Here is a 64,168-nt window from a genome sequence, read left to right as displayed (position 1 = left end):
AAAATGTTAGTATGAACAAATCTGCATCTGGGAAGAAATTGTCCCAGTTCCACCAGACCAAGAACTCCACCTTAGCTCTGTCCTGAACTGGTTTCCTGCGTGGCGTCGTCTGGTACCAGTCATTCAGTGGACAGACACGCTGCGTGGAGAGGATCGCCTTTAAGGGGTGAAGGTGGGGAGGGTTTCAACTGTGGGAATGACAACGATGTAGAAAACATCATTTTCAGGTTCCTTCAGGTCTAGAAGATCTAAAATATCTGACAGTTTTAAGCTGTGTGTGAACAGCAGGGCATGTAGAGTAAACTGGAAACCAATGGACAGCAGCGTAGTGCTGAATGTGTGTTAGGCTAACGGCAACAACTGTTGCCAGGCTCACATTCACTCCTGTTATGTTCAAAATATGGATGAAGGGATACAATTTTCTTTATATATCAGTACAAGACACTTGAAAGAACATATGTTCAAAATATTATATTTATATTTATTTATTAAAGTATTTTACTGACTTCCTCTTGTACAGGTTTGACAGACATTGACCTCCAGCGGAGGTCAGGCAGGAAGTAAAGAGGTCATGTGCCCTTTCACACTAGATACATGAAATTGATATTGCTTAGAGTTGACACACGATCATTTTATTTTATAACTTCAATTAGCTGCCAAAAGTCAAAATAATTATTTTAGAGCTTCCATAAGTTCGATAAAATGTCTGGCAACAGTTGTTCCCGGTGGGATTAAATGGGTTAATAATTAGTTATAAGAAAACAAGATTTTAACCCAGGAATTTAATTAGAAAATATGTTTTCTGCTTCAAAGTGAAAAGGTTCCTTTAATCTGACAAACAAACCTGATTTGAATGTTTATTCTTATTTATTGAATATGAGTGTTTACATGATGTTCAAGCTGTAAAACATCAGGGAGCCGTTTTGTTCCACAGACGCCGCTGGACCTCTGGAGTAAAAACAGGAAGTTTCAGGTTGTTTGCTGAAGCAGACGTTGATTTTAAAACATACATATGAATCTACTAATATTCTCACATAATCATATTTTATTACTGAAGAAATGGTTGTTTCTGTTGAAGGCGACTGATCCCAGAACGCCGTCCATGTTCGACCTCTGGGGTCACGTTCCCACTGCTGACGTCGGTTTTCTGCCTGACAGCAGGGTAGCTCGTGTTTACCAGCCAACATCTGCTGTCTGTTTTCCTGTAAGTGTTGAGAGGAATGTGGTGACAGAGAAAAGCAAAGTCAGACTGAATCTGAGAAAATTCTCTGGAAGGGTTCGGCCCGTCGGCCGGCCCGGGTCCCTGAGTCATCTCGCTTCGTTCCTCCTCGCTTCTTCCCGCCTGTCCTGCATCCTGCTGGGTTTTCCTTCGCTCTGTCAACATCTCTGAAGATTAGGGTCAGCTCTGGAAATACACGCTGCTGTGGATAAGCCCAGAGCAAGATGGCTACCTGCTGAGGACGCCTGGATGCAGGCAGGGGTCACAGGGTCACAGGGTTCACTGAGGTCACATGATGTCGCATGATGTTAAGATGGAGGAACCAGAGATCCTGAGATCAACGAGCAGACGTCTGACGGACGGAGAAAGTCCATCTGTCCCTAACCTGGAAGTAAAAGGTTTCCAACATTTCCAGAAATAAAAATCTGAAAAGTGCGGCCTGCATTTGTAGTCAGTCTCCATGTAAAACTTGATTTTGCTACAGATTCTCAGTTGCATTTAGGTCTGGACTTTAACTAGGTCGTTCAGACACATAAATATTGATAAATAAAAACATTTCTATGCAGCTCTGGTTTGACCCTTCAAAGCATGAATTTATATCTAATTGTAAAAATAATAATAATTACTTTTGTTTTTCTTCTCAAGCAGAGAGACATTAAAGATCCACTGTTACTGTATCAACCTTCACACCTCTCAGGTCTTCTGGTTCTGCTCTGCACCAGAACCAGAACCAGAACCAAACATGGAGAAGCAGCATTCAGCTTCTATGCACCACAAATCTGAAACAAACTTCCAGAAAACTGGAAAACAGCCGAAACACTGAGTGTTGAGTTTTGTCAGGTTTGCTTTGAAAGGGATCGTCTCTACCATGAAACTTTTAACTGGATTTCACTCAAAGAGCCTTCAATTTAGCTGATCCATGTTTACTTTCGTATGACGGTTACCATGGTGATTTAGCCTTTTTCAGGTCCTTCACAGTTTGTAGAAAACCTTTGCACGGTTCTGAATGTACATGTGCTACCATCTCTGTTTGCTTCTCATGCTGTGGCACTTTTTCAAACAGGAGTGATGGGTCAGTCCCACCAAAAGTACCTGCGCTCTGACTGCCAGGAGATTGAGTCCACCTGGTTCTCATCACTAACAAGCAGAAGGTGCAGCAGAGAGGAGAGGCTACCTGGCAGCTCACCAGAACACTGGCCTCCTTTAAATCTGCTTGGAGCTGCTTCAGAACTGTAATAAACTGGACATTGATCAACATATTTGATGTGCATCAGTAATTTTGATGATGGCACCAGATGTTTGTTTCAGGTTTCTCTGATGTTTTCATGACTTTTTATTTTTGTGTTTTCATGATGTGAAGCACTTTGAACAGCCTTGTTGCTGAAATGTGCCATACAAATAAACATGATTGATTGAGAGATTATTAATCTGAACATTTGACCTACCAAGTGTATAAATTTAGGTATGATGCTAATTAGTGACATTAGGAACTTAAGGATGAAGACAGTGTTTTTATCTCAGCATGTTATTTTATTTATGCTAATGTTGCCCAAACAAACATTTGAAACTGAGTCAAATATGTGTTTTTGAACAACCGCTGCTGTTTCATCACTGCGGTGCCGTTAGCCTGTCTGTGGGTCAGTGGGTCGGTGTTGACCTGCTGGGTTCACTGGTCTCCATGATGCTGGTTGTTCTCTGAAGAACAACTGAGACCAGAACCAGAACATCTGGGTTTAAACTTACATAAAACCCAAACAGTCTCAGGCTGGTGAAGGGGTTGAATACTTTTTGAAGGTTCTACACAGAACCAGATGTTTGCTGGCAGCCATCATGTCTTCACCTCATAAAGGCCCAAATATGGCAGAGCAGAGCAGAATACCCAGAGGACCGGGGCCGGGTGTGAAAACTAAACCAGAACCAGGTGTTCTGATCAAATCCAGCTCATCACAGTCGGCCACTCTGGTCCGGACCCAGAAGGAGCTGGAAGGAGCAGAGAAACGGCGGCTCTGATGTGAAGATTCATTTTTCTCCAGAGACAGAAGAGCTGCTCTGCAGGAGAGCAGAACCAGAACCGATCCATGTGGGATCCATGAAGATGCTTGGTCTCCTGCATCTGTGAGGCAGCCTGCATTTAGAAAGGTTAAAGGTCACTGCAAGAACTTCCTGCAACAGGAAGTTGACTGAAAACAACAGTTACCTTCCAGGATTCATCCAAACTACACAGGAAAGACAAAGAAAGATGAAATATGATATTAAAAGATGGAATTGATTATTTCAAGAACACTTTTTCTCCTGTAATTTGTCGCAGAAGTGGCTCTGTGCTGCCGCCAGCTGGTCACCACAGGTACTACACGCTACTTCACCTCTGCTGTCTTTCTGTAAACATGGAGGAGCATGTTGAACATCTGCATCTAAAAGCAAATACAAGTGACAAGATACACAATTCTAGTGAAAAATAAGGAGAGCGGGAAGGAAAAGCAGCTTTTGATCCTTAAAGCAACATGTTGGCAGACAGGAGGAATGCTAATTAAGAGCCGGTTGTGCAACTGCTTTGTGAAAACTTTGCTTTCAAGAGTTTCGCAACTGGGTTTTAAACAAAAGCCACGTTTTCTCCTGGAAAACAGAGAATCAAAGACAGATGAGGAAAAGTGGCTTCGGCTCCCACGTTCCTCAGTTTCTAACGCTCCGGTCCGGGACCAACCCGGATCTGAACACCGATCCAGCATGTGTGGCTGGATCCCTTCAGTGTCACAAAGCGTCCTGGATGGGACCCATGTGGTTGACTCAACCTAACCCTGATTGGCCAGACCAGATGGGTCCCTTTATGGGTATCACATTGGTATCATGCAGAAGTTTGTGGGACCCATATGGGTTTTACCCAGAGTGGTCCTAATTAGAAGATTATTTTGTTTAAAGTGAAAAAACAATTTGTTGTTAAATGCACTAAATTATTTAACAGAATGACTGGAAGATGAATCTGGTGAAGCATCAAAACCAAAAGCAGTTGATCACATCCGACTCAAAATGATGAAAATTAATAATTTTTCTGTCTTTGTTCAGAGGGAAGAAGTGACCTGGTTTATCCTCCCAGCTGGCCTTCGCTAACGTCTTCCAGGCTTAGAGATTCACAAAGTCAGGAAAAATATTCCAGAAGAAATTAAGTTCTTTAAACACAATAAGACAATAAATATTTCCTCTTCTTCAGATCTCCTGTTACATATGGAGTCCCTCAGGGCAGTTCAGAACATTAGAAAATAAAAACACAGTCACTGTAGGTCTTTCATTCCTTTTCATACTTTAACAAAATCATTTAGTGATGGATTCTCCTCATCTTAACTCGTCCTTTCCAGCAGATCTTTGCTTTATTCTATCTTTAGATCAACCAGTTCTGCTTTCCTCCAGCTGACTTCATTACTGTAAAAGTTTATTTTCTCAGCAGCAGCTCGTCCAAAATGCTTCATCATGGTTCTGTTATGAAGATGTGAAGCTGGCCCGGTTCCTTTAGCAGCAGCCTCATTATTGAGGCAGTTTTATTAAATCTTTCAGCACAGAACGTCTCCTGATTCAACCCCAGAGTCTGCAGGCAGAAAACCAAACATCCACAAACTGAAGCTCTTTAACTCCTTCAGTAACTTTTCAAACTGTTTGATGAAAAATCAGTCGAGTTCCAGAGTTTATTTACGGGAGTTTGACAGTTAAAGTAGAGCTGCTCTCATGCTGGAGGCTTCAGGCAGCTCTCAGTTCTGTCAACATTTACATGTTCATAAGTGAATCTGGCTTGGACTTCGTATTGCGCAGCTTTCCACACTGCATCACTTATCATTCCAGAAATCCACTGAGGTTCTGTTCTCCTATTGTTCTGTGATGAAACGGGTTTATTGTTCTGCAGAACGACCGGATCCTGGTTCTGGAACGTGGCTGAAGCTGGGAGGTCTCACTGCTCTTATGTAACAGGAAACATTATTTCTACACCTTTAAAGCTTTCGCCATAAAAGACGAATGTTGGGTCATAAAAAGTCATTTGCTTCTAACTGGGTTCGGATCCGGGAAGTTTCCTGACCAAAACTCGGATGAAAAAGTTCTGACTGGGCATGCTGTGGTTTGGAGGCCTTGAGTCCTCGATGCAGCCGTCGCAGGTTCGATTCCTGGACCTGGCAACATTTGCCGCATGTCTTCCCTCCTTTCCTGTCAGCCAACTTTAACATAAGGGACACTGGAGGGGAGAAAAAAAAGGTTCTGATTTTATGGTCCGGGCAGACGGATCTCCCTGGTTCTGCCTGGTTCTGAAGTTTTATTCCTTAAGTTCTACAGGAAGACAAACTGACCCCTTCCCCTCGCTTTCTTCTTCTACTACTCGCCAACTTGCATTATTTGCTGTTATTTCAACTGTTAACTGTTTTCTGATTTTGTTTCTCTCCATAGAGTATTTCTCTGCATTTAGTCGTTTCAGCTTTTTATTTAGTGACTGAACTAAATATAGTTTCAATCTGACATATGAATGAATTATGACTCAAATTAACCCCATTTTTTCCTCTAAAAGCTAAATGCCTTAAATTGCTATAAATTTTTGACTGTAACTTTACAAACCCATAGTTGTGAGCATTGTGTCTCTGCACAATGACCTAAAACTAATGCACAAATCCTGCTGCGTAGGAGCCTTTGCCCACTGTCGCCAGCTGCTTTCTGTGCACTGAATGACTGATCGTCTCAACGTCCCAGAAAATCAGATTTATTCACAACATTCATCAGTTAGAGGAACCAGAAAACGATCCCAAATATAAACCTTTTGTTCTTTAGTGTTTACAGATCTGTACAATTCCAGAGGTGCATTATTCCTTTGTCACCACGACAAAACCTCTTCATAGTAACAATTAATTATGTAAATAAATAAACAAAACCCAATTAACTAAATCATTTTCTGACGTGACCCAGTCAGAGGTTATGAGGCTGATCCAAACACTGCAGACAAGAAAACAACTTTAAAAAACTAAATTAAAACCAAATGGAAGCTCACACGTTTCAAAACCCTGAAAATATCTAAAGATGGAACTGCAAAAAAAAAAAGTTTAAATATCAGTTTTAATTCCTGTGGTTATGTTTGATCGATTTTCAGTCTGAATTAACAACAGAAAACTGGATTTATTTAAAGTTGGGCGGTGGGCCTGGACAGTTTATGAGCCTGTCGTCACTCTGAGGTTATTAACTGATCCTGGAGGAACAAAAACATTAAATAGTGAAAAGTTTCTCAGCCTGCTGGCGGATTTTATCTTATTGACGTTTAATCGATAAATTCAGAGCAGCTGTTCAGCCGAAAAACTTTCCACTTCACAGCGATAGAGCGAAAGCTGTTCTGCCATTTCAACTCTGATAAAACATCCCAGGAAATCTGAAGAGTTTTAACTGGTTCAAACTGGTTTCAGTTCTGTGACCAGAACTAAAACCAGGCCGGATCAGAACTGGCACCGGCTTTTTACCGCTGCTGCAAACAGAATTCAGTTTTACATAAATTCATTTACATAAATAATATCAGTTCATGGATTCACTCAGAGGAAGAGCTTAAAATTATTCAGAATTTTGAAAAATAAGAAGAGAAAAATGTCAACATTAAAATAAATACTTAATGCATTTTTAATGCTTGAAATATTTTAGGCTGCAAATGCCTCCTGAAATTTGCCAAAACAAAAGAAAACCTCTTCATCTGCACCTAAATGATTTTTCTTCACTGTCTGACATTAAATGACCCTGAATTTTATTTTATTTTTTGGTTAAAATGACCATTTCAATTTGATCAAATCCAGATTAATTTTACTTTGTTTGAAGTCAGAAATTTACATACACCTACAGATTACTGTCCCTTTAAAAAACAGGTTTCAAACTCCAGGCCTGGAGGCCCGCTGTCCTGCAACGTTTAGATGTTCCTCTGCTGAACCACCTGGACAGAATAATCAGGTCATTAAGACTCTGGGTCCAGGTCCTGGTCCTGTTCCAGGTTCTGGTTCTGGTCCTGGTCCTGGAGAACTGACCTACACAGGAGCAGGTAATTACGCCGTTTCATTCCAGTGTTTTGTACCTGTGGCTCATCTGAAACCTGCAGGACAGCGACTGGAGGCCTGGAGTTTGATACCTGTGCACTAAGGCAAGGCCAGCTGATGATGTCACAGCTTTATAAGCCAATGATTGGTTCATTCACATCACCTGAGGTAAACAGCACTTTGAACAAACCGCTTCCTAGTGTGACATCATGACCAATTTACAAAAAAATAAGAAATCAGTCAAGATAAAAGAAGAGTTCAGACGGTTCTGTGGTCAGCCATGGTTCTGATCCGGTGAGGACCGGTTCTGTCTCCCACAGACCAACAGGTTCTGGTATGAAACGGGTCCAGTTAAAGACCTGGAGGAGACTCGGTGTGAAGCAAACCCCTGGGCTGAAAAGCCGCTCAGAGAGGAAGAAGCCACCAGTCCAAGCGGAACCAGAACCAGAGTTCCCTCAGGCTGGTGAAGTTTGATGGAGTGAAAACTGGACCTTTGGCTGCAGGAGGAACCGGTGCGCTTCACAAAGTAAACAGAGTCATTTTGAAACATTGAAGCAACATGACTGAGGAGGTTGATGCTCAGACCGTCTTCCTAACGCAAGAAAACTCAGCAGACCAAACTTCAGGACAACGTTTGGGCGGATCCGACCCGGTTCCACCGGTTCTGTTGGGAGGAACGGCTCAAATTTCCAGCAAACTTCTCTGAGAGGCTTGTGGAAGGAAACCCAAAACCTTCGACCCAAGTCCGTTTAAAGGGAAGTTCTGCCAAATGCTAAGAAAAAGATACAAACTTTGAAGAAAATATTTTTGATAAAACAGGAAATATTCGGACCAGAACCAGACTGTCCCTGATCATCCGGATCGTCCTGATTCCCGTTTAGAGGAGCTTCCTGAGTGATTCCCTGCTGGTTGGACTGAAGGGGAACTAAACACCTCTGATCCGTCACCAACGCGGTTTAACGTTGTAGTAACAGCTTCTGTGAGATCAACGGTTTGGTTTCTGATAGGACCGGTCCATCGGTCCATCGGTCCAATCAGAACAAGTTTGGCAACAGACATGAAGATCCAGAGAAAAAAGAAAAGACAAACATGACATCCTGCCGCGTGGATCATTCAGCAGATTTCTGTATACAGTCATTAAAGAATCTGTGTTATAATTTACAAACTCATCATTTCAAAGCTGAAGACAGTGATTGTTTTTCCTATTGAGTTTTTAGCTCCTGTCTCTTTAAGGCCCAGTCTGCTCTGATTGGTTAAATGTTCTCAACAGAACCAACAGGCAGACTGATGTCATCACGTTTTCTTTTTACATGCAGAAATAAATAAAAGCCACTAAAAGAACAGAAGGGTTAAAGTTTAACTTCCTGTCGACCTCTGACAGACTCATTACTGGAAAACCTTAAATCAGAGCTTCCTGTCTCTGTAATTAAACTACACAGTTTCCAGTCCATCCATCACAAATCCCAACTCGACCCCATAAACACGCAGGGAAGCTGCTAAAGGAAAATCAATGCCTTCTTCTCCTTTAATTAGATTTAGAAGGAGTTCCTGTACAGCGGAGCCTCAGTCTACAGGATTTAGCGTTTGGTTTCTTCAGAGCTTTAAAGGAAACCTGAAGAAATGAGCCGACAGACGATGATCCATGGAGCAGACAGAATCCCTCTGGTTTTCCTGGGCCTCATCTGCGATGCTCCTTCTTCTTCTTGTTCCTGGAAGGCGTCTTGATGGGCCGACTCGCCGCGCCGTTCTCCAGCGGGCCGGGAGGCGGAGCGGCGGGCGGAGACGTGGGGGAGAACAGGTCCGCTTCCCCGTCCATGCTGGACTTAAAGGGCCCGGCCGGAGAGAACTTCAGAGGACTGAGGAGAAGAAAACAGAAATAATGTCTTCTAACCAACCCAAGGATTTCCTTCATCCCTCGACTTTAGTAAGGCAGACAAACTTTAAAAAAATATTTCTTCAAACAAAATGTAGCTGTTGAAATAAAGATTCAAATGACTTTTTCAAGTTGAGATGGAAATCAAAATCTTTATACGAAGTTAAGTTGTATGACTTTATTGTGATGACCCGTTTATTCACCAGTTTCCACAAAAATCAGTAGAAAACTGGAATTTAAGACTTTTTAAGAACGCCATGGATGGATTTAAGACCCATTTCTCCACAGAAATGTATGAATGTCGTCCAGATTAAAGGCAATAAATTTCCACTTACCCAGGACAGATGAAAGAAGCTAGCTAGCCTGGTAACTAGTAAAGGCATGTTAGCAGCTAGTTAGCATTAGCCTGTCAAGTCTCAGTGAGACTGAAATGTTTGTCTAACAGAAACATCCTGAGAGAAAAAAATACAAAGACTTTACTAGATTAAATAGTGCTTTTAATGTGACTAACACATTAAAGGCCAACTTGGTTTTTAAAAGGAACTTTAGACATTTTAAGGCCTTAATTTTACACAAATTAAAGAATTACAAACTCTGCAACTTAATTTTTTTTTTATTAAAGGAAATTGTGAAAGAGATGCTATAGTGGACATTATTAAATTGAACACTGATAATGTTTTCTGGGATGTTAATTAAATCCACCCAATTCATATTTTATATTTGTATTTAATTAATTTGTTGAAATCAGTTTTCATTTTTGACATTAAAACAGAAACATTTAGATTTTCAGAAGTAATAAAATGGTACAACATGAAGCAGATGAATACTTTAGCAGCCGCTGTGCGCTGCAGTACCACTTCCTACCTGATGGGGGTGCGCGGGCTGCTGTTGTGGCGGCGGACGTGACGCGATCGCGGCTCAAACGAGAATCCTTCCTTCAGACTCTCGAGGACCGACGGCGCCACGAAGGAGAACCCCTGCCGGAGGAAATGAAAACTAAAACAGCTGAAAGAAAAAAAGAAAAACGTTCCAGAATATGGAGGCTGATGGACTGACGGCGAAGGCGAGCTCGGCGCTGTGGCTCAGCCTGGTGTCGTCCGGACTGTCCACCGGCGTCTGTCTGGTGAACCTGGTGTCAAACTGGCTGACGTCTTCCTCAGAGTGCTGACAGGAGGGAATGGAGACGCTCGGTTACAGCAGAACACGCTTCAAATGTGTGGAAAGAGGAGAAAGAAGCCACTGAAAGTCAGAGCAACCATAGAAGAAGACCAACCAGTTGCGGTTTGTACGGTGGGTCCACTCGCTTGTTCAGCAGCTCCTCCCAGCTGATGTGTCTGAAGAACGGATGTTTCTGCAAAGAAACAGGAAAGAAGCCAGGGAAAGTTAACGATGCTGCCACACTTCGTTCAACCTTTAAATCAACATTTCCACTGTTGGTAAAAACAAGATGCTGGAAGTTCAGAAACACTGAAACAGCATCCAGGATTCACACAGCAAAATCTGACAGTTAACGGAGAAAACAGCAGATCTGAATTAAAAGTCTACAAAAACAAACAAAAGCAACATTTTCAGAAGCAGAATCGGTTCTGAACGGACAGAGGAGGAACAGAAACCTTTTAAACTTTTTAAACTCCAGCCTCTATGAGGAGGAAGCCGCTTGGATCCAGGATCCAGTTGTTCTGCGTCTCCTGACCCGATTCCCAGCCCAGGCCTGAAGCTGCCATGAAGGTGCATTAAGGAGCGTTAACTCAGATCCTTCCTGCCAGCAGCTGTCAGACTCCAGAACCTTCACTGCTCCCAACAAACCCAACATGTTTACAGCCCTGCTGCTGGTGTTTCTGAACTGCACTCCTTGATGTGCAGTACACATGAACATTATGTACACTAAAATAAAAAAGCATGATATTTGTATTTCTGATAACTGCACAGTATTTTTTCATGTTGTGATCTTGTACAGTATATTGTTGATCTTATTTTTGTTCTTTTTCATCTATATTTTGAAGATTTTGGATGTTTTGTGTGAACCTTCATCCAGATGCTGCTGTTACACCTGAACGTCCCCAGAGTGGGACAGCAGAGGACATTTCTGATCCAACACGACCTGCAGCGGCTACCTGGATATCAGCGGCGTCGTCTTTCCCAGAGCCGAGTCTCTGAGCCGGATTCTTCTTCAGCAGCTGGAAAAAAATTCAACAGAGAAACTTTTAATGATTTCTGCAGCTTGTCTTTAAAAAAACTCATCAAACTTGGGAAATAACTTTGTTTAGTGCCGTGTGTCGCTGTAACTTCATCTGACTGCCACATGCTTAGACTCTGTCTTATAATAGCTCTGTGTGTGTGTGGGTGTGTGTGTGTGTGTGTGAGGGAGGGTGTATTAATTACTTCACAATGATTTTCCACATCATTCTAACTTATTTTTCTGTCATTTAGCATTTTAAACCTGTAACGCTGCAGGATTCAGTTCTGCCAGCAGGTGGCAGCGTTGCATCAGTTTCTCACAATGAGCCTCAGTATCAAGTATCTGTATCAAGCTAGAATCAGTCAGTAGTGAATAAAGGATAGCTATACAGAGTAGAGCTGCAACTGGAGCCTAAATGTTAAACTCTGTGTTTCTGCATAAAGCAGAAGCATTTTGTTTAAATGACCTGTTCAGTTCATGACCTGTTCAGTTCATGATGATCTTTTATTTAAACTCAAATGTGAATAAGTCCATTTTTCTCCACATCATTCTAACTTATTTTTCTGTCATTTAGCATTTTAAACCTAAAAAATGCTAATATATTAGCATTTTTATTATATAGAGATATATTAAAGATATATTATATATTAAGATATATTAGATAGATTAGACATATTAAGATATATTAATTTAATATCTCAGTTTTCATGTTCATCTTAAACACACAGCTTACATGTGCTGAAATCTGACATGATTCATAACATCTGAGTTTTGTTTTCATGTTGCTTTGTGGCAACAATAAACACATTCCTGGTTCAACAATAACTTCTAATTACTGTAAACAGAAATATGAAAAACCGCTCCAGGCTGAGTGGATCAAACTGAGGACTGGATGTGGAATAAATGTATTTTTCATAGTTACAACATGAGCAGGTTTCTCTTTCTGAAGGAGATTAGGGAGCAGAAATCTGGAAACATTGATAGCATTTTGGTAAATAACCAAATATAACAGAGAAATAATTTTAAAAAGTCCAATAATTGATTGATTATTGTAAAAAAATTATCTTTTTTTTCACTTTATGGGCTCTATGTTTGAATGTATTCACTTTGGCATTAAAACCAATGTCAAATCACAGGGTGTGTATTTTTAAATGGCGTGTGGGGGTGTGTGTGTGTGTGAGTGTGTGGTGTGTGTGTGTGTGAGACCTTTTTGATCATGTCTTTGGCTTCGAACGTGATGTACGGAGGAAGACTGACTTTACACTTCAGGATCTTGTCGATGGTCTTCTTCCTGTTCTCAGCTGTGAACGGAGGCTAAATGGAAACATTTCAGAGAGACGCTGCTTAGCAACAGGAATCAGAAGAAACTATAAAAACATAAAAATAAGACTTTGACACAGCAGGTGGGACTGATTCACTGTTTCCATGCTTCTTCTCTCAGCTTACCGATCCAGTCAGCATGTCGTGCATCAGCGCGCCGAGGCTCCACCAGTCCACGGCTCGGTTGTGACCCGACCTGGTGAGGATCTCTGGAGCCCTGCAGCACAACCAAAGTTTCTCTAAAAGCTCAAACACATACGAGTCCTGGGTTTGTGTTTAGACCAGTGTTTGTGGATGGCTGCAGGTGGTGCAGTTGGTCTCATTGCTGCCTGGCAGCACCAAGGCCCTGGGTTTGAATCCCAGCCTAGCGTCTTTCTGCATAGTCTGCAGGTTCTCTCTGGGTACACTGACTTCCTCTCACGGTTCAGAACCATGACTGTTGGGTTAAGTGGTCTGTAAATCTCCCTCAGGTATGAGAGTGAACGGTTCTGTCCAGTGTGTCTCTGTGTGATGGACACTGTGATCATTTTGGGTTTTTTCTGGTATTTCTGGTATTGCTGTGGCGCTCTGCAGCAGCTGTAGTTTCAGAAACTTCAATAGATGACAAAGACTGGACTAACTGCCTCATTCATTCATAGAACGTCACAATATTCATAACAATCATCAAATAAGAAAATATTTATCAAAATATGTCTCCTACAATGGAAAGTATGTCAAATTTAACTGTCTAATAAAGAAAAATTCATTTAGTCTTGAAAGAAACCAAACTGTTTATAGATTCACATGTAGGGAGAATATTTTACACATCAGAACATCTGCAGTTTCCTTAGCTTTATTTTATAGAAATCAATAAGATATTCAGACGATATTCTGTGACAGATTCCAGCCACTGGAACGGTCTGGTTTTAACACGACTCAGTGCAGAGCGTCACTAGCTACCGTGGCTAGCAGATGCTGTCCAGCCCAGTTGCCTTCATCTCTGATTGCCTGGTGAAGAGGAAACATCCTGAAATGTGAGTTTGAACTTGATCATAAACCCAAAGCCACCAGTTAGTAGCAGACCCTTGGTGTTTTCAGTCATTTTAAACAACCAAATATTATGTTTTCTGAATTTTTCTGTTCTTCAGGTTCAGGTGTTTTTGTGTGGAGTGTGTGCAGTTACCCACATATACTCGATGGTGCCACAGAAGGTGTGTGTGATGGTTCCATCATGGATGGACTCCTTACTGAGGCCAAAATCAGTCAGCTTGATGTGCCCTGACCACGCAGAGATCAATACAATCATCTGGATGTGATTATTGCTTATGGATATTAACCTGTGCAGCCTGCCTCACCTTGATGACACAGCATGATGTTCTCAGGCTTCAGATCTCGGTAGATGATCCCGTTGGAGTGCAGGTGACCCAGGGCCATCGTGATCTCTCCCAGGTAGAAGCTGGAAAACAGTTCAACCCCGTCACCTGAAAGGATCGCCATGACGACGCTCTCTGACCTCAACGCAGACAGAGATCTCACCAGGCCGTGTCCTCCATAAAGATTCCCTCCTTCTCCAGCTGCATGAACAGTTCTCCTCCTGGTGACCCAGAGAACAGCTGAAGGTCACTACCATCATCATCACCATCATCATCATCAGGCTTCACCATCATCATCATCATCATCACCATCATCATCAGGCTTCACCAGCTTACCGCTCAGACACTCCAGGATGAGGTAGAGCTTTCCTCCCGTCTGGAAGGCGTACAGCAGGTCCACGATGAACGGGTGTCTGACCTTCTCCAGGATCTCGCGCTCGGCTCGGGTGTGAGCCGTGTCTTTGGCGTTACGGACGATCTTAGCCTGCAGGAGTCAGGGAAATGTTTAAACAAAGGTCTAAATATTAAATAGTTCATTTTTACTGTCCACTTTTCATGTTTTGAACCATTTCTCTGTCAGTTGTCTGCACCGCTCTTCTTTTACCGTCTCACTCACCTGTATCTCATTTTTCTGACTCAGAGCATTTCTCCCTTCAGTAATTTATCCTATTTTTTTCACTTCTCTAAAACTGTTTGTGTTTTATGTCACAAACTTTCCCGTTATTGACACAATTCTGTCCAAATCTGAACCGAAGATAAACAATGGAGACAGCCCAGGTCCAGCACCAACTTACCTTCTTCAGGACCTTCATGGCGAATATCTTTCCTGTTTGGGGACCTTGAACCTTCCTCACTTGGAAAACCTTAAAGAAAGACGGACGTTAAAGAATGTTAAAATAGTTCAGCACAAAACTCCTGATTCAGTGATAAATATACAGACCAGTCTGCCAATCCACGTCACTTCAACAGAACCCAGACCGAGGCTAGTAGGCGGACCGGAGTTTGGTCGGCATCAGAGTTTGATTACGCATTCACACCTTCCCAAACGAACCCGACCTTCTAGACAAACGGACTGCAGCTGGAATAAACCGGACTGAAGCGGGCTGGTGGTGTGCATCCTAAAGCAGCATGGTTCTACAAGTCTTCACTGAGATGTTGTGCTACCAAAACGCCAAAACTGTTCTCTCTCCGTTTCAGTCTTTTTTTAAAGGTGGTTGAACTGATGACTTCATGACAGACGTGTTGTGAAACCAGACACCATGAGCAGAGCACGGCTCACCTTGCCATAGGCCCCTTTGCCCAGAACGGTGAGGAGCTCGAAGCAGTCCGGTCCAACTCTCTCGCTGTCTCTGTTCACGTTTTCACTGGTCAGCTCCACCTCCTCCGTCTGACCGCTGCCATGACATCACAGCAGGAGAAATTAGCTCGCTGCAGCATCTACATCTGTCTGGGCTTCGTCTGAACTCACCTGTCAGGTTCAACAACTGTCACCTCACACGCGTCCTCCTGGAGGTGAAAGGTTAGAGGTCACTACTTGTCTTTGTTACATCACGGCGGTGCGTGATCCAATCATTGCTCACCTCTGTGTCGCTGCCGTCCTCCGTCTCCAGGTCGATGTCAAACACTCCTGCCATCCTAAAAAACAACATATCAGATATCATAAATCAGTTTATTTGAACTTTGGTTTGTTACAACTATTTCAGAACTCCTCTTTAAATCACCATCTGGCCAAATATACAGACAGATGTTGGAGTAGGGGATATGATCCAATATGATGGACAGAAAAGATGGTTTGAACATGAAACTAGCATAGTAGCAAAACCCCCTAAAGTTAATGTAACGCTGCATTGGATCAAGGTTTATTTCCACACTACTGACTCTAGGACCTGGTAGAGGTCAGCCAAAATAGGAGTTGGGTGTTTTTTGTAATCAAACTACAGCAGTGATGTTTGACGGCCAAGGACAAAATCACATTTCTGATTACCAGGATGAAAAAACCCCAAATAAAATCAAATTTATCAAAGCAAAACATAATCATGTTTCTGTAACATGGACACCACTGGACCACATCAAGAGAAAGCCACAGTAGCACCACACAGACTGCTGATGAATAGAACTAAACAATATTCCTTCTGACACAAAAGTAGCTGAGGTTCAGGTGGAGGTCAGGGAGTACATTGTTTAAAAAAAAAAAAAAAAAGAAACAGCAGCAGAGTCACAACAAACAAACTGCAGCCCGCAGCAACACGCAGCTGCTGCAGGTCATGGAGCAAGTTGTTCAAACAGAACCGGAGGTGAAAATAGAGGCAGGAACCTGACATAAAGGTGGAGACACTAAACAACAACCTGCATTCCTGCTACTGACAGGCCACGCCCACCTGCTGCTCACCTGGTTTCACAGCCTGTATAAAACTGCAAATACATAGTCAGTCTTTATGTTTTCTTCAGTTTTAAAGGTTCCAGCTTCTTTTCGTCCTTAAGTTTAGTTTAAATTCAACTAAATTACAAAATAAAATAAAAACCCAAAAAGCTACAATGTGCTTCAAGTTTCCTCGAGGTAGGAACTTTAAATCAAACTAAAAATAAAAACGTTTTTACAAGATTAACCCTCAAGCACAAGTCCCTAATTCTTTATTCAATCTTTAACAAACTAATTTTACTCAGATTTTGATCACTAGTGAATTAAATCTCTATTTTAAAATTACAAAATGGAGGAAAATATAAACAAAACACAAAAAAATGTAAACACCTGGATTTTAAGTGTTTTTCTTAGAAAATAATATATTTAAATTTCAACCAAGTCAAAAATATATGGTGGTGTCACTTGGACCAAAACCAGAAGATTCAGAACAACGTGTTCATGATAAAAGGTTCCGTTCGGACTGGACTCCCAACAGACCAGATAAAAGCTGATATTCCTGGGTTTTCTATAGAAAGTATCTGACTGAGAAGAATATTAACTGTTATTACGACGACTGGAAATAAAAACCTGCTCTTCCTGACTGTCAGTGGCAGGAACGAGCTAAGCGAGCTAAATGCTAGCACTGACAGCTACAACAAGCTAATGCTAAGGTTCACCTCGGATCGCTCCGTCTTCCGGTGCCTTCCGCTCTCTTCCGGTCCTCTCAGTCCGTCACTTTAAATTCGGAACAGTTCTTAAACTGTCAGAACCAGCAGGGCTTTCATCGCTGTGTAACAGATAGCAGCGCAGTCAGCTGGTCGGACTCCTGTCAGCAGGACGCCATGAAGCCGCTTCGCGCTGCGGACAACTTCCCAGTAAGGAGGGCAGCGATTGGTTGTTCTAAAAGTAGCAGGTAGTTGCGTAATGACGCAATTACTCGATTTACATATGGTCTAATTAAAATGCGTAACTTTTGTGTTTTAACAACTTTTGTAAAGTATGGACGTCTTTACATGTTAGCTAGAGAAACGTGAAAAGAAGAAGAATTACAAAGAGTTCCTTGATGCCTTTTAATACGTCATAACCTGTCAGACCAACATATTTTACAAAGATATTTTTATTTCTGTTAAGTTTAGGAACATACAGAGAACTTATTTTTTGTTCACTAGCAGTTTGGATAGAGACTCACCCATTAGAGCAGGAATGACTGGGCAGCTTGTGGCTGTTCTAGGAAGGGGGTTTGATATAAAGTATTCACTAAATATATTTGTCCAGCTCAGTCTAAATTATTCCTACATGGATTGATAAAAGACATTACCCTTGGATAACATTTTATTTGCAAATTTGAAGATCACCATTGGCAACAAAAGAAAATAAAGCACATCTGTCAGAGTTATGTAATTTAAATTATTTTTGATTGAAATGAATCTGAATCATCCGTCTTCCATCCCACCCATTCTTCAATTGGCAACACAGACAAAGCAAAAGTTGTGGTTTAAAGATTTATGTTTATTTAGTTCTATTATATCTCTGTTATGTGTTTTCCATAACTTAGCTTTCAAAATACTTGCTAGTTTTGTGGCTTTCATTTCCTCTTTAGCCATTTCACACTTTAAGCACAGAAGCACAACAAAACCCAGTTCATGCTTCCCCTAAAAAAAGTTTATCTTGAAATGAAACCTAAAAATGAAAAACCTACAACATAACACAGACATGAACTTTGAATTGATCTTGATTTTATCTCAAACAAAGCTGAAGGAGGTTTTAGGAACGGGGCATCAAACCGAATAGAGAAGTGGGCTTTCAGTGGAAAGATTGGGCTCCGGGGCTGTTAAAAGGAAGTCAGTGTGGTCTGCAGAAACTAACGCTGCTCTCACCTACACAACAATAAACCAGATGAAGGCAGACTGGATTATCATGATTCTCATTTGTAAGTAATACAAAAATCTTTTACTTTCTGATAGATTCAAGTTTAGTCAATGGAATCAGTAAACCTCCACACAGTGGGATCATCTCAGCTACTTTTAATAAATATGTGGCTTTTATTACAATCTTTGATGAAGATGTGGGATCAGAACACTGAATTATGGCAGCAGTTGGCATAAAGATATGCATTTTACCATCCTAACCATGAGGAAGATGTAAAAGAATTTCTAAAAAATATTGAAATCTAAAACTAAATAAACATCTACAAACTGAAGCAGAAAAAACAGAACCAGGATCTTGAGGGACAAGAACAACAGCATTTGTTTTTTAATTAAATGGATAAAGCCTCTTTGAATACCAAAAAGATCCAAAGTTTGGTGGCTTAATAAACATTTTTTATCTAACTACTTGGTGCCTTCAGTGAATCATGGTTTAAAGACTGAGCAGATCGGAGAACTCAAATGTCTTCAAGCATTCACCTATTTCACATTTGGTGAAAACCTCACGTCGTGATGTAGAGCTCCATCACATTTTAGGAAAAAAATAGTCATTATATTATTGCTTCAAATAGAATTGCTTGCTACTGATCTAAATAATCAAATATTAGGTCCAAGCAATAAGTACTCTGTTAATTAGGGTTCAATAAAATTAGCAGCTTTATGTTGATAGAATAGAATTATTTTCTCACAGTGAGAAAATTCAGGTGTAACAGCAGCAAAGTGACAGAAAATCGAGGAATGCACAATTTAAAATGATGTAAATATACTAAAAGCAAAGACCAGGAATAATTAATAATATAAAATACTGTGTAGTTATCAAAAATAGAATACTCTGATCCCAAGGAATGCAAAGCTGAGTTGGATAACTTTAAAAGTAAAAATGTTCAAATGTTTTGTGTATTTGTGACAATAAAAACTGTGTAAACAACAGCAGAAATGTAAACAACTGTTGAGTTTGTAGTCAAGCGGACTGGGAGCAACAAATCATGACTGGGGGCCCAGTATGACCAAAATACCTATGGGGCCCAGCAGCCATGTTGGCTGGGACTGTAGGTGTCTGATCATCATACCTAACTACCAGGCTCTCCAACACTTAATACTATATTTCCTCTGTATGGAGTCCCTGTCTCTGGACGGTTCTGTGGGTGAAACAATCCCCAGTAAACCAGCCGTTCCCTCACTTCCTCTGTCATCACCTCAAGTACTCAAGGTACTCATCAGCCTCAATTCTCCCAAGAGGAAACCCTGGAAAACTACCTGAGCAGGGTAAACCTTAACTTCCTGATTGAATGTTACTTCCTGGTTGCCCTATCCATCTATCGGGTCTCCATCAATCAAGTTCCGATCCTGAGAAGCTGTCCCATTCCTGCTTACACATTACTATTGTCAGTAAAAACTTTTCTGGGTCATGGTTTCTGTTTGGGTCCAGAACGTACTAAGAATGTTACATTTAAATCCATTCAGATAACAACCAGCCACTGTTCTTCACATTTTGTCTGGTACTGTCAGAAAGTTGTTTGTTTTGTCTAAACTTGTTCTGCTTTGGCCCATTTGATCCCCTCCAGGTTTTATTACCACGTCCGGCTTTTGGATGCTGTTGGTTCCAGCTGCTGAGGTCCAGCAGGTCCACTTTGGTTCAAACGTCACTCTGGGGTGCAACATCTCCTACCTGTACGACACGACAACGTGGCTTAAACAAAACCCAGACCTCATTCCAACCATGGTCCTCCACGCCAGCCTCCGGGAGGGACGGCCGGTTGAGAGTAGGCCAGAACTTTTAGTCCTGATCCAGAAGGATTCAATTTGTTTGTGACAGTCCAAACTTAACACTAACAACTACAATCCATGTTTTCAGTGTTTCAGCTCAGTCTTCGTCATTCAGCGAGTCTCATGAATCGGTCTCTAGCGCTGAAGATCACTGGTGTTGAAGTGGGGGATCTGGGCCTGTATTACTGTATTGCCAACATGAATGGACGTGTGATCATTGGAAAAGGAACACGGATTCATAGTAAGCATTCCCGCCCTCACTTATGACATTGCATGATGCAGAACATCTGGATTTTCCTGAAACATACAACTTTGGATTTCCTTTTGGAGGACTGTTTAAGGATCAAAATATTTTCCTCTCTGCAGTAACCTACCTGATATGCTAACATCATTAGGCTTCAGCCTTTATACACTGATTGCAACATCTATGTTTTGAACTTCTAGGGATGACAAATGCAAAAAATTTGCAGTTTATGTGGAGTTAATGAGTTTCCCCTAATGCTAGAGAAAAGTTCAACAAACCCCAACAGGTTCTTCTAACCCTTCCTAGATTTATAGGTTTGCTTTTCTTAGGCTACATTCACACAGCAGGAAAATGTGACCCAAATTTTTCACAACAATTTGAACAATTCTAATCTTTTCACTTCGCAAAAAATCAGATTTGTACATTTAATACAACTTTTACATCATTAATCTGAGACATGCATCATTATTGTGCACCAAAAGAAGCCCGACGCTATAAATCTGGATGCAATCAATGGGTGAAAGTTATTATTATTATGAACTTATGAAGGTAGTCTGAGTCAGTGAAGCGCACCACATCCTAATCCCTCCACTCCTGGTCCGACTCCACATCCAGACGTCTTTATAGAAGCAGTCAGTGCTCCACTAAATGCCGTTGCTGTGATTTCTTTTCATCAGCTTCCTGCATCTTGTTATGATCTTGTGACGATACTCACATCGCTGAATAACTTTGACATGAACCTTTAGATGACAGCATCCATCAATACTTCTGTAAACAGAGCGCTGCTGTGTGGCGCCAACGTTCTTCTTCTGTGCTTGGGAGTCATAAACTGTTCACACAGAAGTCTGATTGCGGTTGCATTTAATTAGTAGCATGAACTAATGCATGAGCCACACAAAACATGTCATATTTCAGCAAAAAAATCCAAATTGAGCATGAAGGCCTGCTGTGTGAACATAAGCTAAGGCCATTGCTGATGTCTTTCCATCCTGGCATTGTGTTACCACACACAATGCTTCAGAGCAGCAATCTGTCAAACTTCCTGCTCTCAAAGAGCTGATCCTCTGTCTGCTACCTTCTTAAATCACATACTTCAAAGCAGCAGGGGTCTACTTAGTTTTTCATACACTGCTCCTCTGTTTTGACTAGTTTGGCAGTTAATCAGAATCAGAATAACAAAATCTGTTTTTAGATTATTATCATCACCATCAAAACCACAAACAGACATTTCAGTAACCTAGTTACTTTCTCTCTGAAGCGGAGAGACTTTTTATCTCCTGATAGCTCTTTGTATTTACCATGACTCTACAAGATGACATACGACGCATTGTTTTATGAGGTACTGTTATTAGAATAAACTCTAAACAAGCAGTGTATTTTTACATTTAGGTTAATGTTGTGTCCTTGGATGTGTGCACTTCCAGATTCCTCCCAGTTTCTGTTCCAGCACTGGTACTCTGCAGCTGTGTGTTCTGGGTTGCTGATTATGATTATGACGGTTTGCGTCACTCACTGGAAAACCAGACAGAGGAAGAGAAAGACCACCAACAGGAACTACAGCAAACAAACAACTAAAATACAAAACGGTGCCACAGCACAGCGAGTTTTCACACTGCAATCATTCAATTAGCCTATTTCACATATATGGACCCACTATGAGGCTAAATTGTTTATGTCCTTACAAATATCACAAGGATATTATTTATTTTCTTTGTATTTTGTTCTTGCTTGTGTTTTTATTTATGCATTTAGTTTGTGTAATTTTGTTGTGAGTAGTTTAATGCAGCGAAGCCTGCAGCTTTCTCAAGAAAATACTTTATTTATTTGTTATACTTGTTGTACTTTGTAAAGATATTCAATATAAAACCAACGAAAAGCTTGAAGGATATCTCTGGTATTGACTTCCTTTTGTTACTTCCTCCCCTTATTTTTCGGGGATATGATAGGTATTTTGTTTACCTAAATACAAAGAAATAACCACAGACAACGTTCATGAGTTTTCAACCAAGCTTCTGCAGAAGGAGAAAACATAGCAAAACACTTCTTCAAGGTGTTTACCATCTGACTCCCTGCAGCAGAGCCTGTCTTTTTGTTAAGCAGGAGAAAGAAGGGAGTCAAGAGTGAAATGTGGGAGAGTGATAAATCAAAGAATAGCTATTCTGAAACAAGGAAGAACTACATTCTACACACAAGCAGTTTAAGGAGTAACCCAAGATAAGAAGCAGCTGCAGCTTCAAGGTTTAGGGAAAAAGCAAGTTTTGTCTTTCCCACGGTTTAACAAATTCCTCCTCTCTGGGGTGTGAATACTAAAGACTTATGTAAGAATGATAACAAAACATAATTATTCTAACAGGATACATACTTAAACATTCAACTGTTTTAATTAATTCAATCTTAATTTTGAAATGGAGAGATATTATTAATTATTATTATTAGTAGTAGTAGTAGCTGCAGCAGTAGTATTACAGTGATTCTTGAGAAGAGAGACAAAACAGGTCCTATGGATAAAGCACAAAATTTTAATAAAATATACACAAAATATATTTTTTCAAAAATCTGACTAAACTAACCTGGGCCATGTGAGCACAACAATGTTTGCCGAATATTTTTTATTTTAAACATTGTAGTAGGTGGATGGTGTCTGTAAAATCCCTTGTCCTGGAGCAGAACTCAATACATTATAATAGTTTAAAACAATTAAAGGAATACTAAGATAATATATTATGAAAATTAAGTATAAGTATTTGAATAAATAATTATAAAAGTATCAATAAATTGAATTAAAAATAATTTTTTAATATATGTTCATACTCAGGCATTATTGGGGGGCATCAGAACCTCTGAGGACCCCATGACGTCTTCCTTTCTCTTGCTAGGCTAACAGGGCTAGGCTAGGCTAGTTAGCTTATGTTATACTTTAGTTTTTTCTTCTGTTTAATTCCTAACTTGTTCATCACAACCATGATGTGTCAACACCATAACTGACAATTTACAAAACTTTGATGAAATTTTGTGAAATAAATGTTTAATTTCTGTAAACTGTAAAGATTTCCTGGACCTGATGAGCTACAATATGGCCTCCTTCAGAATAACATCATATAAATGGAGGTAGTTTGTCATTTTGTCAACTCCATCAGAGTTTTTAACTGACATTGTGACTCTTTCAGTGATAATGTTGACAAATCTCACTTAAATGTGTAATTAATTCATTTTAATTCATTTTACATAAATGGCATTACTTCACATGTATCAAGTTTTTCTTTTTACTAACTTTGTCACCATCTTCAGTTGTTCTGTGTTAACTCCGTCAGATGGACTTTATGTTGTTTTTTGTTTTAAATAATATTTATTTTATTTCTTGAGAAGCACTTGTCTGTAAAACTGAGTAAAAATATCACTAATGGGGTCATTAAAACTAATTTTATATTTATTTTTGTCAGATAGTTTTGGGTCAGGTCCATTAAAAATGTAATTTTCAAAAAAGAAATTTAGAACTGGGAGCCTGCACCTGAGCATCTTTACACTTCCAAAACATTTTTTGTCATATTTGTATACATAAGCTTGAGAAATAATTGCAGCATTTTTGGGGAAAATTTAAACCCATTTTGTCCCACTTCTCAAGAATCACTGATTAGTATTTTATCCCGACATCACATCTCTTTGGGGGTCTGTATTTGGAGCTTTTCTCGACCGTTTACTTCGTCCAGAACACACGGACCGCATCATTTGCACGCCTGTGAGGATAACGGCGCGCCGGATGGGTGGAGTTTTCTGTAACTTCCACTATATATAACCACCGGATTACTCACTCGGATGATGAGTCGATCATGTGACTGAAGGCATCACTAAAGGATTTCTTTAAATCAGTGTCAAGTGTTGGAAAGGAAAGTCATGAGATTGGCTGTTCATTTCAAGCCCTTGTTTCTCGCTCTGATTCCTAGCAGGTTAATTTACGGTCAGGAATAGCGGAACTATTCCCAATCTGGGTTTTTAAACGGAACAATTTTAGGCCGATACTGACGCTGAGACAGAAAAAAAGCTGCCGCCCGAACAGGGACTTGAACCCTGGACCCTCAGATTAAAAGTCTGATGCTCTACCGACTGAGCTATCCGGGCTCTGAACAACGTGAGGAAGATGATGAGAAATATTCCTATAGACAGCGAATTCTGTATTATTTTCATTTCGGTTCTGACCCAGCTATCGCCACTGAGCGGGGTAAACCTCATATCCATTATAATCTGTATTACAATCAGCTCTACCGTCTCATATGTTGCGCTTCGTCTTATAGTTTTGTTCATTCTCCTGTTTAAACATTCTGACACTCAAATAGCAATTTCAGAAAGTATCAAGAAAGATAGTTGGATAGTCTACCGATACATTCGTCTTTGACTCCTAACAACGGCGCAGCAAACACGTGAATGAAACTCCAAAACACACAAAAAACCCAAATGCAACCCAAAAACACTGCAAACAAAAAATGCTGCCACCACAGAAATCAGTAGCATAAACCTACAACCAACAGCAACCGAAAAAAGGAAACCAACTTACCTGAGGACAAAGCTGTAGAGGAGAGGGTAGGAAAAAAGAATAATGGTGGATCAGACCTGTAGGCTCAATATGGAGTCACAAGATGACATAATTATTTACCTGGAACAACCTGAGGACTAAAGAAGGAACCTCAGAAAATTAAAGACTGGTGTGTAAACTGCAATTATCCCTGTATGGACTTAAAGAGTAAACATATGTAAGGCCAGATTTAGGCTAGTAAGTAACTTCATATTCATAAAGATATATGCCTATTTTGTCCACTGTTGACTGCAATAAAGTAACACATAATGTTAATATGGGAGTAATGATTTTAAATTAGTTTTTAATTGTACTTTTATAATTATTACAGTAAAGATTTCACCATGTCGTGATTTCATATTAACTTCCTACTTATACCAAAAAGGTTTTTTTCAAGTACCTTAAAGAAGAACATGATCAATATTGGTAATTTATTCTAAGCATCCAAATTGTGACTATTTTAGGCCAGAATATTCATTGTAAAGTGTGGAACAGTTATTTATAATTTGAGCTCCGTGACAAAAACAGAAATAGATTTTATTGTCACAAATATTAAACAGAAACAAGCAGAAACATAAGGCCTTAGCTGTGTACTGCGTTATAACAAATCATTCCCTCCAAACGTACACAGTTGATAACATGTGCAGGTAAATAAAATAATTTTTAATTGAAAAAGAAACCACAGGCCCCAGCGAGATTTGAACTCGCGACCCCTGGTTTACAAGACCAGTGCTCTAACCCCTGAGCTATGGAGCCTGAGATACCGGACATGACGTCATTTTTACTTAAATCTTATCAACAAGTGGAGTACAGTCACGATGATGTGTATACTTTGTTTCTCGTGGTTTCGTGAAGTAAAATGTTCGGATTCAAGGATATTTAAGTAAATATGAAAATTAAATCTTAAAAATCAAACCGCGGACCGAACCATTTAAATTCACCATATTCACAATTTCTCCACCGGGTGGCGACATTTCATCACTTTTTCAAACGTTGCAGCAAACGACTAGACAGAAAATGTTAAAAAAACAAACAAAAAAGCAACCCAAAAAACATGCCTTTTAGTGTGTATTTATCCCTTTTATTTTATTTGAGCGTGGAATAAGATAGAAATAAAATGAAAACTGAAAAAGCAGTGTTTATTTTCTGTTTGAACCGAGTGGATTTCTAGGCGTGGTGAGTGGAGGGAGCTGAGTGATGGGGGCGGCTGTTGTCCTCGTCCACTCCACAGCCTCACATACTGTTTTCCTGCTACAATGAAGCGAAGATGGACGCGAAAGGATAGAATAAACATGGTAACACCGTTTTTCTCCTCCTAACTTCACAGGGAGGGCTTTTTCCTCTCTCGTTTGGTTTAATTAAATAAAATAAAAGTTGGAGAGGATTTCTCTTTGTGTGGAGTGGAAGGGGAGAGACAGACGGAACCATGCTGGAGCCTAAAGGGTAGATTTAATTCATGAAGGAGTTTGTTAAAGTTTGCTCCAGAAGTCTTGGATCAGGAGGGAGGACGCAGGAGTCCAACAGGTGAATCTTTCACTCAGTTGTTGCTTTAAGACTCTCCTAATGTGATTTTGTTGTAACGGCTGATTAGTTCGGTTCATCCAGCGGAGAACAAAGGCTCGGTTTTGGTTGCATGTGTCAGGTTGTGTCCCGGGGATCCAGACCGGTTGAACCAGTTTTTCCTCTCCAGGTTGGGGAGTGTTGGACGAAGCCACCGCTTTTCGGATCGCTAAATCCAGACACGTCGGTAATAAAAGGGGAATTGAAAGCAAATTTAAACACAGAGGTGTTCGTGGGGTATTTATGCCCTTTTGGTTCTGAGTAATCCCGCGCCGTGGGGGAACCACAGCACGGAGGCGGAACATCACTGACGACAGCGCGGAGATTTCTGCCCCTCTAAAGGCCTCAAAAAACGGGCTATGAACCAACCGACTCGCCGGAGCTGCTGTTAGCCCGTCTGGAAGGAAAAACATCGGCCGGAAAGAAGCCGACCTCAGGGCCAATATCCACTTTTTCGTGCCTGCTCAGTTCCCGGGTTTTTATCCACGCATTACGGTGGTATAACGGGGGAGGACCGTGATTTGCTTCGCCCAGCTGCCATGAGAGAAGCCCGGAGCTCTGTGGAAGAATGTGCCGCCTCCTCCCGGTGTTAGCTCCTCCGCGGCTCCATGTAAGGCTCCGAGCCTGGGTATCTGTTAGCTTTACAACATTGTATGATTTTATTTATTCATAGTTAGGTATAAATATGTCCGCAAACTCAGAGAATAATACATTAAAATCAGATGACAGGGAGAAAAACAGCGCTTTGTGTCTGTGCTGGGCGGCTAGCCGCCGCTTCCAGCTGCCGGGCTCCGTTCCCAGCCAACACTTCCCTCCTCATCCCGTCTTCCCTCCTGGTTTAACACTAATTTACTCCCCAGGGCCACCAGTAACAACATGCTCCTGGCCTCCGCTGTGGTGGTGTGGGAATGGCTCAACGAGCACGGCCGGTGGCGGCCCTACAGCCCCGCCGTCTCCCACCAGATCGAGGCGGCCATCCGGAGCAGCGACCCCCGCGGAGGGAGCGTGGTCCTCGGCCAGGTCGACAGCAGGCTCTCGCCGTACATCATCGACCTCCAGTCCATGCACCAGTTCAGACAAGACACAGGTGAGCTGGGAGATGATGAAGGTCTTGTCTGGGTTTGTTGATGCTGATCCAGATTATAGTGGAAATTAACTCCAAAACACACCAATATGTGTAAAATTAGTGAGTTCTGGAGGATAAATCCAGTTGTTTTGCTCTGTGATCCAGCTGTTTGCCAGATGTTGGCCTGCACAAGTCTGCAGTTTGAGAACCCCTAAATGACACCGTGTGTGTTTTTCATGGCAGTAAACTTTGCATTTTTTGGATGTAAAATATTCAGCACACGCCCTTCATGCGTAACTGTTTTTGCTGGAACATCAGCACACAGCTCCATATGTTGGGGCAACACCAAGCTTTGAGTTTTTACATACGTTAGCAGTGATTTTTGGACAGTGAATCTTGCAGATGTGTTTTCTCTCCAAACTCTGGACGTTCCCTGTTGACGTTTTACGGCTGTTTCTGGTCCGTGTCCTGTGAGCAGAGCAGAAACTTCAGCATTTTACTCCCCGCATCCTAAAACCAAGGATCAGTTCACTTTATTTATCCCTAAAGGAAATTAAATGTTGTTGTAATTCATATCATCTTCAAAGAGTCGTTGTGGATGGTGATTCAGGAAACATCTCCAGTAGCAGTCAGTCTTGCAATGAATCTGTAGAAGCCTCTGACTGAAGACGGTTACTGTATGACATTCTCCTGACTGTCATGGCCTGCTAGCAGGGTAAGCACTGCTAGTCCATCTCATTAGCTTTTGCAGCTTCTCTTGAACTCTGCCTGGCTGTGACAGACAGACGTTGGAGTAGGGGATACCATCCCTGTTCCTTATGATGGTTTGAACTTCTTCCTTCTCTCTCTGCTCTTAGCTTTTAAGACGCTAATCAGCTGCTCTCAGTTGTAAAAACACATTGTTTCCATGGTTACACTTCATAACAACTGTCAAAAAAGTAAGAGCAGAAATCAACAATCAGATGGAGGGCTGGGTTCTAATTTATTCTACCACAGGGACATTTCTGATGATTTAAAGTAAGTTTTTACTTTAAATCTGTTTTTTAATTCTTTAAAGAATTTAAAAGGAGTATCCATTTTTAATTTGAATAAACAAAAAGTAAAAAAAAATAAAGAATTTTTTAAAAGTAAGTTTTATTTTACCCGTAAAGCATGTTAGAATAAAAGTAGTTACATCCATAAATGATAAGCTACCTGCAGGATTTCACTCTCACGTATTCTGGTTTGATCAGCAGCCATACTCTCATATTTATAATGGAGATCAGAACTGAAAGTCTTCAGTCAAAAACAGTTAAATAATTGATCTGTGAGATTTGAGCCCTTTGTAATTTGATTTATTTCCATAATTCATCAAAATGCCGACCTATAAAAAAGCTAATCTGGATTTGCAAAGTAGAAAAGATTGTTTTATGGGCGTTCAACAAAAGCAGGTGTGATGAAAAAAACAGCAGGAATGTCTGAGATTCTGGTTTATGAATCAGAATGAATCATAAAAATATTCTCCTGGATGAAAAGCTGCTTCCAGAGAGGCGGAGATTTGACGGGTAACATCACCTCTAAGTTAGCATTTTCTGCTGCGTTTCTTTATGAGGAGAACTGAGATGTTTGCTCAGAGGTTTCAGGATTCAGTTTTTGGGCCTCAGCCAAACAGACGGTACTTCCTGATTCTGCAAACATGGACCACAGAAGGCCTGTTGTGATTCTGCAGGGAAAGTTGGACTTTTTCTCCAACCCGTAATAGTAAAAAAAGATCAACATTGAGGAAAATAATTCATGGTTCCTTTAGAGCGTCTGGTCCAGATGTTCCAGGGAAACTGTTGTTCCAGTTGACTTCATGGTTTAAATGTTTGGTTCTGCTCAGTTCTCTGCTGCGATTCAGACTCAATGCGTGACTCGGACTCGATGCCTGTCGGACTCGTTGCGTGACTTGGACTCGCTGCCTGTCGGACTCGTTACATGACTCGGACTCGCTGCCTGTCGGACTTGTTACGTGACTCGGACTCTCTGCCTGTCGGACTCGTTGCGTGACTCGGACTCGCTGCCTGTCGGACTCGTTGCGTGACTCGGACTCGCTGCCTGTCGGACTCGTTACGTGACTCGGACTCTCTGCCTGTCGGACTCGTTGCGTGACTCGGACTCGCTGCCTGTCGGACTCGTTACATGACTCGGACTCGCTGCCTGTCGGACTCGTTACGTGACTCGGACTCTCTGCCTGTCGGACTCGTTGCGTGACTCGGACTCGCTGCCTGTCGGACTCGTTACGTGACTCGGACTCGCTGCCTGTCGGACTCGTTACGTGACTCGGACTCGCTGCCTGTCGGACTGGTTACGTGACTCGGACTCGCTGCCTGTCGGACTCGTTACGTGACTCGGACTCGCTGCCTGTCGGACTCGTTGCGTGACTCGGACTCGCTGCCTGTCGGACTCGTTACGTGACTCGGACTCGCTGCCTGTCGGACTCGTTACGTGACTCGGACTCGCTGCCTGTCGGACTCGCTGCCTGTTGGACTCGTTGCGTGACTCGGACTCGGGTCCAGCAGTGTGTTTCTCGGCCGGTCTGTGCTCAGGGTGGAGAAGACGCAGCAGAGTGACGGGCTGCAGCAGCTGCTGCAGACGGACATTTTTTGCGCTCTTACGCTACAAACGGGCCAACAGCTGCAAACTCCTCCTGCAGAGAAAAGGCCAACAGATTCTGTGGGAAGAATGAAATATTTCATGGTCTAATGAGCGCAGCCCCCCTCCTTCCTGAAGGCCTTTGGGTTTTGTTTTGCGATGGAGCGACTCAGAAAGGAGTGAGATAATTCTCTCCATCTCTCTGCTCCTCTGTCGGGTTTCTTCTTGGTATTCAGACTCTTTGGCTTTAGAGTTGGGTGAGATACGAGATGCGCTCCCTGATTTTCCTTCTGGTTCACTTTAGTCATTGAATCCTGGAATTTCTTATTACATCTGGACTTAGATTTCTGTTTTCTTTCTTTAACTGGCTGCATTCTTCCAGATCTGCGTGTTGCTGCAGTGAGAGTGGAGGAAGCAGGCTGACAGCATGGCAGCCATGGTGCGTTTGGATGCCAGGAAGGAGCCGGTTTGGTTTAAAACGCAGAGAAACGACGTTAATCAAAACTTGTTTTATTGTTTTTATCCGTGGTGGTGCTTTGTACTTTCTACATTTTGTCATTCTGAAACTCCGGACGTCCTACGACTTTATAGGGATTAAAAGAGCAGAACAAACACAAAATAGAGCAGAAATATGAAGAGGGACTTTGAGAATTGATAGTTTTCACAGAGATAATCTGTTAACAGGAAAGCTGTCGGTCTAATCAATCTGACTTTTATGGAGACGTAGCTAGAAGAAAGCGAGAAGACATTGTGGTCTGATCAGAGGAATCCAAAATGAAACTCCCTGTGACCTCATGTGGAGCAAAATCAGCCTGAAAATGACGTTTCCACTGTGAAACATGGTGGTGGCAGCATCATGCTGTGGGACAGGAAAGCAGGTCAGAGTTTTACTCTGAATTTTTCTCTCAATGAAACTATTAAACACTGAAGACATTTTTATTCCAGTGAGAATAAAAACCTATATTTGGTGCTTTGGTGTGGAATATTTACTGACCCCTAAAATAAACGGCCAGTCCTGTGGATCAGATGGATCAGATGAGGCGTTTAGGGTCCTGGGAGATCTGTGTGTTCCTCCAGATATTACAACAGGTTTCCCTCAGACCAACTCGTCGTCACTTTCCTTTCTTTGTTGGGTTTTTTTTATTCGGGCTCCAGCTGGGCCGGCTGAAGGAGACACATTCCCAGAGACACACAAAGCTGCGAGGCGTTGGGGTCACGATGGAGGGCGGGGCCAGGGGGAGCGGGGCCGGGGGGCGCAGGGCCGGGGGCTGAGGGGTCGGGGGGCGCAGGGCTGGGGGGAGCGGGGTCGGGGGGCGCTCCCCAGAGACCAGAGGGTTCTCTTAAGTGTGGTGACAAACAAAGGAATGGGAGTGCCATCAAAGATTTAAACTAACTCGTTTGGAGGACTAACTAACTTAAGCTAAACTAGCAGCTGCCTGTGTGTGTGTGTCTCTGTGGGGGTGTGCCTGTGTGTGTGTGTGTGTGTGTGTGTGTGTGTGTGTTTCCATCTGGAAGCTGGCAGTGATCAGGGCGGCTGCAGAGGCTCTCCTGCTGCAGCCGCAGGAAGTTGTTGAAGTTGACACGTTTCCTGAGTTTCCCACCAGAGGAAACGCTGCCGTGTTTATTTGGATTTCCTTTCCTGTCTCCTAACAGCTGAGAAGGAAAAGCTAAGAATAACTCGGCGGCGTCCTCTGATGGCGGCGCAACACGTCTGCCAGCAACAAAATACAGCCGCTAATGAGCCTCAGAGACGATCAGGAGAACGAGTGTGGTTCAGTAAACGCAAGGCGTATTAATAAAAATAACGAGTTCAGTGAGCAGAATCCACAGAACCAAACCATGAACTGAACCAGAGGCTCTCTGTTCATCAGGACTCTGACAGGAAGAAGCACGCACACCCCCAAATTGCACCCATGAACAGACAAAATTGGTACAGAACAAACAAAGTCTGTTCACACTTTAAACTAATCATTCTGCATAGGGCTGGGGGATATGAGGAAAATCTAATATCCTGATATATTTTTGCTATATTACGATACATGATATATATCACGATATTCTTAAATGAACTCCAATGTTTTTTTAAACTAGACTCCTTGCAGCATGATTTCACCCAAACACGTTCCCGCCCCCATTTCTCTGCTAGACCTAAATGTAAGCTCATATAAAAGGGATGCAGTGTTTTGCTATGAACCGTCTACAATATGACTACATAACAAGGTGAGAAATAAGTTTTAACTAAGGAAAAAAATAGCGAGGGAAGTAGGTCAGCTATGCTTCACTTTGACAAACTTAACATATAGTTGTGCTGTGGAATAATGTGTGTTTTGGTTCAGCTTAAAAATAAAAACGGCGAAATACATAAACTGACAGGTCATCAGTAAAGCAGGTGTTTAAATTATCTAATCTACCACCGCTGTGTTAGCTTGGCTAATAGCGGCGGTGGCTAATAGTGGCGGTGGCTAATAGCGGCGGTGGCTAATAGCAGCGGTGGCTAATCTACCACAGCGATCACTTGTTAATAAAAGCAAAATACACATCAAGTCTAAAAGCATAAAACTGTAATGAACTGAATGTTCTGCTCTATGTGGAAAATGTTTGAGTGTTTTTGGTCCTGAATCCTGTCAGTTGCTATGGCAACGAGTCTACGTGTATCGTAAAGCCGACAGAGCGAGAAAAAAAAGAATGAGTAGTTTTGAGTTATTGTTCCCATTGCACAGCACTAAATGAATCATATCTACGTCTCCAGGTTTTACTTTAACAAACCAGGCTATGGACGGCAGGTAAAAGATTAGTCTCATTGGGTGGTGAAATAAATTTGTGGTACAAACTTTTGTGGCAATAGTTTCATAACATGTTTCGCAAATTACCTAATTTTGTTTGACATCCTCCATATAAAATCCAAACCGCTGCCAGATTATTGATCCTGCTGTTTCTCTTCTGAACTAGACAGTTCATCTGATTCCTCTTCAGTTACCGTCTCATTCAGCTGCTCACCTCAAACTCTCGCTGTCACCATGGACCTTACCAAGCTCCGCCCACAACCGACCCACGTGACCGCAAGTCTCACAAACAAAGCCTGGCGGCGAATTGTTTCTATGTAAACATGACTGATTAGTGCATCATTTCTACCGGATTTTCACAATATATCAGCTACTAAATGGACAGAGGAACTAACAAGTTCTTGTCATCCTTGTTGGATGAGATCAAGGTGTTTGAGCCTCGCGACGCCTCCAACATTGAGCGTCACAGCAAAATGCTTTCGCTCGATGAGAACGGCAGATCCACACACCCTCTACATCAGGGGACCCAAACGTTTTGAGACCAAGATCTACTTTTTCTCTCACCAGCCGGCTGAGATCTACCTCATGAGACGAAGACATAAAAATTGTAAATTAAACTATTGACTGATTTTATGTGCGAATATCCATCAGTTATAGCAGAAATATTAAAGTGATAGAAAACCTAATGCCGTTTCTTCCTCAGTGAGACTCTGCCACTGGGAGGAGGTTACTGGTTTCTCAGTCACAAGCTGGTTGCAAACCTGAGGCCAGCAGGTGTCAGTCAGTTATGGTAGATCTGAACTTTGACCTCAATATGAGAAGCTACAGACTGATAGGAGGAACCAATAAGCTCTGTAAAGGTAAAGGCAAATCTTCTGAAGTTGGGATATAATTAATTTAATTTCACATAATTACCGCGGTAGAAGCCATTTGTTTGTTAAAATTTTATGAAATATATTTGTTCTATTTGATGTTTGTTGTGAATGACGTAAACTCACAAACTAACGAGGTAATTAGTCCAACGGTTAGAAACTACAGCGGCTGTAATGAGCCACAGCAAAGGGAAACAAAGGTAAAATAACCTGAACAGGTGATCAACTCAAAACCACTCCTACCTTTTTACTCTCTCTCTGTAGTTTAAGCACACCTGTTACCGTGGCAACCGCCTGCGCCCCGCAAGACGAGCAAAGATTACGTTAAAAACATAACATTCAGTCCGTTACGATATCAAGTTTCCAGGCTTGATATTTATTTCTGGATTATTAATCAGCGCTTCCCTGAACACAGCGATGGTTGACTGACTAGCTGTACTTGGTGCTAACGTGGCTAACAGGAGTAACAGTTTAGTCCAAAGCCTTTTCTGCTAAAATAAAATCTTTAGTGTATATCAGATACAGACACATTGCATATTGATCTGTTTAGCTAACGTAAGACTGTGTAGCAGACAGGCTACAAGGTGTACAAGTTGTATCAGTTCTGCCATCATGCTGTACTTAGCTAACGGGAAGCTAAGTGTGTTTGTGAGACGACCACGTAGAATGGGCATCAGCCAATGAAACGCGGCCCTGTAGTAAGGTCCATGATGTTTGTTTTCTCCGCGCAGTGTGATTGGTAGAAAATTTTCAGGTTGGGAGGGGGAGGGACTAGTGATGCATTCATAGGGTGTCGGATAAACCATACTCGCAGTGAATTTAATGTCGAATGTTTATTATTCGAAAGACAATTTATACTCGATGGTTGCGATATAGCAATTTAACTATCGTGAATTGAAAAAATCGTGATACATCGAGTATACTCGATACATCGCACAGCTCTAATTCAGTTGTTTTATTAATCAGTTAATAATTGGACATCAGAAGGTGCATACTAGGAGGTTTTTTTTTGTCTCAGAATCTGATCCTGGTGAAACTAAAACTGCCACGCTGGGCATTCTGGGTAGAAAAGGTTTATAGACAGTTCTTTATCTTAAGTTCAACCTGTATTGATGTTTTTGTACCGTTTTGTCTTAATTACAGCTCTGATTGTGAGATGTTCTCTCAGCAAATGGCCTTTTCTATTCTTTTTTAGTATACATTAAGTGTATACTCTAATAAATGATTAATTAATTACAAAATTAGTCGATTATTTAAGAAATTGATTCATCACAATGAAACATTTCAGCCCTAAATTACAGAAAGTGTGTCCAATAACTATGGACTTTGTCCCTGAGAACATTTACAATCTGTTTTCATGGCTTCTTCCTCTCAGAGCGGCTCTTCAGCCCGTGTTTCTCTGAGGAGGATGACCTCCATCAGCTTTATCCGGGATCCTTGTTCTGGTTCTCGTGTCAGAACGTCCTCTAATGATCCTAACTGACCTAAACAGGAAAAGTTTGGTTTGATGTGAAGTCAGACGGTGAGAAAAGCTCAGCATCTCTGTGAGAGACGGATGTGACATGAAACCAGGACTGAATTCTCACACAGCAGCGTTGTGTGAGACATTTCAGCGGTTGTGTCTGCCTTCAGCCCGTGTGGATTAGCTTTTCTTACATGTAGCTCTTCTTTGGTTCACCTGATCTCTCTCCCACTGCGCTTGTTTTTTTCCTGCGTTTTATTCTCATACTCTCTGAAGCTGAAAATTGAGTCTGAACCCAAAACTCAAGGGAGCCGACTTTTTCAAGGTGGGACAAAGACAAAGAGACACGCAGAGTTGAAGGCAGCGAGAGTCGGCGCAAAGTCAAAAGTAGGAGAGGGGTGAAAATGTGAGGGAGAGAGGAAACTCTGCTTTATGATGAATGGATAAAACCCTCAGAGGTCAGAACACGGCTTCTGCTTGGGACGTTGTTCTGAAACTCTGCATGTCGGGTTACTGGAGCGGGGGGGAGGGGTCACATGACCAGAACCAGCAACCAGAGCATGATGGAGTTAGAATAATCTAAATGCTCAGCTTCAACTAATTTATTAATCAATAAAACAATATCATAAACAGAGCAGCAATCAAGCCAAAGCTGTTCAACATTTCTACATTTTCACGTTTTCTGTAAATTTGCTCGGCCCAAATTTCCTCTAGTGGAAGTTTTATTTTCACCTGGTTCAGATTCTGTATAATAAACTTTATTTAACACCTTTTGCTATCCAGGTATTAATCAGTTAATCCAAAAAATAATCCTCAGATCAGCCCTACACCGTCCTGATGTTCAGTCTGAGCTTTCACGTTTTTACTAAAGTTATGCTGCTGTTGCTCTTTAGGCAATAAAATATATATTTTCTTATTCAAAGAGGAAATTAAATTATTTGTTCATCTGGTTCAGATTCAGGTCTATTCCAATTCTTAGTAGCAATGTTTAATCTATTTCTATGGGGTTAAATAAAAAATCTGATTCTTTTGTCTAGTTAATTGTCAAAATGATTGATTATTAAAATAATTGTTAGTTGCAGGCCTTCATTAGTGATGGCATAAATATTCGCTTCCTTTAAAGTAACTGACCTAATTCAACAGAGGTCCAGTCAACTGGTGCTTGTAGTCTCATCCTGAGTGAAACAGAGATTTGTTTGTATTAAATTAATTTGTGGCAGTAACAGAGAGGAAGTCAATAGTTTATCTATTCACTGTAAAGACGAACTCTTTGATTGATCAGCTGAACTCCTGGATCCTTCGTCTGACCCGACTGAAACTCGGTGCCAAGGCAGAACCGGCTTGTTTCAAACTAAAAGCTTTAAACAAGAGTTTTTGTCAGAACTCTTGTCTTCCTCATTCCAGGAACTCAGCCTGTTGTGATGATGTGAGCGGCGGTCAGACGAGGTTCTGTCTCAGCTGAACGATGATCCCACTTCCTGTTTGCTGCCTCAGCCTCAACTCTGCTGATCCAGCTGAAAATGTGCCACAGATTGCCCTTTGACCTTCTCCAGTGGGCAGATTATAGCCCTGGAGCTTCATTAAGGCTCGTTTGCTTCATGAGTTTTGTCGTTTCTGTCCGCGCTGCCTCAGCGGTCTGCAGCTCCAGGCCGTCAGGAGCCTTTTGAAGACCAGAAAGGTCAGACTGCAGGTCAACCGCTGCGCTTAATGTTGCTGAAATTAGCGATTAGCGTGTTTTGAAGTGAGAGAAAGTTGAGCCGCGAGGGAGAAAAGTCACAAGTCATGCAGTCATGATGTTTTAGAGTGAAGAAGAAGAAGAAGAAGCCTGGAGGACTGAAGGCGGTTTGTTCAGCTGGTTTCACTTTTAACCCCTAAACTCCTGAAATTGAGGAAAAATGTTGAAGTGGAAGATTCTTCCAGAGAAACCGGACATCTGTTTGCCTGCTGGTCACTCTGCAGTGTGTGTGTGTGTGTGTGTGTGTGTGAAGGGAGGGGTCAGAGAACAATGAAGGCCAGATGGTCCTCCTCCTCCTCCACCTGCTCCAGGCCGCTCTTCACCTCCGTCACGTTAAAGGCAGATGAATCGTCAGGTCTTACAGAAATGAAGTTAATATTCATAGAAATGCATGTCAGGGTCAGGCGACATGGAAGTAAACGTTTAGCACCATATTTTGTATTATTTTTCTATCCACATCGATAAAAAAATTATGATTAAAAAGTATTTAAATCAGTCTCAAGCTATTTTAGAGAAAGCATGTCTGGGGCTGCATATCGGTCTAGTCAAAGCCTGACAAACACAATAATTACTGGGGTTTCCAAGCTGTGGCTCGGGGCCTAATTGCTGCTCCTGGACTGATTTTATGTGGCCCTGCATGAGATTCATGAATAGTACATACAGTATTTGCTGCAGCGACACAGGAAGCAAAAACCTGTTTTTAATTTGGACCAAACTATTAACCATTACCAACCAGCTTAAAGTTTATTTTTAAACTTTTAAAACCCTGTTATTCTTTCTTTTAATCTGATTAATTTTTTCAGTCCTAAACTGGACAGAGAAAGTTTACTGTTCTCAGGAGTAAGTCTTTCTCTCTCTCGCTCTTTTGCAGCCTGGATGAACTGACTGTGTGTGTGTGTGTGTGTGTGTGTGTGTGTGTGTGTGTGTGTGTGTGTGCGCTCTCTGACTGAACACACGTTCTGCTGTTCATGAATTCAGAGACAAATCCCCACAGGGATCAATAAAGCAGCACATTACTCCTCCTTATTGTTGACATAATGGAGACGATACGAAACAGAAGCGCCAGGTTTGGAGGGACGGCCGGTTCCTGCTGGTTCTCCTAAAGTATTCACACCCTTCAATTCATCCTCCTTCACCCAGGTACCCCCAAATAAAACCCAGGACAACAAACTGGGTTTAGAAAATGCATCATTATGACCAAACCAACACCACGTGACCAAGCTCCTCCCCCTGCAGAAACACACACAGGGCAGCAAGGTGGTTATAATCAGTTGTTGGTGTCGGCCAGATATCCAACCATTCGGACCATAAAGTCCATCATTCAGTCGTCATTTGATGTTCTGCTGGTTTCTTTGGATCTTTATCTTGTGGTTCAAACCGAGCCGCAGCATTCGGTTCTTCAGTCCGTCGTTCTCTTCATGTCGTCATGATCACGTCTTTCTGCTGCCGGCTGATCAGCCCGTTGCCTTGGAGACGGGGTTAGTTTCTGGTTGGTTGGTCGAGCCGCCGTCCTGCCGCCGGCGCGACACAGAGAGCCATTGTTCCGTTGGTTTATTGGGGTTTAGGGATATTTATTGGCTTGTTCTAAGATTATTTATTTGGGCCTGAATGTGAAACAGCAGAATAAAGCTGAACAGATGAAAGTCCTGCTTTCAAATGTGATCTCAGAATGACTGCATGGAGCTGGGAGGGTGTTTTCCCTTCAGTCCAAGTATGTTAATGAAAGTCATGCATGCAGCCTCAGAGGACACGACTCGGGACAAATACTGACATCTCTGTCTCCTTCTGCATTTCTGAGATACAAAACCTAAAACATATTAATTTGTAGCAGAAATCTGATCTCTGGGTCGGAACAGTCCCAGCAGAACTCAGAGGAAAACCCAAAGAAATGTTTCTCTGAAGTCCTAACGCCATCACTGGATGAAGCAAAATCAGGAACGTTATTTCCTTTGTTCTGTTCCAGGAACCATCCGTCCGGTCCGGAGGACCTTCTACGACCCGGCCTCCGCCCCGGGTCAGGGCTGGCAGTGGGAGTGGGAGAACGACGCGGGAACCTGGACGCCGTACGACATGGAGGTGGCCATCGCCATCGAGAGCGCCCACAGCCGCCAGCAGACCTGCCTGGACCTGACGCCGCTGGGCTTCTGCTACCTCATCGACTTTAAGAACATGACGCAGGTCAGCTGACAGGAAGTGTTGCTAGGCTACAGAACGCAGGTCAGCTGACAGGAAGTGTTGCTAGGCTACAGAACGCAGGTTGGATCAGCTGACAGGAAGTGTTTTAAGTGTCCTGTTCACTGAACATATCTGGTTCTCCAGCTTGGTGTCGCAGCAGTGATTTGGACTCAGATTCTGATAAATATCTCAAGCAGCAGGTTAGATAAAAGCTCAGAGACTAAAATGATTTTGTTTTTCATATAGAAATCTGGTTCTGGTGGATCTCTGATGTTCTGAATATCTCTGTGTGTTTCACATATCCAAACTCTTTGATGGACTTCCCTTTACAATCCTCACAAAGCTGCATTAATTAAAGTTTTTTTCCTTCCACTCAACTTTCCAGTGATATTCTTGGATCCAGCAAAGCCAGTTATTTAAGAATCTCAATTAAATGATTGAAATTAAATCAATTCTTGATTCTGACAAATTTTTTGTCTTGTTCTGACCCACAGGTGAACCGGCAGAGCCAGCGGTGCCGGCGGATCCAGCGGCGCGCCGACCTGGCCTACCCGCTGGTGTCCGGCCCGCTGCCCGTCCCCAAAGGAGGCGCGGTGGGAGGAGGAGGGGGCCTGACAGGGGCCCTGCTGGGCGTCGGGGTATCTGGGGCCAGCATGGGGGTGGGAGGCCCCGTCACCTCTAACGGCGGCCTGCCGGTTCTGGGTCTGGGCCAGCCGTGTTCCTGCCAGCAGTGCATGCTGGTCCTGAGCGTGAAGAGCGGTGCAGGAGGTGCAGCAGGCGCTGCAGCGGCCTTCCAGACTCTGAACAGGCGGGCTCTAACCATGCAGCGCCCCAAGAACTTGGCCCCCCCCGCGTTGCGCCCCCTCAGCCCGTCTAAGTCGGCAACTCTGGGGCGGGGCCTGCAGCAGAGCCCCGCCTACTACCAGACTCTGCCGCATGGCCTCGCCATCACCAAGAACACTGCGTCGCCGCGGAGGAACGCCCAGCTGTTCGCCCAGTCGCTGGCCGCCCTCACCGCCGGCACCTCTTCCATGGGTCTCTCAACGCCTTCCAGCAGGCCGCCGCCGCCTGCGCTGCCGCCGCCGCAGCCGCCCGCCTCCAACCAGAACCCGCCCTCTATTCCGCCCAAGCTCTCCTCCTCCTCTTCCTCAGCCACAGAACCGGTACCGACCGCCACGCTGATAACCCCCGCCAGCGGCGTCACCACGCCCCCCTCCCCGGTGCCGTCTCCATCGCCCGTGGTGATGAAGCCGCAACGCACGCCATCGTCGACGGCGGCGTGCCACGCCCCCTTACCGCAGCGGTCCAGCTTGGCCGGGCTGAGCAGGCCGGCGCTGCAGAGGATCGCCATGGCGCAGTCCAGAGCGCTCATAGCCTCAGGGTGAGTCAGAACAGAGGAGAAGCAAATGCAACAGGAAAACAGCAGCAAGTTTAAACGCTGCAGTCTCACTCCAGACCACCAGGGGGAGTCAGAACCAAACCAAATGAGCTCAGACTGTCACAAGAGACCAGATGTCATGATTTAACGTAATGACCAAAAGTTGGAAAAAATCCATAATTTTACAATGTAACAGAACAACTGCATATTTATGTAGACAATATTAACTGCTCTAGACTGCCCCTAGTGGTCTGGAGGACTTCGGTTTTGTGGAACTGTTCTGACATTTACAGTGCTTCTTAATTGTTGCTGTTTTTGCTATTTGCATCATTTTCCATTTTGCTTCTGCAGCATTTTTCTGTTGCGTTTGTTTTTTGTTTTGGAGTTTGGGATTTTGTATCACTGATGTGTTTCCTGTGCGTTTCGCTGTTTGCTGAGCCTTTTTGGACAAATCGACCTCCGTAGAGATTTTATTAAAGTTACATTATTATCTATTAAAGGGGCATTATTGCATGTTCTCCACCCACATGGTGCCATTATATAACAATCAAGTAACTATGTTACGGTCAGTTGTTATGAAAATGCTATTATATCAAATATGACTTAAAAAAAAAGTTTTACCTCCTAATTTAACACCTTGAAATTGGGCCTCTGTCTCTTTAAAAGCTCCTGCTCTCTCTGAAGCTCCGCCTTCAGGAAGTCATCCCACATGGCTCCTCTATTAACCCTTTAACGTTTTTACCAGCGTTGCTCTGAGAAGTATCTCCTATAACGAGCTCAGCAGTCCACCAACTGTTTGCTAATAGCTGCTGACTAGTCTGAAGGAGCTCTGGGTGTGTGTGTGTGTGTGGGGGTGTGTGTGTGTGTGTGTGGGGGTGTGTGTGTGTGGAGGGGGGTTGTGTGGGGTCCCTCCTCTGTGAGGTGGAAGCTTGGAACATGCAGCTCAGAGGAGGAGCAGCGACTCGGAGGCGGGGCTAGGTCCAACCAGGTGTTTTAACAGCTCATTGGAGATTAAAGTGTTTCTCAATCATGAAAGAATCAAAGTAACACACCAGGTGTGTTTCTGATGAGGGACTGGCATTATAAGATGATGTAAAGCTGGAAGCAGTTGGTTTTAAAGGAGTTGATGAACCTGAGCAGTTATTGCAGCAGCCACATTGTTTCCCTCTATGATGCAATAAGACATGTTAGTTGTGCCTCAGCATGTCCTGATCAGCAGCCAGACATGCTCCTGCTGCAGGCCCCAACATGCAGCTGAGCTCCTCTGATGGTGCCGGTCGGGACCAGGCGACCCGGATGCTTCCAGCTGCAGTGAAGTGGCTCAGCTGGAGCAGTCTGGTTCTGAACCACAGGTCCAGACAGCTGCAGCTTCCCTGGTCACGTAACTGCTAAACCAGATTTCTCTCAGTCTGCGTAGGATCTGTGCAGCAGAGTTCAAAGGTCGGGAGTTCCTCCAGAACCTCAGATCTGTTATGGATCCATGAGGAACGTCGGAATGTCCTGAGATCCTTCCTGTTGAAAGTTTAATGTCTCATTTGTGATGCTAGTGGGAGGAAGAGGATCCATATTTTAAAATGACTTCATCATAACTCCACACAAAGACTCCTGGTGCTTTGTTGTGATGTTTACCGCTAACCTGGATTCTTGGTGCACAGCGCCTCCTACAGGTTTGGAGGAGTTAAATGAGCATTTTTTTAGCTCTTCCTTAGAGCTTCACCATCAGGAGGTCCTGACGTAACGACGTGGCTCCTCAGTCTGGATCGGATCGGTCCAATAAGAACCACCTGGACTAGTCGGCTGTTTGAGTCAGAAACCAGCTCAGAGTGGAAACAGGTCACCGAGTCAGATCCACTTCCTGTCACACACCAGATCCACTTCCTGTCACACACCACCTTGGGGACTAAAGCTGCTATATGAATCCTCCCACTCAGCTCTCAGTAGGGGGAGTGTGTGTGTGTGTGTGTGTGTGTGTGTGTGTGTGTGTGTGGGCGTGTGTGTGTGTGTGTGTGTGTCCACGCTGACTGCTGTGGGACGTTTAACAGACCGGACCTTTACATCTGCAGCTTCTGGACTAAATTAGGACTGAGCCAAACATGGCTGAGGTTTAAATTAATGTTGCATCTTCACCTAAAATCTGAGATCTGCTGATCGGATCCGTTCTGGGATCTACAGCGAAACCCGATTCTAAATACAGAGACGAGAGGGGAAAAATGTCCCTCTCCTCCTGGCTCTTCTCGGCCCCTCAGGGCCCCTCGGAGCCCCATTGTTGGTCTCCACGGTAACCTTTGTTGGCTGGGCCAGGCCCGGGACACATTAGCAGCACAATGCCTGCCCCCCTCCAGCCCTGCTTTATATTCTGTCCCTACTCTTCCTCTCCTGTCTGCGTCCTGAAAACACGTCTCTATTGGTCGTCTTCCTTTTTCTTCTTCAGACGTTTTTCCCTCTGATGCGTCATATTTTATCGACTTCATAAAACGTTAAAGCAGCGATGGAGCCGATATCAACCTGCAGTCCAGGGTTGACAGATAGAAGGTCCCGGGTTCGAATCCCGGTCTGGGAGTCTTTCTGCATGCTCTCCCTGTGGACGTGTGGGTTCTCCCTGGGTACTCCAGGCCCCCCCGGCGGCCGAGAGGAGCCAGGAGGAGAAGGACATTTTTCCCCTCTCGTCTCTGTATTTAGAATCGGGTTTCGCTGTAGATCCCAGAACGGATCCGATCAGCAGATCTCAGATTTTAGGTAAAGATTCAACATTAATTTAAACCTCAGCCATGTTTGGCTCAGTCCTAATTTAGTCCAGAAGCTGCAGATGTAAAGGTCCGGTCTGTTAAACGTCCCACAGCAGTCAGCGTGGACACACACACACACACACACGGCTTGTTGAGATGTGTGTGTGAAATGGGACAGGGACAGGAATAATTTCTGGGTTACAGAAAGCAGACAGTGTTTCTGTTCTACTCAGCATCACTGCTCAAACACACACACACACACACACACACACCCCGCTGACATGCCAGAGGGTGGGGGAGGGGTCATATACCGGGGATGTAAATATATGTAGGAGCCGGGGGGGGGGGGGGCTCAATCAATGATTGATGGTGATGTGGAGCAAGAGATCAGGCCAACTGCAGAGAAACACACACACACACACACACACACCGAGCTGTGAAGGCATTTAACACACATTGCCCTCTGCTCTCACACTGCAGAAGTAAATATTGGCCTGGAGCGAACGATGTGTGTTTTCTGCTCTGCAGAGGGGCATGATGGGACAGAGGGGGGTCGTGGGAACATGGAGACACCTGTTGGTTCTGCAACAGGATGCAGCTTTAGGCCAGCAGGGGGAGCTGTAGCTGCAGAGAGGGTCGGTTCTGATCCGCTAATCATCCGTTAATGAGAAGAGTCAGAGGATCTGGGTCCGAACCAGAACTCAGTGTTACTGCTGCTCCAGCTGCTGGGTCAGAACCCGGACGGTGTCTAAGTCCAAACGCAGCTCAGCGATTCATCCTGATCCGGTTCAGAGCTGCAGAACCTCCAGAAAACGTTCTGAAGGAATCTTTCAGAGTTTCTCCGCTTCTGCACATCAGAACTAATCAGACGAAGTTCCAACATCCCTCAGTAACCGTCGCCTCGCCCACAGGAAACCGTGTTGTGTGACGTGCTTGTGTGTGTGTGTGTGTGTGTGTGTGTGTGTGTGTGTGTGTGTGTGTGTGTGTGTTATTGTCTGGTGCCTAAAGGAGTCCAGCTGATGTCCATCTGGACTCCAGGGAATCGGAGCAGGAGCTCCTGGGAGGAGGAGGAGTGTGAGACAGAGCTGAGGATGTGTGTGACAGAGAGAGAGGTGTGTGTGTGTGTGTGTGTGTGTGTGTGTGCGTGTGTGTGTTTCTGGCATTTGGAGGGATCGAGGGCCCATTCATGTCCCCGTCCCCCAGGCAGAGGGGCCTGCGGTTCGTCTCCTTCTGAACGTCCTTTATTATCTGCTTATGAAGCACAGAGGGAATGAGAGATAAACAGAGCATTTACAAGAACATTGAACGCACCGTTTGGTTTCATAGGACCATTGAACGCAGCACCGCAGCAGCCTGACCCGGTCCAGTAGCCTGGAGTCCAGACCTGACCCGACACACTCACTGCTCTCACCCTGTAGATCTGTGGAGTAGGTTGTGGAGTGATCCACAGAGTGATCTACAGAGTGATCCACAGGGTGGTCTACAGAGTGATCTACAGAGTGATCCACAGAGTGATCCACAGGGTGATCCACAGAGTGATCTACAGGGTGATCTACAGAGTGATCTACAGAGTGATCCACAGAGTGATCTACAGAGTGATCCACAGAGTGATCCACAGGGTGATCCACAGAGTGATCTACAGGGTGATCCACAGGGTGATCTACAGAGTGATCTACAGAGTGATCCACAGGGTGATCTACAGAGTGATCCACAGAGTGATCCACAGGGTGATCCACAGAGTGATCTACAGGGTGATCCACAGGGTGATCTACAGAGTGATCTACAGAGTGATCCACAAAGTAATCCACAGGGTGATCTACAGAGTGATCTACAGGGTGATCTACAGAGTAATCCACAGGGTGATCCACAGGGTGATCTACAGAGGGATCCACAGGGTGATCCACAGAGGGATCTACAGGGTGTGTGTGCTCCGTGCGCTCTGGACGCATCATCTCAGAGGATGGTGACGTGTTGGGGACGGATCAGGTAATCCTCTGGCTGTCGTCCGTCTCTGAGCCGATGGAAACTCCCAGGATTAGCTCTAAACCGCCTCTGGAAGTCGCTCTCGTCAGAGGAGTGAGCGGTTCTGTTTCCGTGGTGATCGGTCCGGTCGACCCGGTCTGTTTCTGGCTCGCCGCCTGTTGAACCGGGTTTAGATGTTGGGAATGACGGTCATCAGTGTCTGTCTGTGAGTTTCTCTGAAGTCCACCAGCCTGGGAGCAGGAGATGCTCCTCTCTAACCGCCGTGTGTTTTCTCCCGCAGCGTTCCCACCGTGCCGGTGAAGAACCTGAATGGGTCCAGCCCGGTCCACCCCGCGCTGGCCGGTAAGAACCACCCGGCCGGTTCCGTCGGATCGCAGAGCGAGCCGAGGGCCGGATCCGATCCGATCCGCTCTCTGTTTCAGGGATCACCGGGATCCTGATGAGCGCCGCGGCGCTGCCCGTGTGCCTGACCCGGCCGCCCAAGCTGGTGCTGCACCCTCCGCCCGTCAGCAAGAGCGACATCAAGCCGGTACCGGGCTTCAACCACTCCTGCAGGAAGACCACCAAGAAGCAGGTCCGCAAAGGTAAGCTCCAACCTGGCAACCGCTGCTCAGGTCATCATCATCATCATCATCATCATCATCATCTTTACACTGAGTGATGTGTTTCTGTGTTTTCATCTGAACTTTCTGCTGGAAGTTAGGTGGAAGGAAAACTGTTAGAAAGGTTTGCAGGTTTCTTTGGCTGAAAGTCTTGATCATCAAAATGAACAGAAAAACTTGTAAACAATTTATATAATATAATATAATATACATTAGAAGTAGGCAGATCAATAATATCAATATCAAGATGATATCGGTATCAGATCGATAATAATGTGGTAAGAACCAAACTTTAGTTTCAGATTCCCTCTTAATTTTGTTTAATTTTTGTATTATAGTTTCTCAACTCTACCTCTAAAAAGATTTTATTTCAGTTTTTATGATCATTTTTCTGCAGTTTGTTCATTTGTAAAAATACACACAAATATTATTGATATGTTTTTTAAATATTTTGTTAGAAGTATCGGCATCAGCTTGATACCAGAAGTATTCAGTATTACTGTATATAATATAAAGTCCTCTGTGTGTAAAGAGTCTGAACTGATGTTTCATGGAATTAAATTAGTAAAATTAATGAATTTGTTGATGATACTGTGATTTAATGAGCTGTGTTGATATTTCTGTTGAAGTCTGTTGAAACATCAATCTTTTCGAATACTCTGCATTAAATTATGTGAAGTCTGTAAAAAGCTTGGTTTCCACTTTCCCTCTTCATTTCTTGTGTTTCTGCAGGTAAAACTCCAGAGGAGGTTGTGAAGAAATACCTGCAGAAAGTAAAAAGTCCTCCAGAGGAGGTGAGTCCTGCCTCTGACCGCCACCGCTGATGAATCTGTGAAGATATTGCAGACTAACGTTGGTTCTGTGGGTCTCTTCCAGGACTGCACCATCTGCATGGAGCCACTTGGGGGCCCATCCGGGTACAAAGGTCCGGGCGTTGGACCCGTCTCCAAGGCAGAGTCGGTGGGTCGGCTCGCCCAGTGCGGACACCAGTACCACTTCCAGTGTCTGGTGGCGATGTACAACAACGGCAACAAGGACGGCAGGTCGGTCCAGTACCAGGTCCAGAACCAGACCGAAGGTCTCTGAGCGGGAAAATAACCCGACTTCCTGTCTCAGCCTCCAGTGTCCCACCTGTAAGACCATCTACGGCGTGAAGACCGGCAACCAGCCAGCCGGGAAGATGGAGTACCACGTCATCCCCCACTCCTTACCGGGTCACCCCGACTGCAAGAGCATCCGCATCATCTACAACATACCGCCAGGGATCCAGGTACCGACCCGCGGCGCACTCCGCTTGCTAACGCGCTGCCATCAGACGCTAACAGGAAGCTTTTCCTCCAGGGACCAGAGCACCCCAACCCGGGGAAGCCCTTCACTGCCAGAGGCTTCCCGCGACACTGCTACCTCCCAGACAGCGAGAAGGGACGCAAGGTAACAACACCTGCAACGCTAGCCTTTATTTACACTGTGCTTATGATGCGTTACTATGGAAACAATGCTGCTGATTAGCATCTCAAAAGATCAGAGAGAAAAGAAAGATCATCCCCTACTCGACCGTCTGTGCCTGACTTTCAAACCAAACGGCCAGAAAGAGATTTAAGGAGGAGCAGCAGAAGGAAAGGAGGCGGATTAGCAGAGCTAGCTAACAGCTGATGATGTCATCCATGTTGCTGTGGAATATCTTCTCTGCTGCCTGGATGTTAGCATGATATGAGTTAGCGTTAGCAACAGTCTTCAGTCAGAGGCCTCTTCAGATTGGCTGTAAGAAACTCGGATGAGTTCTGAGTTCGTTGGAACGAATAAAGTATTTCAATTTATGTTAAATGTGGGACCAAACTGGGTTGTCAACAGAACCATGATCCAAACACAGTAGCAAATTAACAACAAGATAACAGAAAGATAGAAGAATCAAAGAATCTCCAGATTGGACATTGCAAAGCGAGGCGGTTCTGCTGACGCGGCTTTTCTCCGACCCGTCTGCAGGTTCTGAGGCTGCTGCTGGTGGCATGGGACCGCCGGCTCATCTTCTCCGTCGGAACCTCCAGCACCACGGGAGAATCCGACACCGTCATCTGGAACGAGGTGCCGAGTCCGCTCAAACCTCTGAGCTAACCATGCTAACCACGCTAACAAAGGAATGTCATTCTTCACTTTCAGGTCCACCACAAGACGGAGTTCGGGTCCAACCTGACGGGCCACGGATTCCCCGACCCGGGTCACCTGGACAACGTGTTAGAGGAGCTCCGAGCTCAGGGCATCACAGAGGAAGATGCACTGGTAGAGAAGTGAGAGAGGAAGAGGAGGAAGACTCTCTGCCAGCACTTAGGAGGAGTTGAGGAGGACAGCGACCGAGTTCTTCAGACAATAATGCTGGCTTAGCCTTTCAATGCAAGTTTCTCCAAATTTTTTAAACCAGCGCATCAAACGAGTAGCAGGGGGGAGGAAGAGGAGGTGAAGGAGGAAGAAGAGGAGGCTTGTGGGTCTAGGTACTAAACAAGAGTGAGAATGAATGGGTACTGACATCTAGAACAGGAACAAGTTAACTTTACTGAATGAACGAATAAAAAGTTGGTAAAAAGCAGCAAAAACTGAAAGGAAGAAGATGGAGGAAGAGGAGGAGAGAGGGAGGAAGAGGAGGGAAAGTTGAGGAGGAGGAAGAGAGAGATGGTGTATGAATGTAGTTTAGGATAGCAGTAGAGTGAAATAACTTGTGGTACGTTCAGGTGCTAGAGGGACCAACAGATGGGCTGGCTTTGTTTAAGCTGTGGTGAGGTGGCGCCCCCTGGTGGGCAGCTGGAGCAAAGCGGTCCTCACCGTTCCCTCATCACTTCATTCTGCGCTTTGATTCAGGGGCTGGAGCGCCGTGTTCACGATTGTTCTGTGAAGATCCGGAAGAACCGAGCCTCTGGGTCGCAACCACGTTTATGTTTTTATTGTTCTTAGTCATATCAGTCGGTTCCGGCGCTCGCTGTTTTGTCCTGACTGTCATTGAATGCTTCCTTCTGTTGAGGTGAACTCATCCTAACCTGGCTGTGAACGCACCGCCAGGTTAGGAGGGTCCAAATGGTTCTGTTAGCATTCAATGTCAGAACTTCACTCATGTCATGTTTGATTGTTTACTACAGAAATTTAAAATATATTTTCATCCAGTAGCTGCTTTTCTCCATTACAAAAAGTGTCCAGGAACTAAAAATGTTCTGACATTTTTCTATAAATTATTACCTTATTTGGCAACTGAACAAGTGTAAAATCTTTTAATTTTATCTTTTTTTGGTGAGGATAAAATATTTACCTGTTCATCAGAGTAAAGATCAAAACTGGTACGATAGAAACTTTTTTCCTCTGAGGTACATTTAACGCAGCTTTGTATCAACAGATAGTCTGCTGCTTCTGATTGGCTGCCATGTTTTAAGCTCGACCAATAAGAACATTTGTAGATGCACTTTTTATCCCAGCTGTTGGAACCTGTGAGGTTCTGTTAATGACCCGGGTCAGAAGAATCTGGGTTATATCATCATCTTCATCTTCATCTTCTACCTGATGCTGGTTGTCCTAATCATGGTTATCCCTCCACTCTTAATGTCTTTATTACATTTTTTTAGCTGCATATTTACTTTTTAGTAGCATTTTATTGACACTATTATAGAATAAATTGCCTTTTTTTCTTATTTTGTACATTTATGTTGTATTAATTATCCTGTTTTTTATGTTACCTTTTGTTTACGAAGACAGTATTATTAAATACGTCGTCTTTTGTTGCTCTCTGTGTACAGAAATGAAGCTGATTTGCATCTTTTCTTTGGAAAAGGAATTTCATGGTAGACTTTTATCTGAGTGTGACTTGTAATACGTTTTTCTAACTGAAAGCTGCAGCTGTGTCTTCATGCTGTCAGTGTCTGTCGTGATGCTGGAAGCATTTAATCTTAGTTTTAAAAACTTTTCCAGAATCGCTTCGATTTGTCATCAGTGTTTTCTTGCTCTTTGGCGAACGCTCAGCTTTCCCTTCTGAGCGTGTGCAGCGTGAGGCCAGATGGGATTCATACGGAAAAAGATTACAGCCTCTGGAAAAACAGATCATTTACTTTTTTCTCAGAAGTCCAACTATAAACTCAAAATTCTGAGTTTTAGACTTTAATTTTAGGATTCTCATTTTAATCTCAGGATTTGGGAAAACATTCTGAGGTGAATTTCATAATTGTGTTTTTATTTTTCAGTGGCCCTAATCTTCTTCTGTAACTTCACGGTGTGATTTATTTTTTGGATTTGTTTAAACCACCATCATGTCTCATCCCCACTGAACTCTCCTCACCAGTAAATGTGTGGATTACTATCGGCCCACGGCGGCAGTGGAAGGAGACGCGTGATGATGGCTGCTGATTTGAAAACATGAAAACATGTTAAACAAAAACAAAAAAAGTGTAAATATGGCATAAATAATTGCTGGAGTATGAATGATTAATACAAGAAGAAGAATAAAGAATGAATGAAATTTAAACTTGTGTGTCCTGTCATCTATCGATGCCGTGAAATAAAAGTAAAACTAAACTGAAAATATTACAGGCTGAACTGAGGACGGAGTCGCCCTGTGAAATACGTCGCGGTGCCTTTAAGGCGGGAAGCTGCCTTCGATAGCTCAGTTGGTAGAGCGGAGGACTGTAGAGGCGTCTGCCAGGTATCCTTAGGTCGCTGGTTCGAATCCGGCTCGAAGGAGGCGACTGTTTTGTCACTTGTTGTGAAAACGGGTGCAGCATGTAGATTATGCCCGAAGTTGATCACGTTTCAAGCAGTCTGTGTTTTTAATACTTTTATTATTGCTTATTTATTTCTTATTATTGGAGCCTTTCTTTCAATTTGTACATTTTTAAATGTATAATTGAATGACAATAAACTGTCTAAAAATAAGAACAACAAACTTTTCGTGGGAAAGTGCTGGAAAGAAACAAATCTTTTTAAGCACAGAACAATGGATTAACTTGTTTAAACACTTTCTTATTGCTGCTCGTTTAGAAGAGGGTTAAGAAGAAACTGAAAATGGCTAAAGGAACAATCTCCTCACCACTTACAGAAAAACTGTTTTTCGAGAAAACAACTGTTCCCTGACCGGGAATCGAACCCGGGCCGCGGCGGTGAGAGCGCCGAATCCTAACCACTAGACCACCAGGGAGCGCTGAGTACACAGATACATCATAGATATTTATACTGGAGCGAGTCAGTGTCTCCTGGACGTGGAGCAGCGGTGGACATAATCGAGGTAGCTGAGAGGATGACAGTGGAGAAACCTTGGAGATCTGCATCCAACGCCGCCGCTGTCCACCGGACTGTCATATCCGGGCGGTCTCCTTCTTCAGTCCTGGAGCGTCCTTCGCTCCAGGTATCCGGCCCCGTGTGGCCTTTATTTTACATCCGGAGGTCGGTTTTATTTTATTTTATTCCTTCAGCCGTGGGTCAAGCATTTCCCCAACAAAACCCAGATAATATTTCTCCGGTTAAAGTTCTGGAGCTCAGCGTCTCCTGTCACAGCCTGTGTCTCTTTTTCTATAAGTTCGGGTAGAAGTTGTGACCCAGGTATCTTTTACAAACAAAATAAATACATACAAAATACATAAAACCTGTGCATATACTAATACAAATAATTTCGTTTTTTATAATTTATGTTTTACTCTGTGGTTAACCTTTTTTTCACAGGATACTTTATTTAATTGTGACGTCACAAGCTTCCCTTAAATTCATTTTTCTAAAGCACTTATTTAGTTGGCCGTTTTGTAAACTGTCAGTTGAACAAAATTTATTATATTCTCTTTTTTCATTTAAAGCTTTATTGAACAAGTGGAAAGTGTACAACAACTGGACAAATAAATACGGAAAAATCCAACACTTACATGAACAAAGATGTAACCATGAGTGAAAGATCTGCTCAAGGAAATACTTCCAGAAGAGTAACCATTATGGTAGGTGACAGGCAACAAATGTGGTCCTGTGGAGGGAAACGCATGGAGGATATTAGCGCATTAGCATTAGCATTTATAGCATAGCATTTTAGCGTTTGTGGAACTAAAGTTTATGATTGATGTTTTAGGATTACCACCACTGACTTTAGTTAGTTTCCACTGTGCTTTGCAGTAGGCATATTTTCCACTAATACGTTGGTTATGTTCCACCTAAAAATACATGAACAATATATACAGTAGGTTCACTGTAAAATGATAAATTTCATTAACAGTGTTTTGTATTTATCAGAAGTGGATGGTAGAAACTGATCTGAGTGAAGAGCTTGAAGTGGATCATCAAAGACAAAAAGCATTTGGAGAACCAGGAGAAAGGAAGCAGATGGATTATCAGGTTGTTACTGAGGGCCAATGGAGACCGGCGTGATGATCAGAGGGGCCCCGTTCGTCCCATCGTTGTTATGACCTGGACCAAATAATGGGTGGAGTCTCTCAGTGAAGAAGCAGCCAGTGAAGGAGAAGATCAGAGCAGCAGCATCTACATCATAAAAGAAGACCAGACCCTCTTCATAATCCACAAACACCCCCACCTTCTCCAGACCAGACTTCAGAGATAATGGGACGGGAGGGGAAGACAGACCAAAGAACTCGTTTTGGTTCCTCACAGTTAGGGACCAGAAACCGGACCGGGGAATCAGTCTGACGCGATCCGTCCGGGAGACGGACTCTGTGGCCACTCCTATAGTCCAGTTCGTCTTTCCTTTCACCTGGACCTCGAAGTAAAGCCTGCCGGAGGAGAAGCTCTGCTCTCCTAAAACAAATTTAAAATACAGAAACCTGTTTGGGTCGTGCGGGAGATTCCCCCTTGGGTTACAACAGCTCACTTGTTTCCCATCATCCGACAGGATGAGTTTGGGATGAACTGTATCCGGATCAAGAGTCACATCCACGGCGTAGCGTTTTGCTCTCATCAGCTCGGCTCGGATTAGCAGCCTGGGAGTTTCCTTCTTCATCACCTCAGTGAAGATCTGCTCCAGTTGAGCGGCAGAGAGCAAACCCACCGCAGTCCGGTTCTGTCCAGAGGTCAGATTCTGGCATCTCTTTGCTGAACTAAATGTCCAAATGTCCTCCATGATTCCCTTTGCCTTCCCTTCAGTTTCTTCTGTTAGAGGAGGGCTGCGACTGACTTGAGAGGATAAAATAAATAAGAGAACCATGCCACATAATATGGCAATCTTTCTGTTTTTAGTGAAGAGATGACCACTAACTGGACCTGGGATTTCTGCCTCTGCGTTCTGGCGCAGAGCTGATCTTCTGAACTCATCGAGCAGCTCAGCGATCAGGGTGTTGACCTCCAGCTCCGGTCTTGGGAAGAACATCTTTTCACACACTGGACACTGAAACGGGACATCGTCACACACGTTTTCTGTGACGCAGGTCTTACAGAAGTTGTGGCCGCACGGTGTGCTGACCGGATCCGTGAAGACATTCTGACAGATGAAGCACCGAAACTGGTCCTCAGATAGGAGACAGCTGGCCGTGGACATGCCTGCGTGCCGGGACCTGAGGCAAGAAGGCAAGAAGGTGAGATGTTTGAAACCCAACAGCACAGCTGGTCAGTACTCTGAGAGGTCACCAGTCCAGCAACACAGAGACACACAGGACTGACAACAACTGCCTGAGGGCAGCTAACTGTGTCTAATTAATCAGGCATGTCTTCAGAAGACAAGAGGAACCTGGAGTACCCAGAGAGAACCCAGAGAGAGCCCAGACAGCACAGGGAGACCAAGACCAACATAACTTGTTTTTTGGTTTTTGTTTTTTTTTTTAGAAAACGGAAGATAAAACTGGTGACTGCATAAATATTCACCACTATTAATGTGACTGACATAATTCAACAGAGGTCCTCCCAAATGGTGCCACAGTCACAACCAGAGATCAGCTGATAGCAGAAACTGACCTCTAAGGTCCAGGAGTTCAGTTAAACCATCGACACGTTAAAGGAACGGAGCGTAAATCTGGCTAGATCAGGTCGTCCCCAGGTTACCATGACAACGCTGAAGAAGCCATTATGGGAAAGAGGTGATGAGAAAACCCACATCAAGTCAAAAGAGACTTCCTGGTCAGTGGACGGACGCTGTGATTGGTGGACACCGAACACCGAACATCACCAAAAACACGCCGTGCAGCAGGCTGGTGAGGGCAGGAGGTCAAATTAAAACATATTCCAGCTCTTCACAGCTGATCCCCAACCAGACAGAGCTGGAAGAGTTTAGCAGACAAACTGCAGCCTGACTGAGACGGATCCAAACCGACAACCTGCTGGGCGGCAGCCAGGGGCCAAATACTAAACACTGACTGACGGGCGTGAAAACTGCAATCACCTAATTTATGCTACAGATTAGCATTTTCTAGAAATCAGTTTTCACCCTGACATTGAAGGGTTTTTGTTCAAAATAATTTTGATTATGATTGATTTATAAAAATATTAAAAAGGTAAAACATCTAAGGGTGTGAATACTTTCTACAGACCCAAATCAGTGAAGGTTTGGGTTCATTTCAGAAACCGTTTGCTTTGGTGCTTCAGTCTTATTAAACATTTTGTTCTGATCTCAGTAAAATGTCCAGATAAAACATAAACACAGGACTAATTATGCGTTATGAAACTATAAACATGTTTAAATTCCTCTGTCTGTCGCTGCTTCCTCTGCATTAGATCATATCACTGCAGGAAAAATCAACCAGTTCGAAAAACAAACATCAAAATGAACCTGGAGGGAAGCAGACAGAGGAAGTTCTGCTGCTGATCTCTAAAAACATCATCTGATTTATGGAACAATTAAGGATTTCATCCTTTTGTTGTCCCATCAACAATAATCTGAAACACTTCAGCTTTTCCACGAGCAACAAACCTGCCTGGATGTTTGAACTCAGCTGAAACCGAACAGAAAAGGTGAGTTTGAGAGGAAACAAAGACAGATGTAATAAGAGTTTCACTCACCTCCGTTCAGCAGAGACTCTGTTAGAACGCCCTGGTGATCCGGAGCCGGAGTTTACAGAACCGAACAGAACCGTCTGAACAACTGCTGAGCAGTAAACTGAAAGTGAAAGCAGCTCCGGTGTTACCTGCAGCTCCACTTCCCTGATCCACATTTCCTCATCCTCAGAGGGAAACGCTCCAGTTTCCAGGAGGCCTTAATATAAAAGTGTTACACTCACTAAAGAGTTTGACTTCTTCAGCACCGGCACATCCAATAATAGTTAACTGTGTGATGCTTTACTCAGTACTTGGTTACCTTCTTGAAAATGAGCCATCGGTGAACATAGAGACAAACTCTGTGGTGGGAGGAGTCAGCATGCTCAGATCAAATGGAAAATCAAGATGCAAGCACATAGTAACCATTACTGACAAAATACAAACTATTTACAATAAAAGAGGAAAACCTGTCTGACAACTCAGAGGGTCCAAATGAAGAGAGGTGGAAGAAAAACCTGACAGGGGAAAGAAAGATCCTGGAACAGCAAAACCCAACTGAAGTACAAAAACAACAGGAACCATGGAGACACAGAGAGAGAAAACCTGAGCGGAGCAGCAGATCACAGGAGACGTGTCACCGGCTGCCAGCTGGAGAAACCTTTGACCTGCTGACCTGTGCAGCTTCACCTTTGACCTGCTTCCTGCTGACCTGTGCAGCTTCACCTTTAACCTTCTTCCTGCTGACCTGAGCAGCTTCACCTTTAACCTTCTTCCTGCTGACCTGAGCAGCTTCACCTTTGACCTTCTTCCTGCTGACCTGAGCAGCTTCACCTTTGACCTTCTTCCTGCTGACCTGAGCAGCTTCACCTTTGACCTGCTTCCTGCTGACCTGTGCAGCTTCACCTTTAACCTTCTTCCTGCTGACCTGAGCAGCTTCACCTTTAACCTTCTTCCTGCTGACCTGAGCAGCTTCACCTTTAACCTTCTTCCTGCTGACCTGAGCAGCTTCACCTTTGACCTTCTTCCTGCTGACCTGAGCAGCTTCACCTTTGACCTTCTTCCTGCTGACCTGTGCAGCTTCACCTTTGACCTTCTTCCTGCTGACCTGTGCAGTTTCGCCTTTGACCTTCTTCCTGCTGACCTGTGCAGCTTCACCTTTGACCTTCTTCCTGCTGACCTGAGCAGCTTCACCTTTGACCTTCTTCCTGCTGACCTGTGCAGCTTCACCTTTGACCTTCTTCCTGCTGACCTGTGCAGTTTCGCCTTTGACCTTCTTCCTGCTGACCTGAGCAGCTTCACCTTTGACCTGCTTCCTGCTGACCTGTGCAGCTTCACCTTTAACCTTCTTCCTGCTGACCTGTGCAGCTTCACCTTTAACCTGCTTCCTGCTGACCTGTGCAGCTTCACCTTTAACCTTCTTCCTGCTGACCTGTGCAGCTTCACCTTTAACCTTCTTCCTGCTGACCTGAGCAGCTTCACCTTTAACCTTCTTCCTGCTGACCTGTGCAGCTTCACCTTTGACCTTCTTCCTGCTGACCTGAGCAGCTTCGCCTTTGACCTTCTTCCTGCTGACCTGTGCAGCTTCACCTTTGACCTTCTTCCTGCTGACCTGTGCAGCTTCACCTTTGACCTTCTTCCTGCTGACCTGTGCAGCTTCACCTTTGACCTTCTTCCTGCTGACCTGTGCAGCTTCGCCTTTGACCTTCTTCCTGCTGACCTGTGCAGCTTCGCCTCAGATCGTTTTCACAACCTTTAAAGCTCAGAGATGCTGTTAAACTTCTGACACGTTTGGATTTGTGCAGCCAGTTGATCAACAGTGTTGTTGCTCTGACTTGTTTGCTTTTGTGTTCATTGAATTTAAAATGCACAATTTAAATCTGAAGTGCAAAATAGAAACTGATCATTTGAGTGTTTGGTTTTATTGATGTAAAACACAAATCCATTTTTCTGACGTTCCTCTGGTTCCTGCTGCTGTTTCTTCCCAGTCAGAATCAAGCAGGTTATGAAGTTTATGGTTAGGATTGAATTCATCTGTAATAATGTCCCATTGATGCTGTCAAGTCCAGAAAATAGGTTTTAGTTTTAATGCTTAATCTGTATGTTCAGCTCTAATCAGAACTGTAATGTTGCTTTTGAAACGTTATAAATTATTATTCGACATCCTGATGTGTAACGATGACAAAATGTGATGTTTCAGTTTGTGTTTTATGACTTTGTATTTTTGTTTTTATGATGTAAAAACTTTGAACTGCCTTGTTGCTGAAATGTGATACACAAATAAATCTATGACATTTTTTGACTTGTTTGCTTTTATGTAAAACACAATAAATGTAAAGTGTTTGGCTTTTTGAAATCCCAACTCAATAAGCTTTTCTCAAACAGTGAGGAATGTGTTTGGATTTTAAATATGACAAATTAAAGTTATTAGAACAACTCAAAGAATGAAGATGAGCCGTTTAGTTTTGTTGTTTTTTCTGTTATTTAATGTGACAAAACTTCAGATCCATCCAGGTGGTTCCAGGTAAACCGAAGGGATTCAGTGATTCCTGGAGCCTGAAGTTGATTCATTCACTTGAACTGAAGTCAGTCGTCGTCTCTGAAAGTTGTTTCTGAATTACAACTTCAGCAAATCAGTGTTTCCATGGTGACAGGATGAGACAGAAACAGTATGAGGTTAGAAACAAACAAATTCATGTTTTCACTCAAAAATGAGAAAAAAATTAAATAATGGAATTTCAACAGAAGATAAGAAATTAATTCTTTAAATTTGTAACCCAGAATTACTGCTGCTATCTTAAGAATTGTTTTCTTTTTACATGTTTATTTTTGGAGGCGGGTTGTGGCCCTCCGTGGCCCTTCAAGAGCCTTCAAGAGCCTTCACGGCCCTTCAAGAGCTTTCACGGCCCTTTATGGCCCTTCAAGAGCCTTCAAGAGCCTTCACGGCCCTTTGTGGCCCTTCAAGAGCCTTTAAGAGCCTTCACGGCCCTTTGTGGCCCTTCACAGCCCTTCAAGAGCCTTCACAGCCCTCCGTGACCCTTCAAGAGCCTTCACGGCCATTCGTGGCCCTTCAAGAGCCTTCACGGCCCTTCCTGGCCCTTCACGGCCCTTCATGGCCCGTCACAGCCCTCCGTGACCCTTCAAGAGCCTTCACGGCCATTCGTGGCCCTTCAAGAGCCTTCACGGCCCTTCCTGGCCCTTCACGGCCCTTCATGGCCCTTCACGGCCCTTCGTGGCCCTTCCTGGCCCTTCACGGCCCTTCCTGGCCCTTCGTGGCCCTTCATGGCCCTTCACGGCCCTTCGTGGCCCTTCCTGGCCCTTCACGGCCCTTCGTGGCCCTTCCTGGCCCTTCACGGCCCTTCGTGGCCCTTCAAGAGCCTTCACAGCCCTCCGTGACCCTTCAAGAGCCTTCACGGCCATTCGTGGCCCTTCAAGAGCCTTCACGGCCCTTCCTGGCCCTTCCTGGCCCTTTGTGGCCCTTCGTGGCCCTTCACGGCCCTTCACGGCCCTTCCTGGCCCTTCGTGGCCCTTCATGGCCCTTCGTGGCCCTTCGTGGCCCTTCGTGGCCCTTCACGGCCCTTCACGGCCCTTCCTGGCCCTTCGTGGCCCTTCGTGGCCCTTCACGGCCCTTCACGGCCCTTCCTGGCCCTTCGTGGCCCTTCCTGGCCCTTCACGGCCCTTCCTGGCCCTTCCTGGCCCTTCATGGCCCTTCACGGCCCTTCGTGGCCCTTCACGGGCCGTTGCGGTGCGTTTCGGGCATGGAGGGCGTCCGGCGCCTTCGACGCTCCACAGACTTTGAGCGTAAAAATTCACTCCTGACTCCTTTTATATCATAAGGAGAAACAGAAAATGATCTCAGATGAAAGTATGAAAGTGTATCAGAGATGAACTGATGAATGAGTGAAATTTGCTTCTATTCTATTTGATCCAATATTTGGAGGATAAAGAATAAAAGTGTCTTCATGTAAAAACATTCATAGAAGCATGAACTGCTGACCATTACTCTGCTGCCAGGAAGACACGAGGGTCCAATCTTATATTTTGTAGATTTGTTGTACAGAATATAAGATTGCATCCAATAAATTCAATAAAGAAATATTTGTGTTCAGAGTAACGGTGAGCAGTAGTTTAAAGAAGAGTCATTATGGAAACAGCTAACGCTGCTGGTTCTGATGAGCGTCGGACCGCAGAACCTCTGACAGACAGTTTACAGTAAATAGCAGCAGCTGGTCACTTTTATGAAGGAAAACCTACCAAATATTGAATGTAGAAATAAATATTTGTGTCTAAATCAGAAGATTATAGGTTTTTAGCTGAAACCAAAATGTTGAATTATAACAATGAAAGAACAGAAGAAAGTTTAACTGCATATGTTAAATGGAAAATGTTTTAAAAAATGTTAAATAGCAAGAAAATAAAGTGGATAAAAACAATCCCTAAAGTCGAAATTATATTTAAAAAATCATAATGAAAGATCAACTGTGAGCAACATAAAATAAACTCAAGTCTAATAAATATCAAGTCACTGATGTTCCAAAGCTGACTGTCCCCCTGGTCTTCTCCACACACACCACACACCACACACACCACACAACACACACACCACACACACCCACACACACACACACCACAAACACACACACACACACACACACACACACACACACACACACAACACACCACACACACACACACACACACACACACCCACCACAAAACACACACACACACACACACACACACACACACACCCACACAACACACACACACCAACAAACACCACAACACACACACACACAACAACACACACACACACACACACACACACCCACCCACCCACAAACACACACACACACACACACACACACACACACACACACACACACACACACACACACACCCACCCACCCACAAACACACACACACACACACACACACACACACACACACCCACCCACCCACCCACACACACACACGCTGTTTAGGTAACTGGATTGTTTGTTTCGTTGGTTTTTTTCAGGGGAAACCGGATCACCCGAAGAAAACCCAGGTTTGGAGGTCGGAGCAAACAGTGGTTCTGGTTCGGTTCTGTTGGTCCTGGTGTTTTATCTGGTCACTCAGCTGGAAACAGTGAGTGGATTTTATCCAGATACGACTAAAGGTTCTGATGTTGTCATGTTTGTTCTGTATGAATATTGATAAGATGTGGAAGAAAATATTCACTAATGTTTTAGCTGGAAATGGTTAGAAAATGTGTTTTTGGGCCGGTTATGAATTGAATTGTCCGTTATTGTTTGCTATTGTGTTTTTTTTAGTTCCTCATAATCATCCATCAAAAGATGTTTGGCGTAGCATCAGTGAGGCTGTGATGGATCTCATGGTCTGTTGAATAAATCTGTGGATTTATCTGAATTCATCAGGCCTGGTTTGACAGCCCCACTTCCTCGGCCCGGTTCGGTCGTTGTGAAACGGATCGTGTCATGTATCGGGCCTGGTTTATCTCTTATCCCAGATTTCTGAAACCTACTTTTGTGAAACAGACCTGTTATTTTTCTGGGGATCACTGAACAGATTCTTTATGAAACTAAACATCTTGATGGGTTCAGGAGGCGTTTTCTGATACAAGACACAATGGCTTGGTCCATTGGAGGCTGCCCTAAATCCAGCAGAACCAGGAGGCTGTCTGGGTGGTCCCACCTCTTACAGAGGTCTTTGTAAATGACTTGGTCCAGGCTTTTAATCTTCTCTGGAGACAAGTCATCGAGACCGGCCTTAACTTGAGCCCAGAGGTTCTGGGACAGACGCTCACAGATGGCATGATACTGTTGCCTCGGGTAGCACTGCCCTGATTTCTCAATGATCTTCCAAATCAGCTCACCAATAAGTATCTTGACAGCCAACTCTTTTTCGCTTACCTCAGTTTCTTCAACTGAAGTTGAAGTTTCAGTCGAAAAATCTGAAGAGGAAAATGAAACCTCTTTTTCTTCTCTTTCGTCAGTTTCCTGCAGGTTTTCTTTCTGTTGGCTGTCAGCCATCGGAGCCATCGGAGCCATCGGCCACCAGTCAATGTCCTCTGGGTTCCTTGCTGTTGAATCAGAGTCGGACCTTACTTCATCTTCTGCAGCGTTGTTTCCACTGCTGTTGTCTTCAGAGGGGATGAACTCCTCACATTCTGTCCCTGTCTGCCTAAAGAGCTTGGATATGGTTTTACCCACAGCTGAGAAAACCCGTGTGAGGAAAGGTTTCTCCACAGGTCTTACAAGATGTTTCAAGAAACAGGACACGACTGCACTGTCAAATGTTGCCGTTTCTAAAAGCAGTAGGGCTCTAAGTTCACCTGGACACCTCAATACTTTACAGATGCTGCAGTAGATTTTCTTGTAAAGTTTTAAGACTCTTTCTGGGTCGATATGAACTTCCTCCTTCTGAACTTCGGCCCAGATTTTGTCTACGAGTCGTCTGTGTGTGGCTTGAGTGTCCAGAAAAGAGATGCTGGTGTTCCTGTTGGATGCTATAATGAGCTGAGAAATCAGCTCTTGCACCAGGTTGCTCACTGCAGTCTTTTTTTCTTGCTCTTGTAAATCTGCAGAGAGTTGCTGCATTTCAAATGAGGGAACGTATGACAGAGTTTCAGGCCTGATGGACTCAACAGACAGACAGACTTCGTTTACGTAGCCGTCCAAGTGAGGCTGTAAGTTTTCTATTTGAGTAACTTTGACTGGCTGATCATCGGATATAAATTCTCGTACAGACGTTACCTCTGAGACTTTGCCCTCAAATGCACTTTTCTCCAAATAAGGGATGTTTTCGTCCTTGTCCACAGAGGAGGATTTGTCTGTCAGTGAGACGTCTGAGTCTTTATCTGCAGGAGTAAACCGTTCTCCAGGAGGGGTGTGTGCAGAGCTTTTCTCCTCTGGGCTTTCTGGTACACTTGATGGTGTAACTGTAGATGGACGTCTGTGAAAACATTTAGTGAAAAACTTTTTGATCTTCCTCTTCAGACCTTTGACCTTGGATTTTGGTCTGGTAGCTGGGAAAGAAGCTTGGCTCTGGTTCCTGAGTTCTTCGCTGCCATCTGAAGGCCCCTCAGGTTGAACGGAGGAGTCTGGTGTCCCACAGTCAGCCTGATTTCCTGGACAGCTCTTCAGGGGAATCGTGCTGGCAGACCTGACCTGCTGTTTGTCCACTAGCTGAAAAAGTGGAATCCTTTTGCTCCTGGGCAGAGATTTGCACATCAATGAAAAGAGTTCTCGTATCACAACAGTGGCTTTTCGAACCACCTCATCCTTTCTGTACATGTCACTGATCTTCTGTATGTAATTCTCTGCAGAATCCTCGTCGTCAGAGAGGAACTTTGATTTGACCCTCTCCGTCACATATTCCACAATTAGCCTGTTTAAATTCTCAGTGCTCTCAGTTCGGACCTCTTGTTTGATCTTCATACTTTGTGTAAAAGCTTCAGTGATGATGTTGCCCACAACGTCTCCCACCATCTCACAGGTGAATTCTTCACGCTGGAGTTTCTCCAGAACGGACGCCACAAAGAGCTCCATGATGTCCCCCACAAGCTGAGCCAGCTTGCAGCTGGTTCTCTGATCTGGGGTTCCTGAAGCCAAACTCATCCACTGCTCTGGTGAGAGGTCACTGAAGAAGCAGTGGACGGCGGGTTTCACGGTCTGGGTGGTAATCACCTGGTTCTGTTCTGAAGGGGAACTCATGGCTGGTTCTGGTTCTGTAAAATCACTTTTCTGTGTTCAGTTACAACAGAATGCTGAGACGTGAAGAGAACAAATGAACTGAAGTAGTTGCTGTCTGTGTGACGTCGATTCATACGTCACAGAGATCAAAGAAGCTTGTTAGAACAGCTAACACGCTGTATGTGGGCGGGGCTTAGCGCTCTTTCTGGCGCGAAAACGTCACGGTTTTAAAAGGTAATCAGGGAAAATGATCCATAAAGGTGGGAATGTCGGAGGTTTAGTGGAATCACAGGAAATAAAAACACAACATATCTGCAGAACAGATATTAATCTCTGACATTTATGAATAAACGCCAATTAAGAGCATCAGTTTAGCTTCAGTAAATATTTACATTCATTTACACCAGTCGTAGTTTGCACTTTATGGAAGAAGGTAAAAAATATCTATTATTCCTTCTGACTTTTACGTATTTTTCACTCATTACAAAATCTGGTTATTCATCATGGAGCCATGCAGTGCCCATAAAACGTCAGTGGATGGCGCTGTTGCACTTTTCCCAGATTTAAAGGTGTTTGTTTTTGAAAAGCTGAACTTCAACAGCCAAGTGAAGAAAGTGGAAAAGTTTTACTGCACAGGGACCAATTTTAGCTTTAACTGTCAGGATTACATTTTTCAGCTGATGAAAATCCAAAACGTCTGAAAAAGTAACAAAACATCAGAACTACAGCAGCTAACGAACCTGCTGTGCCCAAGCATACTGACACCGGAAAGTTGAGTGGAAGAAAATGTCCAAAAAAGGAAAAAGGAGAGAGCTGTGTAATGATCCAAAGTTTTCTTTTCATAAAATAAAGTTTTTATTTGTAAATCAAGGTTCCAAAGGAAGAGAGGAGAGGATCAGGACCCAGTCCAGTCAGAGATGATCTTGGTCACCATGACAACTGCTGGTTCTGGTCCACTGGGTTCTGAAGTCCACCATCAACGCAGCGTCTACCAGAACCTTCATGCTTCCTTCTGCTCACAAACTTTATTCAGAGGCTGATCTGGTGCCCAAAGTACCAACATTTCTTTAGTCACCATGGCAACAGTGGTACCCCTTCCTGACCCGAACCCCAGAGAGGCTCCATGGGAGACGATGAGACACCAGGACCAAGAACACAGATGAGGCATCGCAGGAACCTGATACCGACGTGATTCTGGAAGGAAAATGGTTTTATTCAGATATGTGGACCGGATCAGAACCTGAAACCTGGACCAGAACATTATAAGGTAAAACTGTTTAAAAACCCATCTGATCGGTTTACTGGAGGAGAGAAAAACTCTTTTTACAGAAAAAGAGAAGTTTTTCTGTTCATCAGCTAAAGGTCATTTTATTTATATAGCACATTTTCAGCAACAAGGCAATTTAAAATACTTTACAGGAATTAAAAGTAAATATAAACAAAATAAACCAAAGAGCAAAAGAAGAAAAATTATCCAATGTTGATCTAAAGTCTGTAAAGCAGGAGCTCCTGTTCCTGGTCCTCTGGTCCTGGTCCATTTCTGGGTCAATAAAACAAACAGATTTGTCTTTAAACACAGATTTTCCTCTATAGGACATAATTTATACCAATAAGGCCTAAAATTAGCTTTTAAAAGAACCTATCTGTAGGTTCTTTTAAAAGCTAAAATTAGGTTCTACATGTCTAATATCTATTCCAGATAGGAATATTTATTCCCG

General features: G+C 43.6%; 4 protein-coding genes and 4 non-coding genes across 13 annotated transcripts in view; 2 read left to right on the top strand and 6 right to left on the bottom strand.

Moving 5' to 3' along the window:
* Nucleotides 1-5,932: 5,932 nt before the first annotated feature.
* Nucleotides 5,933-17,262, bottom strand: LOC114144564 (ribosomal protein S6 kinase beta-2-like). Its single transcript, XM_028017523.1, has 16 exons — nt 17,054-17,262; nt 15,556-15,610; nt 15,444-15,481; nt 15,255-15,369; nt 14,770-14,838; nt 14,312-14,459; nt 14,139-14,196; nt 13,958-14,058; nt 13,790-13,880; nt 12,750-12,840; nt 12,510-12,617; nt 11,239-11,301; nt 10,398-10,475; nt 10,181-10,288; nt 9,989-10,101; nt 5,933-9,107 (listed from the first exon to the last, which is right to left on the bottom strand). Exons 2-16 carry the CDS (start codon nt 15,607-15,609, stop codon nt 8,930-8,932), a joined length of 1,413 nt encoding a protein of 470 aa, XP_027873324.1. The 5' UTR covers nt 15,610; nt 17,054-17,262; the 3' UTR covers nt 5,933-8,929.
* Nucleotides 17,263-24,355: 7,093 nt separating this feature from the next.
* On the bottom strand, nt 24,356-24,428 carry trnak-uuu (transfer RNA lysine (anticodon UUU)). Its single transcript has one exon. It is a non-coding gene; the product is annotated as a tRNA-Lys (tRNA).
* A 1,134-nt stretch (nt 24,429-25,562) lies between these two features.
* On the bottom strand, nt 25,563-25,635 carry trnat-ugu (transfer RNA threonine (anticodon UGU)). The gene has a single exon. It is a non-coding gene; the product is annotated as a tRNA-Thr (tRNA).
* Nucleotides 25,636-25,989: 354 nt separating this feature from the next.
* LOC114144740 (E3 ubiquitin-protein ligase DTX1-like) lies at nt 25,990-50,329 on the top strand. 4 transcript variants are annotated; one of them, XR_003595533.1, is made up of 13 exons: nt 25,991-26,403; nt 27,300-27,526; nt 38,934-39,148; nt 39,640-40,526; nt 45,513-45,574; nt 45,655-45,816; nt 46,567-46,628; nt 46,711-46,877; nt 46,951-47,104; nt 47,176-47,265; nt 47,818-47,916; nt 47,992-48,314; nt 48,455-50,329. XR_003595533.1 is itself a non-coding variant. In XM_028017853.1 (12 exons), the coding sequence occupies exons 2-12, from the start codon at nt 27,316-27,318 to the stop codon at nt 48,121-48,123; spliced, it is 2,241 nt and encodes a 746-aa protein (XP_027873654.1). In that variant the 5' UTR covers nt 25,990-26,174; nt 27,300-27,315; the 3' UTR covers nt 48,124-50,329. The 4 variants fall into 4 exon arrangements, 3 of the variants coding, with proteins under 3 accessions (XP_027873654.1, XP_027873651.1, XP_027873652.1); XM_028017853.1 differs by having other exon boundaries at nt 25,990-26,174; nt 47,992-50,329; XM_028017850.1 differs by having other exon boundaries at nt 47,992-50,329.
* Nucleotides 50,330-50,456: 127 nt separating this feature from the next.
* Nucleotides 50,457-50,544, top strand: trnay-gua (transfer RNA tyrosine (anticodon GUA)). Its single transcript is given in 2 exon segments — nt 50,457-50,493; nt 50,509-50,544. It is a non-coding gene; the product is annotated as a tRNA-Tyr (tRNA).
* A 382-nt stretch (nt 50,545-50,926) lies between these two features.
* trnae-cuc (transfer RNA glutamic acid (anticodon CUC)) lies at nt 50,927-50,998 on the bottom strand. Its single transcript has one exon. It is a non-coding gene; the product is annotated as a tRNA-Glu (tRNA).
* A 632-nt stretch (nt 50,999-51,630) lies between these two features.
* On the bottom strand, nt 51,631-55,495 carry LOC114144741 (E3 ubiquitin-protein ligase TRIM21-like). Its single transcript, XM_028017854.1, has 2 exons — nt 54,781-55,495; nt 51,631-53,342 (listed from the first exon to the last, which is right to left on the bottom strand). The coding sequence occupies exons 1-2, from the start codon at nt 54,930-54,932 to the stop codon at nt 52,178-52,180; spliced, it is 1,317 nt and encodes a 438-aa protein (XP_027873655.1). The 5' UTR covers nt 54,933-55,495; the 3' UTR covers nt 51,631-52,177.
* Nucleotides 55,496-62,771: 7,276 nt separating this feature from the next.
* The window catches only part of LOC114144742 (uncharacterized), a 45,972-nt gene continuing 44,575 nt past the window's right edge, over nt 62,772-64,168 (bottom strand). For 2 of the 3 annotated variants that reach the window (XM_028017855.1, XM_028017857.1), the window contains exon 4: nt 63,000-64,168. This exon is cut by the window's right edge and continues 863 nt beyond it. The gene's annotated coding sequence lies outside the window, so the exon portion shown is untranslated. The other variant, XM_028017856.1, reaches the window with a different exon arrangement.

Source organism: Xiphophorus couchianus, chromosome 5 (assembly GCF_001444195.1).
Source record: "Xiphophorus couchianus chromosome 5, X_couchianus-1.0, whole genome shotgun sequence".
Taxonomy (NCBI): domain Eukaryota; kingdom Metazoa; phylum Chordata; class Actinopteri; order Cyprinodontiformes; family Poeciliidae; genus Xiphophorus; species Xiphophorus couchianus.
The sequence above is the reverse complement of the archived record's forward strand: the minus strand, read 5'-3'. Positions and strand labels throughout refer to the sequence as shown.

Bases quoted from the DNA above. Each gene is read 5' to 3' on its own strand.
- LOC114144564 (XM_028017523.1), bottom strand. From the start codon at position 15,609: ATGGCAGGAGTGTTTGACATCGACCTGGAGACGGAGGACGGCAGCGAC. The intron at 12,618-12,749 runs GTAAGCTGAGAG...GTTTCCATTTAG, and splicing joins ACGACATGCTGACTGGATCG to CCTCCGTTCACAGCTGAGAA. The intron at 10,476-11,238 runs GTAGCCGCTGCA...GTTTCTTTGCAG, and splicing joins ACGACGCCGCTGATATCCAG to AAACATCCGTTCTTCAGACA.
- LOC114144740 (XM_028017850.1), top strand. From the start codon at position 26,336: ATGAAGGAGTTTGTTAAAGTTTGCTCCAGAAGTCTTGGATCAGGAGGG. The intron at 47,105-47,175 runs GTACCGACCCGC...CTTTTCCTCCAG, and splicing joins ACATACCGCCAGGGATCCAG to GGACCAGAGCACCCCAACCC. The intron at 47,266-47,817 runs GTAACAACACCT...ACCCGTCTGCAG, and splicing joins ACAGCGAGAAGGGACGCAAG to GTTCTGAGGCTGCTGCTGGT.
- LOC114144741 (XM_028017854.1), bottom strand. From the start codon at position 54,932: ATGTGGATCAGGGAAGTGGAGCTGCAGGTAACACCGGAGCTGCTTTCA. The intron at 53,343-54,780 runs GTGAGTGAAACT...TTCTTGCCTCAG, and splicing joins AGAGTCTCTGCTGAACGGAG to GTCCCGGCACGCAGGCATGT.